The following is a 71,223-nucleotide window of genomic DNA, read 5'->3' as shown; positions in this document are numbered from 1 at the left end:
AGAAAAAGTATAATGGTGTCATTATATTTTTTTTAACATTAATCTCATTATAGATTCTTATTATATCTTGATTTTTTATACAAGGCCTAGAATTACTCATGGCCCCTCCCAACCCTTACATAGGAGGGTAATGTACTCGAATCCAAGTACTCTTGCACTAAGAACAATGCTAATATCAATCGAGTTAAGGCTCAATCAATATTTCATTAGTTATTTTTGAAAAATCTTCCCAATGATAACAATATTTATAATACTAAAATAGTCACAATTAACATGTGCATTCAACTTATGTAAACAACCTATTGTTAGGATTTGTGACCTTAATTAGTGATTTTATCATGACTATTTGTATTTTTTTAATTTATCGAATAAATAAATTTACAGCATGTCTTGGTTAACGGAGTAAGTTTGACTCCCATAGATAGGGACATAGGTACAATTGTCTATACTGGTAATACATCAGACTGAATCCAAGTTGAATTTATCCTAGATCTTTTTATAGATTCATTCACTTATGACGTTTATTATGTAATTTACCTCAAATATTCTAAGTAAATGAATGACCATGTGTGTATAACTCATGTACATTGATATATTAGAAACTTATGCTTTCATGGTCGTGGATAAGTTGGTATGTTTATGACTTGTGCATGATATTGTTTCACTCACAATAGTGGAATCGTAGCTCAAATAACAAGTAAATGATCTCATTGTCATTTTTTGTCTTATGAAAATGGAATGTAATCATAAGTTGTTTGTTTGAGATGAATGACTAATCATTACTAATTGTAAATAATGATTATTCACATCACGTAAGATACAATGGCGACCATGAGATAATATTAATCGAATTAGGTGAATAAATTTAATCTAAAGGGATCAAAGATATCCCATTATGGTAATACACATATGACAATATCATTGGACAAAAGCTTAACATAAATACCTTTTGTAATGGTATATAATGGGAAGACCAACTTTTAGTGGATTGCCTTCAATAGGCGAAGAGTAAACAATATATGATAAGATGAAACTTATAACATAACCGATACAATCATAGCAACAAAAAGCAACAGATGATCTTATGGAACAATAAGAGATCTAAATGTTCAAAAACTGCTTTGGGGGTAGATCTATTAAGGCTAACACAAGGCAGCATGAGTAGACACTGTCCGTATGATCGGGCCCTGGACCATCAAATCATTGTTTCTTCTCCTCTTTTCCATCACCACCATGATCAACTTCCATCAATTAAGGCTAACACAAGGAAGCATGAGTAGACACTGTCCCCATGATCGGGCCCTGGACCATCAAATCATTGTTTCCTCTCCTCTTTTCCATCACCACCAAGATCAATTTCCATGGTATCACATCCTATTAGTATTTGATACATGTCATCTATTTAACCAATCTCTTATTACTTCGCCTCTTTAATCACCCAACAAAATTGAAAGTGTGACCTAATCCAGCACAAGCAAAACATATATTTGGCAAGTGTTGGAAACCTCTAAAAGGTGATTTCTTAACTTTGACAACAACTTTCATAAGCATGAATTGATTCCAACAAAAGTTTTCTGTACTTTCGTTGAAATTTACCATGGACACGATGTAGAACATTTCATCAATCCTCATAAGATTCTCCCTAGTGCACTACTGGAGTGGGACATTATGATTTTTCTTCATGCACAACACTAACATATTAGATAGGTTACAATGCATGCATGTAAGGATTATGTATTATGGTTTAAACATTAAGTTAGACATGATTTGTTGCATTGGTATTAGAAAACCTTGAACTTAAAATTAACTCCTCTAAGTGTTTTTAATTCGTTTAAGTAAATAAAATAATTGGGTACTTCGTTTTTAACTGTTTGCCACTCAAGTAAATGCTGCAAACCAAGGTTGTAAATTGTTACTTGAAAAAGTGGCTTCCTTTTTTTTTTCTTCTATTTTATGTTTTGATGTTTTGTTGTTGGACAAGAAGGTCAGGATGGCCGAGTGGTCTAAGGCGCCAGACTCAAGTTCTGGTTCTCGTTAGAGAGCGTGGGTTCAAATCCCACTGCTGACATTTTACATTTTCATTTTACCCCACACCCCACAATTCTCTTAGCTTTTTTCGGAATATAATTTAGTGCTGGTTTAAAAAAGTTTGGGTAGAAGTATCATAGAAGTCCCTATAGCACTAAAAGTTAAATTCCATTTTATTCTATTTATTTAAAAGATAGATAAATTAATATTGGAGTTACAAAATTTCGGTAAAAGTATCATGGAAGCCCTTGCACAAAGAAAAAAATGCAATTTTACCTATTTTACTCAAAAAAATTGGCAAATTATTCTTTGTAAGTTAAATCAAAGAGCAAACTCGTACTTTCAGTAAAAAGATTTTATCCATTTTTGCTGTTAAAAATCAGCATGTCTGACAGAATACCGTGATAGTTATTGTACCTCATTTTGACATGCAGGGACTGGTTTTTACTAGTACAAATTTATATAATTTTTAATAAAGGATCAATTTGCTCTTTGATCTAATGTAAAAAGACTAATTTTCCTATTTTTAGTTGAAGGGCAAAATGCAATCCGACTTTTAGTACAATAATACTTTTACCCAAAAAATTTTTATGTTCAAATCTTCTAATATTTTGGTCCCTAAATAACTTTGTGTTCAAATCATTACGAATTGTTATTGTTGGCGTGGCAAAAGACTTGTATTCAAATCTTCAATTGACATCAATTTTGAGTTTCATCTCTTAACAACAATTACTCACTTATTAAAAAGAAAAAAATTAAAGCTCGGTATTATACAGTGACTTTTTTATTTTTTTTCATAATAAAAATTTAATGGAATGTAATTGTTAAGAATATGAATATTATAATATTTAAAATTTAATATACATGAGAAAGTGTTAATTAAAATCTCGAGAAAGATATATTGATAAGTTTAATTTATCGAACAGTTTACTAGAAATGTTATAATAAATTTCAAATTTACACTTATAAAATAAAATAAAATATTTATTAATTTTAATATTTTTCAATGACATTTATTATTAACAAAAGTTTGTTTATTATTAATAAACACATAATTTTATCTATTTATTTTAAATAAAAGTACTTTGATACGAGTATCTAAAAATTAATATATAATTAAATTTAAAATAAGTTTTAAATATTTAATATGCATTTGAATTAGAATATAAATTTAAATTTAATTCAATAGTAGTTAAAATATATTTAAAATTACATATTTTTTTATGATTTTGTAGTTTGAAATAGTATTATATAAAGATAATAAAAATAAATAAGATAACAGAGTAATTTTGTCTCAAAGATAATTTTAACACGTAAAATTCACTCTCCCACCAATTATATTTATCAAAAAAAAATGGTGATCAATTTTCATCTTTTTATTTATTTCCATTGAATCGGATAGCATTTATTCCATAATGAATTATTTTTAGAGAAAGAAAAAAAAAAGGAGAAATGAGTTTAGTGCAAATTGATGTTGAAATGGCTACTAGCAAGCATACTTCACTGCTTTTACCTCTCTAACCAGTTTCTTAAACCTGCTAATATACTCTTCAAGTGTTAATCCATGTATGTCGATAGCATAGCAACTGCATTCTTCTCCAATACCATTGATGCATGGCATTTGGTGAGCTGAAACATCCTAGATTTCAGTCATTTGCACCTCTCGATGTTCTTCCCGATTCTCTTGGAACCTTGTTTGTGATCTCTAGAGTTTCCCTTAATCCTATCTTTCCCTTCTTTCCTTTTACGGTCATGTCGATTTTCGGTTGTTAGGTTTCTACAATAAGCAGCTGATTATTCTTCTGAAAACCAGCATATACTCTTAGATTTCTTAAGCAGAAAACAAGTGAGCCACTAGCATTACTAGTCCAACACTGTTTCCTTGTTTCTTTGAGTTCTTCATACACCTAGGAGAAACGTTTGGATCATTAGTTTCAGTTTTCCCATGGAAGTTTTCGATTTTCCAATGAAATCCAGAGCAACCCAAGGGACAAAGCCTTGTTTCTTCAATCCTTACCGGCACTGTCGCTTTCCAACACAAACTACTTTCACACCATTTCAGGTATCAGGCAGTAACACTGGCTTTATAAAGCCGACATGGAATGCATAATAGTATGGTTCAGGAAAGAACTAATGTCTAAAGCAGCACTTAGAATATCAAGATTTATAACACACAATTTTAGAAAACCCCCGATTCTTTTTTTGAGCCAAAAAAGAGACTGAATTTATTAATTAGAACTGCGGAGAATATATAATCACCCCAGCAGCTTGCATGTTTAACTACAGGAAATAAACAAACCCTGAATGGCTAAGATGATAACTACCCGAAAAAGTTATTAAAGGCAGTTCACCATGGTCCATAAAAAGCTGCAGGCCAAAATGAAAAACTGGTATAATCCCATTGTTAATGCATTATTACGACAAAAAGAAAAAACCTCAGGTCACGCATGCAATTGAACTATGAACAAGACCCCCCCCCTGCTTCAATGGTGTGCCTTTGCTTCAGCTTTCCTTTGAGACTTTGCCTTCATCTGAGGATAAAAGTAAGAGTAACGTGTAAGCATTTGTTTTTATTATGAGTTTATCTCATACCCTTTACTGAATGGTTGCATATATATGTTGTGTTATCCGGACTAGAACATGGCAGATATAAATAGTAAAAGTACCATGGAGACCCTTGTACTAAAAGTCTAATTGCATTGTCCGCTTTACTCAAAAAAATGGGCAAATTAACCCCTTTACATTAGATTAAAGAGCAAAATAGTCCTTTCAATTAAAAATTCCATCCGTTTTTAGTGCTAAAAATTGGCATTGCTGACTGAATTACCAAACAATTACATTGCTGACAGAATAACCAAACAATTACATGCGGCATGCCACATGTGCCTCATTCTGACATTTAGTGACCAAGTTTTAACAGTTGAGATGGATGAATTTTTAATAGAAAGACTAGTTTGCTCTTTGATCTAATATATATGGTCTAATTTGCCCATATTTTTAGTAGTGGAGGTAAATTGCAATCTAACTCTTAATACAAAGGCCTCTATAGTACTTTCAGCGGATATAAGCACATGTACGACGTGAGTATAATCAGTATTTTCTTCTTTTAGAAAAGAGAAAAAATTCCCCTATTTTAGATGATCATATCCGAATATCCATATCCAAAAATTGCATCAAATACAAGTATTGAACACTATACTTTATAAAAAATGAAGGACACAATTAACATAGTGGACATCCAGCACAAGACAAAACCTATGAACATATATCCTAAAGTAAAATGTCCAAACTCCATATGACATCTTATGCATCCATGGAAATGCATTTGAATGTAAAGCAAATGTCAAACAATCTTTGTTATTGTTAGATGCATAATGCATTAGATGCTAAAAATTTACCACATCATTACTATGTTCATTCCTGAGATTAAATTTTCAAAACACTCTTATCTACAATGTCTCTAAATCCCCTTTTATTATTTATAACAACCAATGAATGTTTTGAAGATTTGCAAATAGATCAGAAGATTTCTGAAACAACATATTCGAGCAGGGTTTATCACCTAAAGAAACTGATATCCTGATCATGGTACATGCTATGCTATAATCAGACTCGTGTGAGTGTCGCACGCAAGAATATATCCAATACAAGTATGATTAATTTTATTAAGTTTTAACATATATTTAAAGTAGACCTTTTAATTCTGGCCCAGACTCAAAAACCACACTCCAACAATCCCGAACCTTAGCAACTTGTTTTAACCATAAAAGGTCAGTCCGCCAAACCAGAACCCGGAAATGACCCTAAACCTAAAATGATAGAACAAGTAATCTCAATTGGCTCGAAAGTGAATGTAGTTCCAACGCAAAAACCCAAAAAACTATCCTTAAGTCTGGACTACCAAACTTAGATGACCCGAACATGAAAGAGACCTGAACTCGAAATGATCCATAGCTAAAATGACCTGAAATTGTTAAAAACTCGAATTGACCCGACTCAGATTAAGCCAACCAAAACTAACCCAACCCTCCCAATTGATCATATTTCCGAAACCAAGTCCGAATGAGTCGGAGCAACATAGCCTAATATCTTCGTTCTAATAACAACAATTAAAACTAAAACAAATAAAAAGGGTTATGAAAATGCATCTTATCAGATAATGAAGAACCACATCAAAATCCAATTACAATAAGATAACATGAAATGCGAAAAACATAATCAAGACTCAGTAAACAGAAAATAAATAAAAGCAAATAAAATGGAGGTACCTTGAGGTACTTGAGCTTAAAGTTCCCATAAACAAGTCCAAAAGAAAAAGCAGATGCACGAGCCACCTATTATATTATATATAAAACCAAAAACTCAATCAACTTAAACAAAAGATAATCTGATTTTAGATTATTTATTGGCAAAGAATCAAAATGAGATCTATTGTTCATATAATTTTATGCTTTGTCTTGCAGAAGTCAATTAGGGAATCAAAAGAAAAAAAAAAGGAGAAAAAGGGAAAATAAATTACGAGAGCGAGAGTGCTGGTGCCAGAGTAAGGTCCAGGTGGCGGCGCCATGGCTTTGGTTTTTGTTTGTGTGATCGGAAAATGAGTGATGGAGATGCAATGGAAATATAGTCTGCAGTGGCTGAAGGGAAAACAAAGAGCTCTTGGCCTTGGTTTTTATATTTTGTGGAGCTTCATCTACAAAACGAAGTCGTTTTAGGATGAGAAAAGGGGCTGCTTTGGTTAGAGTTGTGCCTGGGCCGGGTGAGGTTCGGATTGGACCCTAACCAAATTCTAGGCCTGGGAAAATTTAACCAAATTAAAAATACTAAAATAAATATTTTTCAACAAAATTAAAAATATATATACTAAAATAACTCTGAGGGAAGTGCAATTTAATAATCAAATACCTCGAAAATATTAGCAACATAATAGTAAAATAACAGCAAAACTGTAGAAAAACAGCAGCAAAACAACAATTTTTTTTGCAAAGTTGGGCTAAATTTGGGCCTTAAAAACATTACTTAAAGCCCATTCTATTTCCTAAAGGGCCTTTTTCTTATTCAAGCCCATTTTTAAGCCTATATTTTTACACAATCCCTTCCACTTATTAAATTGGATCACTAACCCATGAAAAATTCTAATTGCGGCCTTACATTATTTAATTTCATTTTTAGTAACCAAAAATCTTCAAACAATAATTGAGCTTTTGCCTGCATTAGTTTGTACATTTAATTTTTAACATAATTCGGTCCTATATTTTCATAATGTTATTAGTTAGTTCAAATAATTAATAGAGTTAATTTTTTGGTTTAAATATTACATGATTATATATAATTTGAATACATTAAAGGTCTGTGGAACAAAAAGGCCCTCCTCCTATTGACACGTGGGCACTCACCCGTGCTCCTTTTCTTTTTCTTAACTTTTCGATTAAAATTTTATATGGTTATATATAATTTGAATACTTTAAGGGTCATAGGAATATACATATTTTTTAAGCTCGCCTTACTTTTTTTTACATTATAAGATAATGATCAAATTTTAATGTTGACCTCTATACTATACTAAAGCTTGTATTAAATCTATATATTTTAATTTTTGACATAATTTAGTCTTTTCACTTTTATAATATTATTAATTAGTCTAAATAGTTAATATTGTTAACTATTTCAATTACAATGTTGTATCTATTTTTTTAAGAACACTGTTCCAACAAAAATTTATTCTATCATAACGTTCGAATGCATGTTTTTAATAAAAAAGATTCACATAAGCATTTTCCATATAAATTTTTCATTACATAACTACTAAGTGATTTTTTTTTTAATTTTAAAATGTCACACCGTTGAACTTAACTGAAGAATTTTAATGGTGGTAACGATTGAAGCTGAATTTCTAATTTTGAAAAGTAAATGAAGTAAACTCCTGAAAAATAAAATAAGGAGACTAATTTTCAAATGTATGAAGTGTGTAGGGATTTAAATCATATTTTAACCTGTAACTTTTTACTCCATAATTTGATATAGATAAATAATCAACCCATTTCAAAATGTCACACAAGTGAACTTAATAGAAGAATTTTAAAAGTGACAGCAAATTAGACCTAAATTTTTAAATTCAAAAAGTAGAGAGTTTAAATATTTAAAAATAAAAATAGGATTGGAATATAGTTTAGCCTGCAATTTTTTACTCTATAATTTGACATAAACAAATAATCAACCAAACACAAAGCCTGAGAATCATACTAGTAAATTCTTTCTGCATGCATCAGTTTAATCGATACTACAATCTTTCAAAAGTATGTACAAATAATTCAAAAGTTTTTAGTTAAGTCACTAGACTATAGGATTTTTTTTTTAAGTTTCGCCAACGAGTTCCAAGCGACAATTCGATGATAGGTAAAGCAGATCGATACGCATCAACGAGTAGAAGAACATAACTTAAATCCAAGTTGATCTGATGGTCAGTTTTGAATATTAGAGAAAAAAGTTGTTTGAATTTTGATTCATAGATTCAAGACATCCAAAGTTGTTTCATGAAAAAAAAATTGAACTATTCAAAAGTTTCTATTCAAGTCAATGGACTGTTAAAATTGATGCTATATGACTTTCTCTATTTGCATTGTTTGTACTAATCGAAAGCTCTCTTTCCTTTTTTTCTCTACAGTTCAATTTTTTCATGAAATAATTTTGGACATCACAATTCTATGAACCAAAACTCAAAAAAAAAATTTCTCTGATCTTCGGCACTGATTGTCAGATTGACTTAGATCTAAGGTATGTTCTTCTACTTGTTGATGGGTATTGATCAACCGTACTAATAGTTGAATCGTCACTTGGAACTGGCTCGCAAAACTTTTTTTTAAAGAAAAAAACTTAACAGTAAAGTGACTTGAATAAGAACTTTTGAATAGTTCAGTGACTTAAATAAAAACTTTTAAATAGTTCAATAACCAAATTGTAACTTTATTTAATTAAATGACCAAAATAAAAACTTACCCATAATTTAATGACTAATAATGTAGTTTACCCAAAATACAAATATCTAATTCAAAACCCATCTTTCCTTGAGATCAGTACTTGTTTACCTACCCACATTCTCTGACAAAGTACCATGTTGCTATAAATATATGCATCTTCTAATGCTCTTAGTACAAAGTAAATGTTCATCTAAGCATAGATGTGAGCGTTCGAAAAACAGCTTCTTCACAAGGGATCGTAATGCCCATATCGTGATCGAACCCAAACTCTTCCTCGGCTCGGTGGAGCAAGAATTGAAACTCGGGGTGTGTCAAGAACGAGATCGGGACAATGTATCTGCTTCGGTTTTCGCCGACGTAAACGGCAAAGTGGCCTTTGGGTACGTCGACAGGGAGACCATCTCCGTCGTACCCGCGGTGTTTCTTCCCCAAGCTCGAACATCTCTTGAGGATTTGCTTCAGAACCGCGGTCTGAGGCAGCTTGTGTGATTTCCTGATCGCCATTGATGTTTTGGATGGTTTGGATCCTGGAGGGTATTTATTTATGGAGAACAGTTTGGGTATATATATTATAGGTTTAATTGCATTTAACATCCTTAAGTTAGGGTCTAGGTTTTAAACTGACCCTAACTTCAAAATGTTAATTCCTCAAAATATCAAATATCGTATTGATCAGGTCTTTTAGTCAACTTATCCATTGGCTAGGCCGTTAGATGTTAGCTCATATACAACGTAAAACATATTTAAGGCACATGTCTATCTACTACATGACACAGGCAAGTAGGGGTCTTTACCCAGAAAAATAATAAAATTTCAATGAAATTCCTTTAGAAATTTTAAAATTGCAAGCTAATATAATGGTAAAACTTATATTTTGGCCCTCTAAATATTTACAATTCATTTATGATCCTTTAAGAAAATTGACTTCCCTTTGTAGCTTGAATCGGACATGTATAAAAAGTCCTAAATTTTATTTATATCGTGTTTGATATAGCAACATGTTTGATTACTAATGTAAAAAAAACTTTATTTAATACATGTGTTAAAATAATTAGATATAAAATAAATAATAAATAGTATAAATTTAAACTTAAAATTAAAAATAATGAGTAAAACTCTTGTTAAAAATAAGCACAAAATTTTCCTTCTCTTTGCTAAAAAAAATGTCATGAGAGTGATTAAATATTGCCAAATAAAATTAGTTTATTTCTAACTCGTATGTTAAGATATGTTGAGAAAAAAATACTCCTACCAAAATTAAGAATTGGGGACAAATTATCCATTATATAGGTATACTTATTTATAATTTGATCCACGCAATTTAAATATAATCCGCATCATATATGATCCGATGCTTAACATCTAAATTGGCGATTCAACAGTCGGAAGAGCATCATTGATGCAATAATAATACTTTGAAAACTTAATTAGAACGTATTAAAGTCCAAGGACCGATTTAAATTCTGGATGAGAGTTTTGTGACGTTTAATGGAATTAACCCTATAGTGAAAAACAATATACGGTTGCATGGAATTTCGGGTTCTAAACTTAGGTGTACGTTAACTGTTGAAAAGCCCATGGATTCTGTTCTGAGTCAGATTCAAGGTGGAATTATTACAGTAAATTGGCTTTAATTGTCTGGAAATTTGAAGTTTTTATGTAATAATAATAAAAAAGAGAGAGAGAGAGAGAGAGGAAATATTGGATGATTTATCAAATGAAAATGGTGTCTTTATTATGTTTAATTAAATGGATAAGCTGAATCATCATGATCTATCTGCCTTAAATCACGGACCGATAATTAAGTGTGTACGAGACAGTACAGCAGCTGTTGTTGTGTTTGGATTTTTGTGTTTTGTTAATGTGAGGGTTAACTCCGCTATGGTTAAAATTTAAAAATATATAAATTGAATTATTCGAATATTTTTATTTGCATAATTAAATTATTCGATAGTTTTAATATAAGTTATTGAGTTGTTAAGTTTTTATTTTTTAAAAGTTTAATCAGCAAGTTTTAAACCACGATTTGACAATTAGTATGATAGATTAATACTTATCGACGAGTAGAAAAATATATTTTAGATTCAAGTTAACCTAGCAGTCAGAGTTAGAGATCCCAGAAAAAAATTATTTAGATTTTAATTCGTAAATTCGTGATGTTAAAAGCTATTTTATGAAAAAAAATAATTGGTGCAGATGGTTCTAACATGAAGTGCCATACAACAACGATTTTAACGGTTTAATGACTTAAATAAAAAATTTTAAATAATTTCATGATTATCTTATAATTTTTTGAAGTTAATGATTAAAACGTAAGTTTATTAATAATTTTGTGAGGGTGGATGAGGATTACCCTTAATTATGGCTTGTGATTCTTCGGTGTCTGTGTTTGGAGTGCAGAAAAAAGACTTGTTCATAGTAACTTGCAGAAACCCCATGTGGGTTTTTACTGTTGGATTTGCAGGTTTTGACCCTTTGTTTAATACAATTTTTTTAGTTTTATTTATTTATTTTAATTATGTTTGTGGATATGTTTGATCTTTATAATGGGCTTTCATATAATAACATAGGTATGTAATTGGAAAAGGGTTTCAACATTTTCAATTATTTTTCGGATATTTAAATTCACTAAAATTACTTTAAAATATGTATAAAATCAAAATTATAAGATATATTCGAATTTAAATTTGCAATACCAATGCTTGATTTAAGACTAAGAAAAACAAATGGACAAAAAGGGAAAATAAATTACCCCACATGTCACAATCAATCAAAGGCACACATGCAATGTTGTGTGAAGGAAATAAATTACCCCCACAAGACAAATATTTCTTTTTCCTTTCTGGAAATATTTGGGTATCAGATCATTGTTTGATGCATATGTTTAAGAGAGGGGTAAAAGTATAATTTTCATCATTGTGTTAGTATATTTTTTAAAAAGTTTTAATAGTATTAAATTAAAATTTTACCATCTTAAGGGCTTAACGCGTAAATTTACCAATATATTAATTAATAATTTTAAAATTTTTGAAGGGACTACAAAATAAATTTTCCATTTTGGGAGGGGGAAAGCCCCTACCCGGCTCCCTTGGTGTCGTCCTCATATATATATTTTGGTCGAAATCAATGTATCCACCATTAGTGAGATGACTAATCTCCTCATCTTGTTGGCCACAAAGTGTTTTCCATACTCATGAGCGAGAATCGAACACCAATAGAAGTTGGTTTAAGTTTTGATCAAATAATCTTATAATTATTTATTATGCTTTAAATGTTTCTATAAAAATATAAAATACTATTTTATATTTCCATAATCTATAATCGACTAAATTTTTTTTTGAACAATTTCATTATAGATTCTGATCACTTCAGTTATTTTTGACATAATGCCTAGAATTGCCCATAACCCCTCCTCAATCAACAAATACTATATATCTTAATTAACATAAAATATTAAGTTCAAAATCAATTTGTTTTTATTATTATATATAGCTAAAATCAAATTATGAAATTTTTAGGTAAACAAAATAAATGTTTTACTAATTTTTTTAAAATCGAAAAAAATGAAAGGGAAGGGTAGGTCCATACCAACCATTGATGGGTTGGGTTATCTATTTAGACCTGAATTTTGAGAGGATTTTGACAAAAATATTAGGTCAGAAAAATGAGCTTAGATAAAAAATTTAGGTCTATTTAAAATAAGGGTTGGGCTCGGGCTTGAACATTCAAGTCCCAAGCTCGGCCCAGCTCGACCCTTTTTTAAAATTTCTAATGTAGAAGTTTATTATGCTTTAAATGTTTCCATAAAAATTTAAAATAATATATTATATTTCCATAATCTATAATCGACCAGTTTATTTTTTTGAACAATTTTATTATAGGTTCTGATCATATCAACACTTTTTGACACAATACCTAAAACTATTCATAGCCCAACCAACAAATACTTATATATCTTAATTAACATAAAACATTAAGTTCAAAATTAATTTGTTTTTATTATAGTACCTAAAATCAAATTACGAAATTTTTAGGGAAACAAAATAAATGCTTTACTAATTTTTTTGAAATCGAAAAAAATTGAAAGGGAAGGGGAAGGTCCATACCAACCATTGATGGGTTGAGTTATCCGATCAGACTTGAATTTTTAGAGGATTTTGACAAAAATATTAGGTCGAAAAAATGAGCTTAAGCAAAAAAAATTAGGTCTATTTAAAATAAGGGTTGGGCTCGGGCTTGAACATTCAAGTCCCAAGCTTGGCCAGGCTTGATCCATTTTTTAAATTTCTAATGCTTTATATTATGTTATTTTATATATTATACAATTTATAACACATAAAAATTAAATTTATAGTAATATATAATACTACAACAATGTAAACTTTAAAAAAATTGTTAGGATGACTATATCTAAAATAAAAATATATAAAAAATAATATATATGTTAAATTTTTTATAAATATAATATGAGTGTTCTTAAAATCGACTTGGATTAGTGATTACAAATATGAATCAACTTAAGTAAAATTTTAAATTAATATTTTAAATTAATTTAAACTTAAATAAACATAAAACTCACTAATATCATATTTAGACTCGAACCAATTTAACCCGACAATAAACCTCTAGCACGTAGGTCCCTGTCAGAGTGATGAAAGAGATCCCCCAGAGGATGATAAAAATCTTCAGGTTGTCCCACTCTTGCCTATTCTTGTTGCAATCTGCTATTCATGGCCTATCATTATGTAAAACCAACAATAATGGCCCATTCCATATTCAATATCGTTGAATCATGGCGACTTGATAATATGAATATTATTGTATTAAAAGTTTAAATTATTTTTATTTTTTATTAAAAATAAATAAATTAATCTTTATATATTAAATCAAAGAGGAAACTGATGTTTTTCTTAAAAAATATATCTATCTCTACTACTAAAAATTGATTTTGTACACTGGCACGTCATGTGTAACTGTCTAGTTATTTCATTAGTCAAGTTAATTTTTAACAGTAGAAATGAATGAAAATTTTAACAGAAAGGACGCATTTGCTTTTTAAACTAACAACTAATTTGCTCATTTTTTTTTAGTAAAGAGGGTAAAATACAATTTCACTCCTAGTATAAGAGTTTTCACGATACTTTTACCGATCAACGCTTCATATTGAAAAGGAATTTGATGTCGCTTCATATTGAAAAGGAATTTGATGTCCTTTGAGTAAGGTTATAGATTTGAAAAAAACGGTGCTGAAAGATTTTTATTTCCGTTTAAAGATTTGATCCAATTCGACTTCAAATTTAACGGGGTTGAATATAATTACATGATACGGTGAAACTTCTTAAACAAATTTTTTTATGCACTTTCCAAAAGAAACCCAAACAAGCAACAAAATTTTGGGATTAATTTGCAACCTTCAAAATTCAAAACACATTTACAAAATAAAAAATTAAAAAAATGCAAATCAAAATCACCATATCTATATATATATATGGTATATATGGCTTTGCTTGTTAATCTCTGTTCTTCTTAGCACCTCAAAAATCAAGATTTATATCTTGATATTATCATTCTTCTCTAATTTGTAATATGTACCCAAAAAAAATAGTACGAGCTTTGGCTCAAGCATTACTTATTCGAGTTAGCTTGATGAATTCCTCTTCGACACATGGAACAATAAGACCCCTCACGGGATAATCGAAACCGAACTCTTCCTCGGCTTGCCTTAACAAAGCTTGGAACAAAGGGTGCTTCAAGTACGATATCGGAACCACAAATCTCTTGTTCTTCTCTTCGTCCCCGACGTAAACCGCGAAATGGCCTTTTGGGACAATATTTACCACTTTACTATCCGACGATGTTCTGTATGAGCACTGTTGCTTCGAGTGTGACCGTCTTCTGATAATCTGCTTCGCGTGAAGCATCATCTCCAGTAACCGAATCCCCATTGATATGATCTGATCTCTAGTAGCTTTTTTTTAATTACTTTCATGTCCTTCGCCTATGGGGGTATATTATATATATACACAAGGGCTTAGGGATTTAATGCATTGATATAATATTTTTGCATGGATGAAAAAGGAATCAACATGTACTTTGTCCTTGAGCTTTGAAGTTATATATATAATATATATTATATTAACAAGTTGGATTTAAAAAGGGATTTAAAAAGGACCCTATGAGGGAAAACTACTTTGATGAAGCTCTCGCCCACTGGTTTCTCACATATCCATGGAAGGGTTTTATGTGGAGCTTTTGTTTGCATGTTCTTATGTCAGTCTCTATATCCGGGAATTCATGGTTTCTTTTTCTCTTTCTGCCACAAACTACGTCTACATTGAATATTAAATTTTTAGGGTTAAAATATATTTTCATCATTTAAATTAATTGTTAAATTTATAAATTTAAAGGACTAAAAGGGAAATTTTACTAAACTATTTTACCCACGACAGCTCGACACACGGCAAGCTCTCCCTCAAATTTCTCAATCCTCATGTTTAAAGTCCTCGGTTGTGGCCATTGTTTCCTTCTTCAAAATCAACACCATGGACTCAAGAGCATCGTCCCTCACTATTAGCTTATCCGTAGTGAAATTAAGTATCCCTTGCATTTCTTCTACATTGGAACCGAGAGACTCCAACAAACTTCCTTGAATTGCTCTTCCTTCAAGTCCAATTCCATAGTGCGTCCCTTAACTTCATCAAGTGTCTCCCTCATGTTCCTCATGGATTCCTTGAGATTAACCACTCATTCCTCTAAAACCATCAACATATCTCTATTAATAAATAAAATAATAACATATAATTTTAAAATTTTAAAAGTAAAATTCACTTACCTTTCGTAATTATTGATTATCATCGAATAATTTTATTAATGGTTTATAAAATTATACACATTAAACTGCGTCCCATACGCATTACATGCATGTTGAAGGGTTTGAGCAGCTTTTTTTTCTTCCTCTTTTTCAGTATTTTAAATGTTTATATATATATTTCATATTTAGGGTTTGAGACAAAAATTGTCTTTAAAATTCAAATATACATTCCTTTCTTGAGAATGCAATATACCTCATTATTGCATCCCACACTTATTGGTAATATTTATAAATAATAGGTCTCCCTCTAATTACCTCACGGGTATGACTTGCATGGATTTTGCCTGATTTTTTTTAACTAGTCCAACTTTTGTCAAATTCTTTATGTGATGCGCTGTGTATTAGTTGAATATTACATTATAATTAATAGGACATATATTCATACTTATAATTTGTACTTATTATATACTTATAATAATATTGTCTTTATACTAATGAAATTAAAAATAAATAAATAATGGGTGTAAATGGTAAAAATAATAACAAATATATGATGATTTTTTGAAGACCTTAATTGGGGGATGGTTGAGCCAGCCAATCGGTCGACGGATGCATGTGGTTATGAATATTGTTATATTATCCAGTTAAACGTGGCAATGGCAGGCAGCTGCTATCCACTGCGAATTGGTGCCCGACGCCAATCTAGTGTTAGGTCATCCAGATTTGGGCGGATGTGAAGTAGCTATATGTAGATTTATCAATTTTTATACCAAGTTAAATTCAATTTAGTTGATCACTAATCAATTTTCTAATAGAAATTTTGCAATTATAAAATTTAACAATAATCTGAAATAAAAGATCTAAATAAGTAATCTGAAATGATTCAAACTTAAAATGATTTTATAATAATCGAACTTAAAAAGAATCGAGTCTCAAATTCGAATAATTAAAACTCAGAACAATTCATAACCGAAATAATCCGAACATAAATAATTCAAATATTTTAAACTTGAACTAACCCATTTCTAATCGATACGACGTTAAATCAACTCAATTCACCTAATTGACGAATTTACATGTATCCAAATATTGATAACTTGTACAGAGTTGTTGGCTCATTGACCAAAAGTGTTCACCCTACAACTCATGTCATGGGTTCGAGTGAAGGATTATATGCTTATAATTCAATTTAAGCCTTCCAATCTTTTAATATTTTTTTCATTTTAATATTTTATTATTTTATCTCAAACCTTATACAAAGTTATTAGTATTACAAATATTAAATTACTTAGAATCTCATATGATGACATAATGGTTAGAGTATTCATCGTCCCAGATGTGGTTTGAGTTTGAGTCACATTTGTCGCGTTTATTATTTTAGGCTTTGTTCTGTTCTTGTAATTCACAAAAAAACAATATATAATAAATATATTCATTAAAAATTTACATAAAAATTAAATATTTAGATTTCATTGTGTTTTATATTTAAATGTATAAGTTTTATTATAAAAATATTTTGAAAAGATAAAAATGCAATCATGATAATGTAATTATATATTTATTAAAAAAAATTAATTTTTTTAATCGAATTGACTCTGATTAATTCATAAATTAACTTAATTATGAATTATCAAGCATTAGCTCTCTAGTTAGCGGCGGATCTTTTTGGGTGCCTAAGGCACTCAAAATTTTGAAAAATTTTCCTTCAAAATATTTAAAAATATTTAATTAAACCTCTCAAATTTTAAAAATTCTCATTAATCTTATAAAATTTTAATTAATTCTTTAATCTTAATTTTTTAAAAATTTATTAAATTTTACTAATCTCTCAAAATTTAATCCCAGAATCCACATTGTAGTCCAATGTTAGTTGGTGCCATGCCATGCCGTGCCATGCCCTAAACAATGATTTTAATCCACATACATCAGCCATGGCAGGTGTCTGAAAATTAGAAGAGAAACACATAAATAAATAAATAAATAACCCAAAAGTAGAACAGAAGAGGTAAGGGAGGTTTTCAGGTCAGGAAGGGTTTTCCAATGTACGGCCGTCTGTTTTGTCTGACATTATCGGTTAACCCCTGCTGGTCCTTTCGATTAGAGTGACCAAAGCCATGTGATTGTTTGATGTTGTCGGGCCTCTAAATATGTCCCACGGCTGCGAATAGAATTGGATGAATTTGTCAAATGAATTGATTTGGATAAAAATGTTTGATGGGCGATTATAACGGTTAGAGTTTAAGTGATTCGAATATCGTCATTTATTGAAAAATAAATATAGTGTTAAAAAATAAGGGAAGCACAAGTAGATTCATATAGAATTACATTTTTACTATTTGACTTTGATTAGAATAAAAAATTTTAATATTGGTATCATTGGTTTTTTAACATTAGTGAATTTTTTCTCTTTTATCGTGGTTTTTTTCTCAAAAGTGTTTCTACATAAAATTTGTTTGTTTTTATTTTTTTTTCTTATTACTTTACGATCGTTCTACCATCATTATCAACGTTTATTATAACAATAATTGTTATGTGATGAAAACGAAAATGAAGAGCTTGTATTAATATTGAATTGAGTTTTGAGCAAAATTGATTTATATGAAATCAAGCATGTATATATTTTTTATCATTATAAATTTAGAGAATGAGATCGAGTTATCACTCCTGTTGGAGTAGGATATGTTGACGAGATAATATATTTATTTTATTACTGTTGAATTAAATTGAATTCTCTCACGTATTGAAGTAATGAGAGACTTAAGAAATAGTTCAATTTGATTTATTAAAAAAAATAAAATCTAAAATTTATTTTAATTTGAAAGCATAAAATAAAATCTAAAATTTAAGGAGTTTATTTTTTAATTAATTTCAATATTATAGGAACAAATGACACTATTTATGGATAAATTTTTTTCGATGTTTTGAAATTCAAATTTCAATATTAAAATAAAAAATAAAACTTTCAACAAGAACAATTTGACAATTTTTTTAATACATTATTTTAATTTCTACCATTTTTTTCATTTTAATTTTTAATACTTTTTAACCCAATCAATAATTTTAAAAAAAATTATATTTTTTGGGTGACTAAAATAAAATGACCTAGATTTTGAGTTACCAAAACAAAGGTGTGATGTATACAATTAACAATCGTTAAAGATTTAGTGAAAGTACCTTAAAATTTGAGTAACGAAATTAAAAAAATTTCATTTTGATCCCAAAATGATAAAGCCTTAAAAGTTGGATGACTAACTAAGGAATTTACCCAAAAAGAATGATGAAAATGTGCATACCTTTCCTACAAGAGATAAATTATTTAAGTTCAAGTATATGGTCGTGTATAGGTTACAACCTCAATTTGTTTCCATGGATCATTTATAAAGTGTTACAACGAGAATTTCAACTTATTTCACAACACCACAATTCATTTTTTCCTATCATTTTCCGGGAAAATGGAACTCAATAAGTAATCAAAAAACTCCATGGGGGTATATAACACTAAATATGTCACATGAGCTTCAACCTCAAATAGCTTCTTTATTTTGGTCCTTTATTTCTTACTTTCAATCAGCTTCATATATATTTAGGCAGCCACCTTTTTGGATGTTACAGAGTTGACAATTGTAGCAAATTCCGGCCCCTGCAACAACAAATATTTTGAATCCGGTCGTCAGCAATGCCATAACCGAATAACCGAATAATATTTCGGTATGTTTTATTAATAATGGAACAGAGTGAATAATACCTTCAAGGAAGCGCCACCTACGAGAAACCCGTCGATATCTTCCTGCTTTGCGAGCTCAGCACAGTTGCTTCCATTAACGGACCCTGCCAAAAAGAGATAGTATGTTCTTACAAGTTTTTTCATGTGTTACAGTACTATCTTCTTACAGACCGTCCCCTGTACTAAGATCATAGCAAGGGAACAGTAAAAGTATCATAGAGATCATAGCAAGGGAACAGTAAAAGTATCATAGAGATCCTTGTATTAGGAATTAGATTACATTTTACCCCCTTTACTCAAAAAATGGGCAAATTAATCTCTGTATGTTCAATTAAAGAGCAAACTGGACATTTCTATTAAAATTTCATCCATTTCTTCTGTTAAAAACTGATGTAGCTGACAAATTAATCATACAGTTACATGTGATGTATCATATGTACCTCGTGTTGACGTACAGGGACCAATTTTTAACAGTAGAAATGGATGGAATTTTTAACAGAATGACTATTTTGCTCTTTGATTCAATATACAAAGGGCTAATTTGCCCATTTTTTAGTAAAAACGGCAAAATGCAACTTGACTCCAAATATAAAAGCCTCTAGTACTTTTACCCAAGGGGAACATGTGTCATACCTACACGATCCTAGAATGTCTCTCTCATATCATAAACCACAAATACATGTATATAAGAATGGTATAGTATCTGAGTTACCTCCATATATGATACGTGTTTTAGATGCAACTTCCTCAGACACGTTCTTTTTAAGCCAATCACGGACAGCTACATGCACTTCCTGAGCTTGTTGGGGTGTAGCCACTTTGCCAGTCCCGATGGCCCATACAGGCTCATAAGCAATAACTATATTGTCCCAACTGGGTACAACATCTGCAAATGATGGAACCATTAGAGTTAGGCCACGATCCTTTCCTCTACATTTACAAGATAACATAAGTAATTCATGAGGAAAAAAGTAACAAAAATCAAAAAGAGGACACGAAAGATTACCGGCAAAAGCCTTCAGTTGCCGGAAACACACATCGAAAGTTTTGCCTGCTTCTCTTTCTTCTAGCAATTCACCAATACAAGCTATTACTCCGAGACCCTCGTTCAAAGCGTAAGCAGCTTTCTTTCCTATAAACTAAAGACAACAACAAATCTCTGATAAGTCCTTTAACACCTCAGAAGAACATTAAGCACATAAGCTTTTACCTGATCATCTTCACCAATAATATGTCTGCGTTCAGAATGCCCAAGAATGACCCACTTGCAGCCAATATCTTTCAATTGCTCCACACTACAGAAATAATCAGATGAATCATATTAAAGACGTGGATAGATTTGAAGTAACTCAATCAAACAGTATGGCACATGCAAACAAAGATGTCCATAACTAAAAAACAAAACACGAATTAGCTTCCACTATGTTTGGAAACAGATCAAATGAAATAACAGATGTCCCAAAACTTAAAGGCCTACTTACAAGAAATGCAGAGTGAAATGAGGACCATATGTCAGTACCAATGAAGTAATACGGCAAAATACAATAAATTTTCAGACCCTCGGGTACGAAATAATGAAGAATTAACATGTTTAGCTCATCAAGAAAAAGTTAGCTAACCTGATTTCTCCGGTAAAAGCCCCACCTTTCCCAATCCAAGAGTTCTGAGCAGATACCTCAATTCGACTGGTTAATGAAGCTGTCACTTGATCGAGATAAACAAAGGGAGGTGACACAACAACATCTGTCAAACAGTAATGAATTATTAGCAATGTTCATAACATTTAACATGATATACTGATGAAAACTGATAAATACAAAACCGATCCAAGTTCCATAATTTATCAAGGATCACATATGAAACCGATAAAATTTTGCATATATAAACCCTAAGCCAAGTTCCATACAAAAATTGCAAGATTTAAGGCACTAAATTACCAACATCAGTCTCCAACTTTGCGCTGTTCAAGTCAGAAACAAGCTTTGTGATGGAGTCTTTTGTTCCATTCTATACGACGAAAAATAACATCATCAGTGAAGGAAATAGAACTAGAGAATGAAACAAATAGACATACATGAGTTGTTCCATAATAAAAAAGATCCCGGCATAACAACTAATAGAGTGTGAAATCGTATTGACGGAAAAAATTGCAATAGTACTTTCGGAAAAGGGGTTAGCAGGGCATGACGAACTTGAAGAATCTGAAGTCTGAAAAAGAAAAGGCTGAGAAACTTTTGAAAGGTATAGATCACTTGAAAAGGCACAAAATTAACAGCAGCAGGAGATCATTTCAATTTATAATAATTGCAATGATAAAATAAATCAAAATGGGGGAGGGTAGCAACCAGAACCACCATGAGAACAAAATACTTGCAAGAGTCAACTTCACACTAATGTCATAACAAAAACCAAAGTGATAAGTATCATTTTGTTGAGGGTCGGTCCGCTCCTTCATGAGAAGTCTTCGTAGTGTCGTCCACTGGGCAGCCTACTGGACCCCCACCAAGGCGACCTATATGCCATACGTCAGGGGTTCAAACCCTACCAAGGGTGAGATGCTCGGGTCACCTTGGTGGGCGTACAGTCAAGGTGCCCCCCTCCATGAACCAGGCCCTTAGGGCAGCTGCTTACAGCATGCTGGCTCTCCATGGAGGCTGGGGACAAAAACCTCCCAAGGGACAACACTTCAAAGACTTCTCCTGAAGGAGCCAACCGATCCTCAACACAATTAAATGAGATTAGCAAGAAAGATTCCACATCAAACAACCACAAAGAAAACTCTAAAAGGACTTCATTACTATTGTATACGGAGTAAACGGAGATGCTAACGGAATCATTGAGTGTAGTGCACCATATTTGGCACAAAGAGCTAACAATAGAAGAAAACCAAGAACAAATATAGAGAACAAAGACTAACACCATATCTGTGAGACAAGGGTACTTACACATTTCCAGTTACCCCCAACAAAGAACTGCAAGTGCAAGAAAAAATAGAAAGGTCAGTACTTACCAAAAGCATTAATAAAAGACCCCCAAAAGAAAAAAAGTGAAGTTGGCAAATATCATTGTGAAAACCCTCTTGCTTAAAGCTTAATGCTTAATACACTACCTAAACAAAGAGACAAAATCCCAACAAAGATCAGCAATTCATTTCTAGATTCAGCATCTAAAACTTTCCCTTTTTTTCCTTTTAATTGCTAAGTATTGACTGACAGACATCAAAACTAGAAAACCTACCGAAGTCATAAAAATGGCTAAAAATGTACTAAAAAAAAGGGGGTTGGTGGGTTAACTCTAGAGCCTTCAAATCAAGTAACAGTTTATCTTTACCTTTCCGGAACCGGCCATGGCAGTAACAGCTCTGCAAGGTTTACGAGACGAAGCAAGGCGAAGCTGAGAGTTGATGTGTTGAAGGAAAGATTGAGATTGAGAACTGTCGAGCTTGGGAGATGATCGGTGAAGTCCGTTGAAATGTGGGCAATATGTAGATATCATCGCCATTGATAACGGAGGCTGGTTCTGGAGTTTGGTGTGGGTGAGGTTTCAGAAGGGTATGTGGTGGTGGCTGTTGGTTAGTAAAGTGAAGTGAGGGTGAGGTTGCGGCCGTTTGCTTAGGCTTTATGTTTTATGTTTAATGGTTTAATCGTGGGTATTTTACCAAACTGACCCAAAAAAAATAATATTTACAAAAATAACCTAGGATTAAAAACAATCACAAAAATGACCTGAAATGAACAATAGAATAGGGTTTTAGCCTTCTAATAGTCGGCACCACCTCGTATTTTGGCCCCATGATTGCCTGATGATTGTGTTAGGCTTTAAAAAATTAATTTTTTTTATTTTAGCCTTCCAATGGCTGGCACCAGGATATTTTTTTTTAAATAGTATCATACGAGTATAAAAAAATACAACTATTTAAAAAAAATCTTGGTGCTGGCCTGTCAATGGCCGGCATCAATAAGAAAAAAAATCAAATACTTTTGGCGCTGGCCTGTCAATGGCTGGCACAAAGCACGAGATTTTAATTTTTTTTATTTTAACCTTCTAATGGTCGACACCAACACAAGTATTTAAAAAAAATTTGATGCTGGCCTATCAATGGTCGGCATTAGGTACGAGATTTTAATTTTTTTTTTGTTTTGGCCTTCTAATGCTGGCACCAGCATGAGTATTTAAAAAAAATTTTGGTGCTGGCCTGTCAATGGCTGGCACCAGGTACGAGATTTAAAAAAAAATTTGTCTAGTGTCAACCATTAGAAGGCCAAAACAAAAAAATAAAAAATAAATACTCGTACCTGGTGCCGGCCATTGACAGGCCAGCACCAATTTTTTTTTTAAATACTCATTTTTTTATACCAGTATGATACGATTTAAAAAAAAATACTCTGGTGCCGGCCATTGGAAGGCCAAAACCAAAAAAATCAATTTTTTAAAGCTTGACATAATCATCATGCAATCATTGGACCAAAATACGATGTGGTGTCCGCCATTAGAAGGCCAAAACCCCATTCTACTGTTCATTTTAGGTCATTTTGGTGATTGTTTTTAAACCTAGGTCCTTTTTGTAAATATTAAATTTTTTTGGGTTAGTTTGGTAAAATAGCCTTTAATCACAGGCTTGTCGAGGACTGAGATCAGTTTTAATCACGCGGTTTTTGGAAAACGTCATGCACGTTCTGCAACGTTAAAAATGAAAAAGGTAAACTATACCCATGTCATTAAACTATTAATATATTTATGTTTTGGTCATTTATCTTTAAAAAATTACAAAATTGTCACTAAACTATTCGTAAGTTTTCATTTAAGTTGTTGAACTATTCAGATGTTTTTATTTAAGTCATTGAACTATTGAACCCCAAGTATAGTGATCAGTACCCATCAATGAATAGACGAACATACCTTAGATCCAAGTCGATTTGACAGTTAGTGTCGGAGATTAGAAAAAAGTTATTTAGATTTTGGTTCGTAGGTTTATGACATTCAAAGTTATTTTATGAAGGAAGAAAAAAGGAACTATAGAATAGAAGGGGAAGAAGAGCTCTTGATTGGTGTAGGCAATGCAGCGTGAATAGAGAAGGCCATACATCAATGATTTTAATAGCTCAGTAACTTAAATGAAAACTTTTGAATAGTTCAGTGACCATTTTGTAATTTTTTTAAGTTTAGTGAGCAAAACTTAAACTTACTAATAGTTAAGTAATCTCGGGTGTAGTTTACTCAAACGAAAAAGGTTAAAACTCGGGCTGTAGTTGAGCCAAGCTAAGTTAAAAAATGGGTAAGCTCAATCTTCACTTGAAATTTGGAGTTCAAAACTCAATTTGAACTTGATTGAACATCTATTTGTAAGATTGAGCTTGATTAAGCTCGTTTATCAATTTTCGCACTTGAGCTCGATTAAGCTTGTATATATTCAAGTTCAAGCTTAAAAGGCTACCACGTGTCGCTATAAGATTTGTCATTAGTGTCACGTTAGCATAAACTAACGATGTTAGTGCGAAAGTACCAACCTGGGTGACGAAATACATGTTCAGGTATCAACTAAGTACTTTTGGACACATTCTGAGTAGAAACTATGTATTAACTCATCAATTTAAAAAGTAAAACTTTTTGGACAAGTTCAAGTACCAATTAGGTACTCTTTTGAAAAGTTCAGATACTAATTATATACGTTTAGACTAATTTAAGGGAAGACTATATGTTAACACTTAAAAATTTAACTCTGTTTAATAAATTGGGGCAATGCGTGTGATGGAATAGAAATTCAATTACTAAATAGGTATAAAAAAATTAGGTACCAACTAAATACTTTTGGATCAAAAGGAGCGTGTTGTCACGCGAATGAGGACCGCTGGGGTTGACATTTATCTGAACATGGTGGTTCCGTTTTCCATAAATGTCCCTGACTTTGCCCTTCGAGGAGTTGATAACGGCTAAGGGACAAACGATGTCGTTTCAGTTGTGCTGGCTAGATTTTCTTTAGCTATCTTTGTACCTACCATAGTATAATCCTGCCACGTGGTTTAACACAAGTGATGAATAATGTGAGATGAAGAAACTGATCTGAATCTTCCCTGAATCTGTAGTGACAATGACCGTACATTTAAACTTCATAATATTAAGGTGTAATTTTGCTCTTGGTCCTTATACTTTGTCAAAATATAAGATTTACTTTTACACTTTTATTTTTAGGAATTTAATGGGAATTGAAAAATTTTATTCAATTATAATTAGATAAATAATTATAAGGTATAATAATTTATTTGACTTTCTAACTTTATAAAAATAAAATCATTTTAACCCCTAAACTAATAATTTTTTGTCAAAAGACATTGAGATAGATGGAAAAATAATATTTATTAACTTTCTAGACATGACATCTATATAGATATATATGCCACGTCAGCAATTATTTATTTTTTTAAAATTCTAAAAAGCATAGAATATTATTATAATTTTTATGATTAAATAAAATTTATGTTTTTAGTAATTTTAAAGTTTAATTTTGAATTTTTATAATTTTTTATTTTAAAAAATTAATTGTTGATGTGACATACGCCACGTTAGCAAAGTTAAAAGATATTAACTTTTCTATTTATATTAAGGTGATTAAACAAATAACGCAAGTTCAATTGTTAAAAAAAGGCGAAAAATTAAATGAATGACTAAAATAACTTCTTTATAAAGCTGGAGGGTCAAATAAAATATTATGCCTAATTAATATTTTCAGCAACTTAATTTTTTTTAAACACATTTGATAACCCACTATGAAAACAACTAAAAAATACAGAAAATGATAAATAGATATAGAGAATAAATTCAATTATTTTTTATTATTTCTAATTCATTTAAGATTATATTATCTTTCATCAAATAATTAAATTATATTCAAACGGACATTATAACTTAAATGCCACACTTAATTTTTCAATTTATCAAATATAGCCTTATATAACATTTGGATCAAGTTATCTTACATTATCAATAGTAATGTATGATTTCGTTATCATTTACTACGTTCAAATCAATAATTTATTGTTTAGTACTATGTGGTTTCCACAAATATACATGTGTGATAAAATTGTATTGCCTTTTTTTAATTAATTAGTTAATATAAATAGGTTTTTATTATTTAATTATTTATTAGTTAATAAATTTTAACATTTTATACATTATTGTTTTGTTTCATTTTTTTTCTCTATTTTCATAGCTTTCACTCTTAGTATAATTTTATAATTTTATTTATTTTTATTTGTAATTAAAAAAATTAATTAGTAAAATAGTACTATTACCTTATATTCATTCAACTAAAGAAACAAAAGGATAATATAATTTTTGACACCTGAACATAGTAAGTAAGTCTATTTTGGTATTTGTACTTTTTTGGGTCTACTTTGATTATTGAACTTAGCAACTAGATCAATTTTAGTCCCTGAATTGGGATTTTTTCAAGATTTGATGATATGACCAATTTTACTAGAACATGATCGAATTGGACGGATTTAGAACTGACCGATATAATAGGTCGAACAAAGGGCTTGAATTGATTGACTCGAAAATTACTTGAAATTAGTAAAAATAAAAAAACCGAGACAAAAATTGACAATTAAATAGGTTGAACCAATTTGACAATTTTTTTTGAATATATCTAGATATTTTGAATTTTTAATTATTGTTTGTCAAGCAATCGAATCAATCAAACCGGTTGAATCTGGAACCGATAGTCTAACCTGCTCAACCACTTGTTCAATTATTAAAATACCGAATGTGACACTTTGAGATTATGTTGCATCATTGAACTTTTATATTTTTCAAGATTAGGTACCCAGATGAACCTAGTTGTCAAGTTCAAGTACCAAATTAAACAAAAAATATATATAAATACCAAGATGAACCTAGTTACCAAATTCACTGACCAAATATTATATCATCAAGAAACAAAATTTATATTTCAACCAATTAAACTAATTTAAAAAAGATTAATATTATTCCTAATATGTTAATTAATTTAAATAAGGATAATTCTAGTATCAAAACGATTAAAGCTTAAATTCAAACGCAGATTAGTTCTCTTTTTCTTTTTAATAAGATAATAGTAAATTAAGGGCAACAAAAATGAGCTTTATAAGTTAATTGAGTTTTAACTAAGTTGGTATCGATATTGTTGCTAGTGCAAGAGTATGTGGCTTCGAGACTGTTGTGTGGCTTCGAGACTGTTGAAACGCATTGGAAAAGAGTTATGGGGAATTCTAAGTATTGTATCAAAAAAAATAAAGATAAGGAATCGTGATTAGAGGTGTGCATGGGCTGGGCTGGGCCCAAACAAAATTTTAGGCCCGTTTTCTAGGCCTCGATTTGGCCCGGCCCGAAATATGAGCCTAAAAATTTGTCCAAACCCGGCTCGACCCGGCCCATGTTAATTTTTTTAGTTTATTTCATTAAATAAAAAAATTAAAATATAATAAATTAAATATATTTAAAAATATTAAAAAATATTAAAACAAAAAACAAATAAAAAATGAGACTAAAACAATTCTTAAAATAATACACAAATTGAAAATATAATAAAAAGTGGCTATATTAAAATTGAAAATAAAATGTAAATGTGATTAAAAATTTAGTATATAATTCGGGCCGGGCCCAAAAAGTTTACTCGAGGCCCGACCCGTTTTCTAAACGGGCCTCATTTTTTTGCCCAAACCCATATTTCAAGTCTATATTTTTATCCGAACCCTCTCAATTTATGAGCGGGCCCTCGGGCCGGGCCGGGTAACCCGGCCCATGCACACCTCTAATCGTGATCAATATCCCCTCAATAATTGGGCTATACAAGGCTTGTTAGAAGAGAGCAATATCCCCTTCACCAGCACCTGCAACTTTATTCTTGCCATCGGTATTCAATTTCATCCAACTCGCAGCTAGTTTCTCCCAACCAAGAAGCACCTCCTTTTGAACTTTGCATAAACCAACAACCACCATAACTTGATTTTCATTCAAGTTGTGATATGTTAACTTCATTTTAACATCCACCGGCAATCGATTGTTCAATGTCACTAACTCATTTCACCACCTCTAGACTCCCCAGCAAACGGTTGCAAAGAACACTGGCTAGCTGCAATGTCCAACCAGTTTGTACCTGCAATCAACCAAGTTGAACTTCCAACATTCGTCAATTGTTAAAGAAAAGAGTAAGGAATATAGATCAGTTCCTAACAGATTTCTCCAAACATATTTGGCCATCCACTAGTCCCTTAAGACATACAACACGCTCTCCCGATCTATACCACAAATGCTGCACATATCGAAATCAGAAAGATTGTGTAAATGTCCTACATGCTAAGACACTAAACTTTAAGTGATAGGATTGAGGAGAGGATTCAACCTCAAACAAATTCTAGTTTGATTTAGGCCTAATTTAGAAATGTTTATTAAAAGCGTTTTTGGCGAGAAGTTAAAATTTTCAGCTTCTGAAAAAAATATTTTTTGACCAATTTTTGATTTGGGAGAAGTAATTTTTATCTAAAAAACACATTGTTTAGGAATGCTTTTGTCTAGAAAATATTTTTGAGAAGCATTTCTAAATTAGACCTTACAAAGTAGCGCCACTAAATTTTCAACTTTTGTAACCAACCTTCATCCAAGTTTCGCAAGCAACACCAAATTCTTGTCGAGCATTTCTTTCAATCCAACGATAAGCAAATAGTATCCCAATTTACAAGTTTCACTCTCCTCGTGTCAGAAGTAGAACCTTGGATAAATCCTCAACAAAGTTTGTCAAGATGATCACATACATCCAAACTTACCATTTAGATCTGATCATGAGCTGAGCCATCCGCCTAGGCTCGAAGGTCTACTTGAAAAGTGGGAGGATTTAAGAAAAATATAGGCTCGAAAAATAGGCTTGGACAAAAATAAAGCCCATTTTCAAAATTGGTCGAGCCTCGAGTAAGATTTTTTTTTGCCCGAGTCGGTCTAAATCTGGCTAAATTTTTTCTATTTCTTTTTTGCTGCAATTTTGCTATTATATTGGTACTATTTTGTGTTATTATTTGGATATTGTATAACTCTTGTTTTAGTATTAATTTTGCTATTACTTTAGAAATATTTGTTTGCTAAGTTGCAACTATAATACATTTGTTGGAAAACATTTATTTTTAATAATTTTAAAGTATTTGATGTATTATATTTTTTATATTTATTTTTATATAAAAATATATAAAATTTTTTAATACGGGAGGGCCGGATCGAACTCAAGTTTAGTATTTTTTATCTAGACTGGATTTGGAAAAAAATTTAGACCCATTTTTCGAATCAATCTGAACCCGAATCTAAAATTTTATATCGATCCGACCCGAATCCAATCCAATCCAACCCATGATCAAATCTAGTACCATTTTAACTAAACCTTCTTTTGTATTTAATATAAAATTTTTATAAATACATTTGCTAAACAAATTTTTTTTACCTGCAATAATTTAGTAATAATAATTTTTAATAATTTAAAATACAATTAACTTAACATCAATTAGTTAAAGGAATGATTTAAAAACTCATTTTACATTTTATTTAAAAATTATAAAAAATAATTGAAACCTAAAATAAATTCATAAATTATGATATTTCAACCTAAAATATCAAGATATTTAAATCTCAATTTTATCTATAATAAAAATAAATAAATTATAAATGAAAAAATAAGTCAGCACTAAAACGGCGTCGTGCTATATTTGATTTTTCTGCAAGCGCAAATGAACAAAAGGGTGGTGGAGAAGTAGTTGTATATTATTTAAAAGCACACAATTGACCAAAGATCCAACGGAGAATGTTCGTTCGGCCGAGCTCTCTGTCATTTATAGCCGTTGGATTAAAACCCGCGGTCCCTCCTTCATCTACTTGTCGTTTCTAACACCGATTAATTTATTTTTCTTATTTCTCATTTGACGGAAAAAAAAAATCTCTGAAATGGCGATGAAAATTTTCAGCGTTTTCTTCTTTGCTCTCCTCTTCCTCGCATCTCCTTTCCTTCAAGGTTTGTAATTTTTTTTTCTTGATCTGTTTTTACTTGTTTTGTTATATTTAAGATCTATAATTAGGTATTTATGCTTACCGATTCGTTTCATTTTGTGGAGTTTCTATGTTGCTTTTTGGATTTAATGCTTAGTTGCTTACTGCGATTGCTTTGATCTGTTTAAATGAGAAGCAATTGGATTCGTTTTCCTTTAGTATCATTTCTTTCGCTTTTTTTTTTAACATCCATGTGAGATTGGTTTTTTTTTTCTAGATTTATGATTTGATAGTGACATTTTGAAGTGATTTCTTTGTTTTTAAATTCATTGTTGCGTTGCATGGCGGTGGTTATGAAAGTTCGATTGAATTTTTTTGAAAGAAGCTTAGGTATCTTCTTGATATCTGTTCTTACTGGCATTTTAGTGGCTGTTTTAGAAATACAGTTTAGGTTTGCTCTTGGAAAATGAAAGGAAAGAGTACTAGGGCCTTGGCAAGTACTTTGGAGTTTGGTGTCCTTTTCAATAACATTATTAAAGCAGTTATTTCCGGATGTCGGATCTGTTTGTTGTATTAATTTTGTTTACTTTTTAATTTTTTTTTGGTAAATTACTAAATAAATAAATAAATTTTCATTTTGTTTTAAAATTATGGCTTCACATGGGTTTTCTTTTCTGTGATAGTTGCTAGGTGTCAATCAGAAGCAGAGGCAGATGTTGCAGAAGCTGTTGAAGGAGGTGATCTCGGTATTGTTGGGGAGGATGTTCAGGATTTTGGTGATCCTAATTACAGTTCAGCTCCTGAAGTTAAAACTGTTTGCGTTTTCCCCAAAAATAGTGCCAAATGTAAGAACTTTTTGGAGCCGCATCTCTGATTTCAATGTTTTATGATTTTGAGAGTGATGTGTATTGTTTTTTTGGCTAATCTTGGACAGTGGTTCTGGCTGGAGAACAGACTGAGCTCCTCGTTGGGATGGAAAATATTGGTAATAATTTGCCTTCACTTCTTTGCTGATATATATTTTACAATGAAGTTTGTTTTTACTGTGTTGAGATAGCAACACACAGTTTATCTTTCCGTAGTTGACTATGCTTAAATGCTTAGTCTTTTCTGTTAGCCATGTGAGGTTTCCTTCAATCTTATGCATAGCTTACTTCTTTAAATTGCAGGGGAGTCACCTGTGAATGTCATTGCTATCAAAGCCAGTGTTCATCTTCCTTTTGATCATCGTATGCTTGTTCAAAATCTTACAGCAGTGGTAATCATAGAATTTCTTGATATTGTTCTGGTTTAACATTTTCAAATACTCCTGATTCATTAGTTAGTTCAGTTTTCATTTTGATTAATTTCTATTATTTCCTAACTGAAGAGCTTTGCATAATTTAGTATCTAGCCCTTTAGTTTTTATAAATAAAATTAATCATTCAATGAGTTTGTTTTATAAAATACAATTTAGCATTCACTGGTTTTTTAATGAAAAATGTGCCCCACTAAAAAACCACTATTCTAAATGAAGAGTGGAAAAAGAGTGCGGTTGTATGGTCATTTATTAATAATACCATCATCAGGACAAAGCCAGTGACCAGTACTATTCAGTGGTTGTTGCCACCAAGTAGAAACATTATCTCTTCCTAACCTAGCAAAGCTAGCACACAAAGGGTTTTAATTTCAGTTATTAGGTGCCCCAAGCCTCATACTGCTAGATCATTGCCTATAAGATACCTAATAATAACTAAAGAGTTATTCTCTATTTCAGCCTTCATTACTTGAAGCTTGACAAGCCAGCTTAACCCCAAGAGCATTGAAACATGCATGTTCTCATGTTGATATGGTGTTTTATTGGATGTTTTAAATATCCATTGTCAAACATATGGTCAATAATCTGAGTTTTATGCATTGCGACACTAGTTTGTGTTTCATTTGTAACTGCTTCCCTCACTAATAGGCTATAACAGTTATAGTCTTATAGTAGAGTCAATTATTTTAACCAGTGCTTGTTAATATGGTGGAGGGGTGTTGAACTTGCACTGAGAAGTTTTATATCTCAGTTTAAGAAACTTTAGCAGAGGGTTTGGTACTAGTGTAGATTTTGCTGTATCTTTAACTTTTAATTGTAGACCTTACAATGATTTTCAGATATGAAATTGAGCATGTAAGGCATTCATGTTCTAACTGGTTGTTTTGCAATAATAATGCTGCGCTGTTTTTTTTTTTTTTTTTTTTGCCTACTTCATTATCAAAACTTTGCCGCTTTATTTGAAAAAGATCTCAAGGCTCTCTGTTGGTACAAAGTTGGTCATGCTCCTTGTAATTTTGGAGTTTTACAGCTTATGTTGTTGCATGAAAGCTGCCTTGTGATGTTTCCTTGTAGATTCTGGAACTGAATGTGTCTGTGTTAATGTAGGCTTTCAACAATGCTACTGTACCCCCTTCAGTTCAAGCTACTTTCCCTTACGTATTTGCTGTTAGCAAGTTCTTACAGGTAAATGATTACTCTGTGAGCCTTGGTACTGTATATAAATTCTCTGTGAGAATTACAGTCTTGCGGTAGAGCTTACACATCCAGAATTTTGCTGCAGCCTGGAACTTTTGATCTTGTGGGTTCGATTATCTATGATATTGATCAGCAACCATACCAAAGTACATTCTATAATGGTACCATTGAAGTTGTTGAGGCTGGTGGTTTCCTCAGTGTTGAGTCCGTTTTCCTTGTTACCCTTGGGATTGCACTTCTTGTTCTCCTTGGTTTGTGGCTTCATGGTCAATTTCAGCGTATCACCAAGGTATTGTAGTTGTGCTACCTTGCTATTGTTATATTAATTCGCTGCAGTATCCAGTTATTATAAGATCGATCTAACAAGGCTTTTGCTGATAGAAATTAAAAGAGCACATTCATGCATACATGTAAGGAAATCAACATTGCCTAGGTTTCTAGCATTCATGACCTATTTCAAGTTTTCAGCAAGCTGTTTTGCTGTGAAAATGTTAAATATCCGTGATATTTTGTTCTTAAATTGAAGAAAGCTTTAATTTGCAGTGTTACTTTATGTGTTTTTTGCTTCTTTTTGTAGAATAAAGCTAATTTGTTTTGACTTATTTATTTTGCTAGAAAACTAAGAGGGCTCCAAAGGTGGAAGTTGGGACCAGGGCTCCCGATGCTTCACTGGATGAATGGCTTCAGGTTATGTCTTGGCTTCTGCATCACATCATCATCATCATCACTTCCCATTCTTTCTATTTTAGCTAGATTTTCTTTTCACTACTTTCGTCCCCAAGAGCTCGTTATCTGTTTATTCAATGGATATGATTGAGGTTATTCATGAGTTCACCATGGGACTTCATCAAATAATGATCTCTATAGGAGTGTTACTGACAATTTTCTGGTTTTGGTCGTCATAATTTTCAGGGAACTGCTTACACTCAGTCGGCTTCCAAATCAAAGAAGAAGAAGTAGACGAGAAAAGTGATCGCTAAAGTCGGGCTATTGTAACTCTTGCCAAGGCATTTGGAAAAATTGTAAGTGAGGGCGGAGGTAGTTCTGAGAATTAGGCCAGGAAAATAGACATATATACCTTTGCTGTTGTAGCATTTGAACTTTTTCGGTTTTCACTACATCTTTTCTTGAGGATGCTTAAATCGAGGCTTGTAGAAGCGAAACTAACTGTGATACGAGGCAGGACTAATTTTACCCCTTTTTTTTTTTCTCGGTTTCTTTGTTCATCGGATTTCGGATTTTTGGTTTCTGGGTTAAACTTAAGTATTATCAGTGTGGTGGTGGTGTGTTAGAAATCTTGGTCACAGCTGCTGTCACGTTTTCACTGCTATTGGGAAGTATACATTAAATTCCCTTGTTATGTTTCTTTTGTAATCGATTTCAGGTTTAAACATGTTGATTTTTTAACTTACATTTTTTGTGATCAAATATCGAATTTGGAATTTGAACCTAATTTCACAATCAATTTAGTGATAAAAAAAATTAACAAATAAGAACCTATTGAACTTTAACTTAATTTGATTCAAAATTAAGTTCATTTCAAAGTCAAATGGATTTGAATTGATCCGAAAAAGCAAGTCTTAAATTGAATTCGAAACGGTTTGAACCTTTTTAAATTTAAATTAGAAATAGATTTAAATTTAAAATCAATTTCATCTAATTCTAAATCAAAAAAAAAGAAAAAAAAAGCAATATACTTATACCGAAACAGCAAAAAGTTATTATTTTATTTTAGAAAAATCATTCAAATCAGGCAAATTAAATCATGTTGTGAAATCCACCGTGAACCCTACAAAGCAAAAGTACCAAAACAATCCCCACCTTATATCCGAATACTGCCCGAAGCTCTCTCTATCAAGGATTCCCTCATGTAGGCAAAAAAAGCAACCCCAAAGATAGGTGCAATCATAACACATAATTTTCAACTTTAGTACCATTCCAACTTATACACATACGAATAATGTGTCATAGTTGGTAAGGTTGAAGTCCGTGGTCTAGATTCGAATATCATCCGATACAAATGTCTGGTCTAGATTCTCTTTTAGATTATTCTGTATTTAAGTTCTATCGGGACGAAGATAATGAAAGTAGACACTGGCCTTAACTCTTCTAAAAATAGTAGTTTTGTCATTTAATCCCTTAAATTTTTTATAAAATTACATATTATTATAATAGTAAAATTACATCTTAACCCTTTAATAATTTATTATTCATCTCTAATTCCTCCTAAAACAATTTCTAGCTTTATCCATGTCACTAAGCCTTATCTAAATTCCAAATATATTATTATTATTTTTTAAATATATTGATTTATTTGTATTGAATTAGACAATAAGTTGGGCTAAAAGAAATTCTTTTTTCTTATCACCTAACTTTGCGGCATTATATTAGTCATACATTAAAAACCCCCCTTAAGGGGCAGATCTATAAGTCAAAACTCAAAAGACTAGTCACTAGACTTCCTTCGTCCAATTATTATTAATTATTTAAAATTTATAAATATTAATATCAACTTAAATTTTAAAATATGTGGTCAGTCTCACTTCAAGATTTTTAATATTTACTATCAAGTATATATTTGTTGAATTTATAAATTTGAAATTGATAAATTTAAATAGAAAATATTATCTATGTGAAATATTGAATTAAGATTTTTTTAATAAAAAAATGGAATGATTTAATTTTTTAAAAATTTTAATTACAAATATTAAATCTCAAATTCCATTTAAATTTAGAAACAAATGATATATTGGTTCTATTAGTATATTCTATATTAATTATTCCTAATATTACTGATTCTATTTTTATTTTCTAGTTTATTTTTAGATTTTAGTATATTTACATCTAAGTTATATAGAATTTATTTAATCGATCAATTTAATAGATTTAATATAGATTAAATTTATTTTTATTTAGTTTAGAGTTCTAAATAGATATAATTAGAGTCAAAGTATTTTTATGTATTTATATATATTATCATTATATAAATGAAATGATACGTTATAAGTCTAGATAATTAGAATGGAACTCTTTTAAAACTAAAAAAAAAATTGAATTATCTTCGAATTTGAAATAGAAATAAATGGAATAATTAATTGTATTTATTAAATATAAATAATTAGTTCTAGTTATTATACTATAAAGAAATAAATAAATAATTTAATAATGAAAAAATTTAATTTTCATTTTTATTTTTAGTTATCCTATTCTTATTATGGTTATATAGGATAGTCTAATAAAACTATAAGAATAAAAAAGACAGAAGCTAAGATGAAAAAAGAAATCGAACATTCGAATATTTCACCAAATTGTTTGAGAAAACTGAGAGTAAGAAGGACATATATATGTTATGAAATACTCATCTATATTGAATTGCGAATACAAAAATGATAAAATATTTTCTTATTGGACTAAATAAAAATAAATATGGGTCTTTGATAGAGACGAAAGATGATAAACAAACAAAAAAATAGATAAAGACCCTCCGATATAAGAATCTGTATTTATATCTACTAAATTCAACGGTTTTGCGTAAAAACAAAGCAAATAAATAAACAAATGAAATAAGGGGAAAGGAGGGAGAAAGGAGGAAGGAGAGGCATCTTCATGAGATCCTAATTACGAAATTGGTAGACACTACGAACTTAATTCGATTAAATCTTTGGTATGAAAACCTACTAAGTGATAACTTTCATCAAAATTTTATTACGAAACTTGACCCAACTCGATTTATAAATAGATTTATTGGTCTATATTCACAACTTGCGTTAAAACATAAGATTACATGAATACACCTTTACCCTACTCATTAGCAAGCTTGATAGGGGATAAATATCATCCGCAACTCCATCTCACCAAATATTAAGGTGCATAATGTTGTCTTTAATTGAAAAATATTTAAGTAACGTTTGACCCTACATTTTTGTATGTGACCTATAACTACATTTTCAACATTTAAATCCATGATTGATTTTGTTTTTCCTTTTAATCACATGGTAATCACATCACTTGAAACCGATTTTTGAAAAAGAAGTGTAACTAAATCCAGCATTGCCATTAATTTATGTGAAGATGTTTTTTTTTTGCTTAATTACAAAATGGATTCTCAATTTATATCGTTTTTCTTATTTAAGTATCTAATTTTTTTACCCTAAAAGTGTATGACGTCTAATGTAAACGTGTTAAGTGTCACATCCTTATTAGTTGGCATTATGTTTTAGGATAAAATGAGACGGTTCACAAAAAAAAAGAAAAAGAAGAAGATATTAAACGTACCGACACTAATCAGTTTATTTTCAATAACTTTTTTCATTTATATACTTATTTCTTATCTCTCTTCGGCTCTCGCTTAAGCTTTAGAGTATGCTTTGAAAATTAAATTCAAGTATAATGATTTTCTTCAAACCATTAGGGTGAATTATAATATCATTTGAGGTTACCCTAGCTACCTTCAATCTAAAACAAATGGTTTCATTTCTAGAGACCCCTTTTGGCAAAGTTACTAGATTATCTTTGATGGTCAAGGAAAGGGTCCACCTCCACCATGTGCTTTCAATAATAAAGGTAATTTAGGGTTTGGCCCAAGGTTGGATCAAGGGGGGAGGGGACTTGCAAATTCATGGCCTCCACTTTTGTTTTAAAGACATGGATGAACCCCATATTTATTAGATGGAAAATAGTCAAGGGGTTGTCTCACAAAATGAGCTTAATTATGATAGTGATGACTAAGAAGTAAGAACAACTTAGAAAGCAAATAGTTTTTTTGAGTAATAATCAAATTGGTTGGCATTTGTGGTTGCTTTATTTGAAATTCATATGTTGCACAATTTAAATAATTCAAATTAAGATGAATATTGAAGGACCATTTTTGTAATTCAACAAAAAAATTGTGTAAATATAAACAAAATTATTTATGAAAGTTAGTAAGTAGGCTTTAAAATGCATATGAGAAAACACAAAGCATAATTTAGCTGTTCGTTGTGCAGTTGAGAGCTCATTCAATGAAAGATACTATCATTGGCACAAATGAAGCCGATCGGTCGTGGGGTTGTGGGGTTGTGGCACACTACTATTTTTTTCAAACCATTACACTAAACACCCTGTCAATTAGGTGGGTAGGGTTAGTTTTGGATTAAATTAATTTAAATCGTATCAATTTTTAAATTAATTTTAAGTCTTGATTACTTCGAATTCGAATTGTTTTAGGTCCGAATCATTTTAATTTCAAGTTGTTTTGGGTTCAAACCATTATACTAAATTCACTTGTAATTTGAGTGGGTTGGATTAGTTTTAGATCAAATCAAATTCAGATCGGGTTAATTCGAATTTTAAAATTTTAAAATCATTTCAGTTCGTGTTAATTTTGGGTTTGAATCAATTTTAGGTTCGAATAACTTAAGTTCGAGCCATTTTAATTTCCAGTTATTTTGGGTTCGGGTAATTCGGGTAACATTACAATCTTTTTCAAACCATTACACCAAATTCACCTATAAATTGAGTGGGTCGGATCGGTTTTAGACCAATCAGTCTAGATTGAATTAACTCGAATTTTTAGATTAACTTTGGGTTTGAATCATTTTGAGTTTAACTTGTTTTAAGTTCGAGCCATTTCAATTTCGGGTTGTTTTGGTTCAAATCATTTAAATTTGAAGTTCAATTTTTGAATTAATCTATTATGAGATATCCAATTGCCAACCCGAAACTTGAATATAACCCAGGCTACCGACCTACAACCCGAGTTTGGACCCCACTAGGTGGAGTCGTTAAGGGGCTCACGAGGAGGGCTTGCGAGCCCAGTTCGCACATCCCTGGGTGTTCGTGAGCACAGGGTACAAAGCCAAACGAATGAACCGGCAAGCACCTGGACCAACGAACACATGTTAAGTCTAGGGTAACATACATGTCCATATACATGGAGCTTACCTAGAACGTCAATTCCATGAACAGTAACTATATCATATAAATATTCGATTCTCCCCATTAAAGAAAATATATAACAAAAACACTTAACAAAATCATTTCAAATTTAAATTATTAATTTTTTTATTATATCAAACCAAAGTTTAAAATGAAATTAATCAGTGAAAATTTCAAATTCAAGCTACGTGTCTACACCAAAGTTACCTCAAGAGGTGGTGAGGGTCCCGTTCCCTAACCTTATGTGAGGCATTTAAGTGTGGTGTCGGTAAGCCATTGAAAATGGTGATCCAACGATCCCTTTTGAAGACCATTATATAATAAGGCTTCGGTATCCAATCTCTGATATCATATCACTACCACAGAAGCAATAACAATGGAGAACCTCGAGTTTCGAGGAAGAGCACTTGTGGCGTTCACAGTATGGTCAGTATTATTTGTGACCACGTTTTGCAATGCTAACGGTGATGGTAAAACAGTTGAAGTGGTCGGGGTTGGTGAATGTGCAGATTGCAAAGAGAATAACTTGGACACCACCCAAGCATTTTCAGGTATTGTTTTCATCTAAGCTGCTCAATTAATCTCCAGGCCATTCCTTGCTTGTTGTAGTGGCCTATATTGTTGAGAGTAGTTCGTTGTTTGGGTCGGTTTTGGATCCTCAGTGGAAGAATTATTTTTGGGTGTTTATATTTGATTAGCTGTGAGTTTTGTCTCTTACTAGAGGTGTTCATGGACTAGTTCAAGCCGGGCTAGCCATAATATTAATATACTTTATACTTATCCAAGCCTGGTTCGACGCAAAATATAGGCTTAAAATTTTACTCAAACTCCTCTATATTTGCAAAAGACTAATCTAAGCCTATTTTAGGTCCGCCCATATTATTTTTTAATTTTTTTAAAAATATTTATTTTATATTATTTTACTATTTAGTAATTTTATACTTTTTTTATTTATTAAAATTTTTTATATAATCATCTGAACTTTGTTTTAATATTTATATAACAGTAGTATTATATATTTAGTATAGGTTTATTTTTTTAATGTGTTCTAAATTATATAATATATAAAAATAACATAATATAAAGTATTATAAACTTAAAAATGGGTTGGGTCAGGCTCAGGCCTTGAATGTTCAAGCCTCGAGCCCGACCCATATTGTACATTGGCCTAATTTTTTTTTGCCCACCAATGCCATATAAGGGCATGGATTCAAAACCCATTAAGGCCAAATGTTAAACATTTCTTTGGTGGAGTAGGCGCTCCATCAAATTTCATGAACCCTTTTAGACTCCCTTCAAAGTTAAGAGACAAAAACTCAAAGCTAAAATTGAGCATAGAAATCTAGAGAACAATACCTTCGTTGAAGGTCCAAGATTAACCCAGAGCGCCACCTCTCCTCAACACACATATTACACTAAGATTGAGATACATACATATCCGAATTCAAACTCAATTATATGTACATATTTTTTTATTGACAATGGTCAATTAAAGAGTTGATACTCAAGCACTCATGATAGGGATAAATCCACACTACATCCAAAAAAAAAAAAAAGCTGTTTAAATAAAGATACACTTCTCCCCAAAAATTTAAACTCGTAAATTTTATAGATAAACCATGGATCAAATAAATTTTAGTCATGAGTAAGACAAAAGCTATAAAAAATAGTAAAAAGAGGTCTTTATTTTATTCATTATTAGCGTATAAATCTGGACACTACCACTGAACCATCACACTAACATTTTTTTAACATTAGAAAATTAAACTTTATGATGTTATGTTAATGGTGTATTCTCCCTTTCTTTAATTTGAAGCAATATTTATGATGTTATGTTAATGGCGTTTTCTCTTTCTAGGTCTTCGTGTAACCATAGATTGCAAGCCAGAAAATGATGACCATTTCAAAACCAGAGGGTCTGGAAAGCTTGACAAACAAGGCAATTTCAAAGTCTCTCTTCCACAACACTTGTTCAAAGATGGCAAATTGAATGAACATTGCTACGCACAGCTTCACACTGTATCATCACCTCAACCTTGCCCTTCCATTAATGGCTTAGAATCCTCTAAGCTAGTTTTCAAATCCACCACCGACCAGAAACACCAGTTTGGGTTAAAAGAGAACCTCAAATTCTCACCAATAACATGTGTCTCAGCCTCCTTTTGGCCTCACCACCACCACAACTTCCCTCCATTGCCTAAGCTTCCACCACTTCCGCCATTGAAAAGCTTCCACCATCATTACCCTCACCCTCCCATCTACAAGAAACCTCTTCCACCACCGGTTTATAAGCCTCATCCGGTGCCGGTCTACAAGAAACCACTCCCTCCACCGGTTCCTGTCTACAAACCACCGGTTTATAAGCCTCCTCCGGTGCCGGTTTATAAGAAGCCGCTTCCACCGCCGGTTCCTGTCTACAAACCACCGGTTTATAAGCCTCATCCGGTGCCGGTTTATAAGAAGCCGCTTCCACCGCCGGTTCCTATTTACAAACCGAAACCCTTCCCTCCTATTCCTCACAAGCCACTTCCTCCTCTTCCGAAGATTCCTCCATTTACTAAGAAGCCGTGCCCTCCGCTTCCCAAGCTTCCTCCCAAGTATTTCCACCACCCCAAGTTCGGAAAATGGCCGCCGTTGCCGCCGTTTGCTCCACATCATCCTTGAAGTACGTAGGGTGTAATGTAAAATGAAGTGTTACATGCAATATTTAATGAAGCATTGCATGCAATAAAAAAGGTCTATCTTCGTAGGGGAGATAAATTAAGTAAAACATATAAGAAAATGTTTAAATTAATTAAGTTGGACGTGCTTGTAGAATCTTTTTCTTTAGTTGCTGATTATAAAACTATGTCATTTTTATTGCAATAATAAGGACCAATATAAATACAACTAAAATTCAACGGATTGAGACTTAGTTCGATTGGTTAAGTATTGTTATCAATATAAGAGAAAGTGAATTCAAGTGTATCGAAGCGCATTATCCGTCCCATTTATGGGTTGGGGAGAGACTATGAGTAGTTTTAGACATTCTGTCTAAAAGAGTAGATATTATCAGAATCTATAATGAGATTTTTCAAAAAAAAAACTACTATAATCCAACAAAATGCATTAATATTATGTGTTAAAATAATTTTAAGATATATTAGGCACTTTCATTTTAGTCCCTCATAAATAAATCCTTTTAATTTTGAAGTCACCTTTAGAATTTTTATTTTATTTTATTCACTCAATTATTAACGGTTAAGTCGAAAATTGTAATAAAGTTAATGGTTGAATGACTAAAATAAAAATTTTCTCTAACAACCGTTATGAAACTAAAAGAAATTTTTTTTATATGATCAAAATGAAAATTCCTTAAGGGTTGAGTTAACAAGTAAGGTTGTTACTCTATTTAAATTAAAAAAAAAAAGACATAATAACTTATTTGATCCTTTAACTTTACAAAAAAATATCATTTTAGCTCTTCATTTTTATTATTTGTCAAATCACCCTAAAATATATGGAAAAGTTAATGTTTGTTACATTTGCTAATGTGGCAAACACGTGGATTGCCATGTTAGCAATTATTTTTTTTAAATAAAAAATATTTTATATATTTTTAATAATTTTACTAATTTTTATTTTTTTGAAATGTTTAAAACTTAAAATTTTAATTGATGTTAATTTTTCCATCTATTTTGGGTGATTTGAAAAATCATACAAGTTTAAAGGCTAAAAAAAAAATAAAAAGTAAAAAATAAAATAAAAGACTAAAATAATTTTTTTTATAAATTAAAAGGTCAAATAAATCATTATACTAGAGAAAAAAATTAAACAAAGTTGCTTAGTCCTAGACTCGTGGCCTGACTCAAAAAGTGGGAAGGTTTAGATAAAAATTTAGGCCTAAAAAATAGGCTTGGGCAACAAAAAGTAAGGCTTATTTAGAAAACAGGTCAAACCTCGGGTAAAGCTTTTTTGGCTTGAGCCCGACTCCACCTAGCCCGAATTTGCAAAAATAAAAAAATGGTTGTGTTTTTGCTGTTTTATTATTGTTGTTGTTGTTGTTTTTTATTATTTTGCTGCTATTTTCTTGTTGTTTTCTTACTATTTTAGTACTGCTTCACTATTATGTTGTAACTATTTTGTTGCTATTATTTAGATATTGTATAACTATTATTTTATTGTTAATTTTGTTACTATTTTAAACAGGGGCAAAGCCAGAACAATTTTTTAGGGGGGCTTAATGAAATTTTAATTTTTTATAGTCTATATCTTTATAATCTTTAAAGGATTAAGTCAAATTTTTATAATTTTAGGGGACCAAAGAGCAATTTTACCTTTACTAATTTAAAATTTTAAAAATTTTTAAAGGGCGTATATTAGTGTTATTTAAGTATATATATATTTAACTTATTATTAATCTATTGGTAAACATGTATTTTAATGCTTTTAATATTTTTGATGTATTATATTTTTTAAAAAAATTAGTATTTTTTATTCAAGTTGAGTTTGAGTAAATTCTTTTAGGCCCATTTTTCGAGCCCAAGCCGAACACAGACCTAACAAATGAGCTTAAGATTTTAATTGGGCCCAATTGAATTTGGCTCATGAATAAATTTACTTAATGTTGACTTGAATTTCTATAATATTTAACGTAGCGTAAAAAAAAATCCCTCAAAATAAAATAAAATGGACCGCATTTAGCGTGCGTGTGTATAACGCTAGATTAGAAGGGGCATCTCGGTCTTAATTAACATTTATGTAACTTTATTTATGCATTTTAACAATAATGATAACTTATTTTTTATTAAAATTATTTTATAGTGGAAAAATGGTCCAACAAAACTCTGCCGTATCGCATCTGATACTTCTTTTTTCTTTTTAAATAATTATTCTTTTTTTTCGTATATCGAATTTATTTCAAATTTAATGTGAATCGAATCCAATTTTGACCCACAATTTTATCATTTAATTTTTTAAATATAAAATATAAATTATTTCGTAAGAGAGGCTTTTTTAAGGTATTTATCTTATATAATTTAATGTTAATTAAAATTTTCATTTTTAAAGAGATAATAATATAACCTAATTATTTGGTACATCAATAGGAAAATATTTTAATCCTATATATGAATTAAATAATTATGAGATATATTTTTAATTGATATTTAAAAAAAAGTTAAATATCATATAATAAATTTCAAGTTTTAATTTGTGAGATCAAACTTTACTCAATTTTGCTATTAATCTCGTTATACATTTTGATCATATCTGTTCTTTTTGACATAATGTTTAAAACTACCCATAGTCCCTCTCCAACTTAGCCCACTTGAACTCACGTCTTCCTGTATTGACAACAATATCATGCCAATCGAGTTAAGACTAAATTGACTTACCTATTTTTTTTATAAAAAGAATCTACCTAATTTTTTAGCTTTAACTACAAAAGAATTAATATATTATTTGGTACATGAGTTTCATTTTAATGTTTAATTTGGTATCTAAATTTTTTCTGATAAGATTGATTCTTGAATTTGGCTTTTCTTTGTTCAAATTAAGTACTTAAATTTGATTTTTTCTTGCCTCAGTTTAGTACTTAAGTATTTTTTGGCATAGATACTAGATTGAACATTGAAACTAAACTTAAGTACCAAATTGAGCATTAAAGTAAAACTGAAGGACTAAAAAGAAAATGGATGACCACACCCGAATTAGATCCATTAAAAAATCAGCCCGACCTGTTTGCAGGTCAACCCTCATTCATCTTCTCTATATAAACCAGTTTCTCTTTAGCTTAAATCTCACACTAACCCACCAAAACAAAATCCAAAAATTAAGCCAATTTTCAGTATTTTTTTAACTATGGCTTCAAATCCCAAGGTTTTCTTCGACATGACGATCGGAGGTCAACCGGCCGGCCGGATCGTGATGGAGCTTTTCGCAGACGTCACTCCTCGTACTGCCGAGAACTTCCGGGCACTCTGTACCGGTGAGAAAGGCGTCGGTCGTTCCGGTAAACCACTCCACTACAAAGGCTCTAAGTTCCACCGCGTGATCCCTGATTTCATGTGCCAAGGAGGTGATTTCACAGCCGGAAACGGAACCGGAGGTGAATCGATATACGGATCTAAGTTCGCCGACGAGAACTTCATCAAGAAGCACACCGGACCCGGCATACTATCCATGGCGAACGCCGGTCCCGGAACGAATGGATCTCAGTTCTTTATTTGTACCGCTAAGACCGAGTGGCTTGATGGGATGCATGTGGTGTTTGGTCAAGTTGTTGAAGGTATGGATGTGGTTAAAGCCATTGAAAAAGTTGGGTCTAGCAGTGGAAGAACTGCTAAGCCTGTCGTTATTGCAGATTGTGGACAGCTTTGTTAAGAACAAGAACAAGAACAAGAAATGGAATAATGTTGACTCTGGTCTATGAATGGTGATTCATGTCTGAAATTTATCATTTTTATGTGTTTTTCTTTGCTGTTTACTGGATTTGGCTTAGATTGTTCTCTAAGAACATGACAGCCATAAATAATGTACGCTATTTATCATCATATTTGACCATATAATTGAGTTATTACATACCCTTTTTGTTGTTTTTGCAATACAATATTTATTTCTTATTTTATTACAAGGAAAAGTCAAAAAGAAAAGTGCTTAATAATTTTATTATTATTAAAGATACAGACAAGTAATTGAATTTTAATTTGATTGATATTAATATTTTTGTTAATATAGAAAAATCTGAATTTAAATATACTAAATCGCAAGTTGAAAAGAGTCTAAACTTATAATGAAATTGTTAAAAAAAAAGTAGTGTCTATATTTGGAGAAACAATACTTTACAAGTGATTTTAATATTATCAGTGCAAGTAAAAATATATGACAAATGATTAGAAAGAATCGGACAAAATTTACACATGATATATGCACGTTTATGAGATTGAAAATTCATATATCATAATTGTTGTTCCTGTTATTAACCCATGACCAATATGAACTTAAAGTGGCTCTATTCCAGCATAATCTATCTAGATCTCAGTTCTATTTTCATATTGTCATTGACATGACATAATAGATGCCAGTTTTAGTCTATTTTTTTCTATTTCTATCTATTTATCTATCTATATATATTTGTATACGGTAAGATTCGAACTTTTTAAGTATTCAAAAATTTAAACCTTCTGTCATACTTCTAAGATTCCTTTACTATCAATTTTTCTAGCAACTTCATGAGATTGCCTTTCAAAATTTTTATCTCGACCTCTAGACATGGAACTTAATTTTCAACCAGGTGAGCTTTCTTCACATAAGCATAGCTATTAGCATTATCGCTTCTTCCAACTAGCAACTCTTTGCTTTTGATCCCTCAGAGAGCCTCTAATTAATTTGCTTCAACCGCTTAGTCTTTGCTGATAGTTGTACAAGCCTCATGATTAGGTATGAAGACGGCTCCATCAGCACATAGGAAGCATTAATAAGAAAGATGTCAGAATAATAGAAGGCACGAAATGACGAAATGTTGCAAACAAGAGAAAGGCCTAGATATACATGTATCAAGGGTCTTCGTAAGGCTTTTAGTGACATGTTTCCCTCATTCTTTGGGTTGAGTGACAGGAAGTTTAGCATTCAAATGTTTATGCACATATTGGCAAACGAAATATGGAGGTTGTACAAGCCCAATTTTGGGCCCAAAACCCCCAAACCCAAACTAAACAAATAACCTACCCACAAACCCAATACTCAGCTTAAACCACAATCCTTAGCCTAAACAAATCAAAACCCTAGCCCAACCCAAACACAAAACAAAAGAAAAAAGCTAAGAAAACCCTAAGCTGCTTCAGCCACTTGCTCCCTGTCCCATCCACCACCGCCTCTGCTCCCACCGACAGGTCAAGTCCACCGCCATTCACCTGCAAGCATTAAACGAGAGAAGACAGAAAGCAAAAAGGAGCAGTGTGCACAAATATATAAACCAAAACGAAATTGTAAAAAGCATTCGGTTCATTTTGGTGAGAAATAAAAAAGAAGCACTTGATTTTAAAACACAAAATCAGTAAGTCAAATGCACAAAATATCCAATCAAGAGAAAAACATTAAAAAAAGAAACGAAAACATAGAATCAAAAATCAGAGGAACAAAGGTGATTTCATTTTCTTTCGATTTGTTTTATTTTTCTTTCTTTTCTATTTTCCACGCCCTTTTATTCGCATATATACATATATTGTAAACAAAAATAATAATAGAAAAAAAGAAGAAGAAGAAATATACCTCTTTTTGAGGTGGCCGGCAACGGCGCCGGCGGCGGAGGGCGCGACAGACGGCGAGGAGTGCTGGCCGGACCTAGGGCACCTGCAGAGAAAAAGAAGAGAAGAGAAGTTTTTTTTTTTTAAAAGCAAGAAGGAAATGAAAATGTTTGACTTATATAAGGGTACCAAACGGTACCGTTTTGGCCCTCCCCCCCTAAGGTGCAAAATGGCGCCGTTTAGGGGTGGAGCGGGCTGACCCGACCCGTCGACCTGGGATCCGCGTGTTTTTGAAGCGAATAGATTATTTGCGCTTTTGGCCCCTCCGCTTTTTCGTGCGTTTACAATCAAGTCTTTTTACTTTAAATTCGGCCCTGAAACTTGTCCCGCTTTTCAACTTGGTCCACGGCCACGTGTTACACTTTGAGGCGGGGGGAATATTACACTTTTAGTACCTCTAGGCCGTGTTCCTGTTGCAATTAGGTCGTTTCCTTTTTATTTATTTTGAAATTTGCCCCAAAATTCGTTTCCTTTTTTATTTTCGTCCCTATTTTACTTTTGCTCATTATTTTATTTCAATTTTAACATTATACATACTATTATATTTCATTATTATTATTATCATACTTATTATTTATTAGCCTTAGTATCATTCTCGTTTAATACTTATGTGTATGTATGTTATATAGTATATTAATAGTTTGATATTATTGTTTTCTTTTTATTAATATATTTGTATGTTATGCATGTATATCAATACTACATCATATATATTTCTTCTTCTAAATACAATGCATGCATATATATATATATTATATTTTCTAATACATACATATATATAGATATATTATGTACATATTATCATGTGTTTGTTTTTATATATGTATATAGATATATATAGTAATTTTTATTATTTTAATTTAATATTTAATATATTTGCTTTTCATATTTCTATATTATTATCATTATTATTATTTATTATTTAATATATTATTATTGTATCTTTATTACCATCATATTATTATATTGTTACACCTTTTACTATTATTACTATTGTATTTTTACTATTATTGTTATTATATTTTCCTCTTTTGTATTTACCTATACGTTATTATTATTTTTTATATATTAACTAATTTAATACATATATTTAGCACATTTATTTTACTTATAAGTTAATATTTCATCATTTATTTTATTTATATCTTTTTAAATAATAATTTTAAACTTTAGGTTATTTATTATTTGTATTTTGTTATTACTATTTGTATTTACCATTATTATTACTATTATTTTCATTTTTTATTACTATTACTAATATCATTCCTTTATTATTTTCTATTATTATTATCACTATTATTAATACAAATATTAATACTCTTATTATTATTATTTTTATTATCATCAATATTATAGTTTTACCACCACTATTATCATTATCAACATTATTATTATTATTATCGTTTTCATCATTATTGTCATTTTTGTGCTATCATGTTTTATATTTCCTTTATTTACTTATGTATTCGATCATTTTATTTTTCTCACGCATTTCTTTATATTTACGTATTACTAACCTTACTTCTATGTCATCTTTTCATAATTACTCGTTATTATCACTCATTATTATACGTTATTATTAATATCATAATCTGCTTTTATGTATTACTATAAATTACATTATGTTTTTACTCAATGCCTTAAAATAATTCTTTCATAAAAGTGATATTCCGTATTTGGTAATTCGAGATAATCGTGCCCTAACTTACTGGGTTTTGATTTTTCTCATTTAATCTAAATAACGGAATACTCTTTTAAATTGCTATACGAGTTTTGAAAATGCTCATTCTCGGAGGTACGAAGTGTTGTGCCCTAACTTACCGGGTATGACATTTCGTCACCTCGAAATATGAATTTGTTTTAAAACAAAGGCAATATTCGGTGTTTGAAGAGCTCGGGAAAACGTATCCTAACTTACTGGGTTTCGATTTTTCTCGTTTACTCTAAATAATCGAATACCCTTCTACAAATTAAAATACGTAAGTTTTATATAAAAGGCAAGCTCGCTCTCAAAAATTCAAGATGTCGTGTCCTAATTCACTAGATGTGATATTTCATATTTTGAGACGAGAAGGTATTTAACACTTGAACTTTTTTATAAAAAAGGGATCGTATTTCAAAATTCTTTCAAGTTTTTAAATTTTCGACATTAAGACACTAATTAATCAACTAGGTACCAATTTTAGGCGTATCGAGAGTGCTAATCCTTCCTCGTGCGTAACCGACTCCCGAACTTGTTTTCTTGATTTGCAAAGACCAAAATTGTTGTTTAAATAAATCAAACAATTTATTAAAAACAACCACTTTTAAAAGGTGACCCGATCACACCTCGTCAAAAAAGATCGGTGGCGACTCCTCTATTCATTTTCATTATCAAAATCCAAGTCGATACTCGTTTTACCAAAAAAAATGGTTACGACAGAGGTTACCGCTCCTCTTCGAGCATTAACTTTGCTAAAAGATCTCCAATCTTCCAAGGCCAAGCATTGTATGATGAAGACCAAGCACCAAAACTCGTCACATAACAAAACAATGCTACTTCTGCTAGAGCTGCACCATTTAGGTTATGCTCTTCGAAATAGAATCGCCAAAAACCATGTAGGGACCACATCTCGCTAAACTTCACTAGTTCTATCCTCAAACGACGGAATGGCTCCCTATCGCAGCCTGAAACAAGCTAAAGGGATGAAGGAATAACCCACTTGAGGATAAAAAGAAACCTCCAACTTGTCCTCGATAAGAATGTATTTGTGGGGATAGTAAGACAGGTTCCATGGTTCTTTCAATCTAAAAAGTACAGTACCATTAGTCACCAAGGAACCCTAAATAATTGACTAGGGGTAATATTATATAAACGCAAAGTATGGCAATTTGGTCATACGCCAACTTTTTGAAACTTTTCTACTCGCTCTTGCAAGAATAAGATATTGTGTCAAATGGTTGCATATGCGAACTTGATACGGGATGAAACTTTTAGTAAGACAAGTTGCTCTTCTTCTTATTTTAACTGCTGTCTTGCTTTCACCTAGTTGGCTCTTCTCATGTCATTCTAATTGTCGATGATAAGATGTAGTGTTTGTGACATGTACATACCGTAAGTAGATCTGAAGAGTCACCATGTCTAGAAAAACGTAATCATCGGTGGACCCCTTTATTGCCTCCTATTCAAGGAAGGCCTTCATTTTATTGCATCGAGAAAGCTGACTTCACTTTTGATTATCTTTTATCCAACTAAATCACTTCCAAAGCACTATTAGGCATTCTTGTTCCAGTAAGGAGATTTAAAGAGGGAATCTATCGCGATGTTTCCTCCTGGTGCCTTGGCTTTTTAATGTGCCTAACATGACATTACTTTTCTTAGCATTGGCAGAGTATTCTCCCTTCTTGAGAGAAATGTGCATAGAGCTACCCCGGTTTTTTACTTTTCCTACAAAGCTCGTGCACCTTCTTTCTTGAAAGGCATTTTGCCTTTGTTCTTGTCACCTCCTTCACGCATTGATTGTTGAGCAATATTTTGTTCCATGCCCAGAGGTTGGGTTATTTGCTTTACTACGCGGTCATCCTTGAAGAAGAAGAAGAAGAACATACAAGCTCAGAAATCACAAAAGAGCCCTACTTATAAAGTATCTAAGTAGGAAATCAAGAAATAGAAAAGCCCTAATAAAAAATCAACGCGTGTTTAGGGACTGTAAAGTCTTAACGAATCGAATTCTACCGAGAGGAGGAGTGAATTGGTAATCTAAATTTTTTTCACTAAGGTGAGAAAGGATAGAAGATATTGACACAATGGTTTGGCCTTAATTGACTACCTCCTTTATCTTTGCCGACAAAGATTTTCCAAATTCATTAACTTGATACCTTTCAAAGACAAGTATAACCTTTAAAACTCTGTATCTATTAAGGCTTAGACAAAAACCTTCTCCTCCTAGCATTCAAGGCTAAACAAGAACCTCTAATCCATTAATGCTTTCTGCCTAAAAATCTTAAATTCGCTTTTTAATAGAAGTATAATATTTGAGCAAACAAATGATCAACCTCTAGTAAGTGAATGTTTTACAATAAACCCTTGTATAATGATTTTCAATAAAGCTCAATAAATAATAAACAAGAAAAGAGGAAAGTGAACTAAAAATTTGTTTGCTTGAATGCATTGATATCTCTTTATTCATCCCAACCTTTCTTTATGTCAATGAAGTGAATTCTAACTATTTATGGTTGCAGGGGATGAAAAAGAGTCATTAGAAGCATTACAAGTGCAAGTTGAAACAACCCTACATCCTAATGTATCATTACCTATGAAGAGGGTATCGATACTTCTAAAAAAAAATAGTCATCATAAATAATGAGATATTTATACTTTTTGGGTTAGGTATTGATATCTCACTATCAGGTATCAATACCTTGCCCATCTAGAAAAATGTTGTGGCTATTGACATTTCAAGGCATTGATACTTTATGTAAAACGCGATACTTGGGTGTGAGTATTGGTATCAAGAACAAGTATCGATATCTTACCCCTCTAGAAAGGTCCATGGATACTAGCCTAGGGGTATCAACGCTTAATTAACTATTAAAATGATTATTTTTGTTTCAAAAGCACTTTAAAACATTTTCAAAGCTTTTCAATTAACTTAAGAGCATAAGATATGAGTAAAATCAATTTAAATAAGCATTCTTTTAGCTTGCTTTGGATTTGAGAATATTTATTTTGTTTTGAAGCATAAACGACCTAAGCAATAATATGAAAAAAAAAATCTTAAATGTTGTTATATCAAAAGTTTTATAAATCAAAGCTAACAGGGAGTAATTAATGAGAGGGCACAATGATTAGACATTAATCATGACATTTCAAAAGTCGCTTCAGTGTCTCACTAGATATTTAACTCAAGGTAGGACGTCACTTTATAACCTGCCTTTCATTTAGGGGCAATTATTATACTCTTACCATATCACCTCTCATTGAACCACCTAATGCCTACGCCTGAAAGTAAAATTTGATGAACCTCGACCTTGCTTGAAGCATAGTCCCAATCTTGCTTCACCAAACACCACATCAAATGAGATGATCCCACACAATCCCTAGAATATACATAGATAAGTGTTCCTGTCAACACCCATCAATCCATCACCTCTTTGAACTAGATAATATTATAACTGATCACCTCACAAAGTCCCCTCATATCGACTTCAAAAGTATTCCTAGTTGACCATTCTACTACCTACATCTATGGAATACAACCATAGATGATTGAAACCCATACCAAACCAACCTTCGTTTATAAATAATATCCTCTAGCACCAACGTAAAGGCACGAGATATATAATAAAACCCTCACTCTATTCAAATACAAATTTAAAACCTTCATCGTTAATAACTCTACACACCACCGACAATGTGAACATCACTTTACCTGCCCAACATCTTGCATAAAGAATTATTATACCATATTCCATCTATGTAAGCTCCTTCAAGCAAAGAATAACTTTTCATGGTATACATAGAGAAAAGCAAAAAGTGTCTCAAACACAAACACACTTTAAATACTAAATATGGTGCTAGAGACAGCCAATAGATTTGCCAGAAACAGCCACCTTTGTTTTATCATTTTAAAATGTTATATATATTCGTATTTATCACAAAATGTGAATGACTTCAATTTTAACTCAGCATTTGATCATTTTAAACCGAAAGAATTAGATTTAGAATCTATGCCGTCAACTTTCGAACCTCCCCTTATCATATATAAAAATAGTCCCTCCCCTTTACATAGCATACTAACCTATCAAAACAATACAAAAACCAATATTCAACAATGGTTTCCAATCCTAAAGTATTCTTCGACGTGACGATCGGAGGCGAACCGGCTGGTCGGATCGTGATGGAGCTTTTTGCCGATGTTACCCCTCGCACTGCCGAGAACTTCCGTGCACTCTGTACCGGCGAGAAAGGCGTGGGTCGTTCCGGTAAACCACTCCACTACAAAGGCTCGAAGTTCCACCGTGTGATCCCTAATTTTATGTGCCAAGGAGGTGACTTCACAGCTGGAAACGGCACCGGAGGTGAATCTATATACGGATCCAACTTCGCCGACGAGAACTTCATCAAGAAACATATTGGATCCGGTGTACTATCCATGGCGAATGCTGGACCGGGTACTAACAAATCTCAGTTCTTCATTTGCACCACTAAAGCCGAGTGGCTCGATGGAAAGCACGTTGTTTTCGGACGAGTGGTCGAAGGCATGAAGGTGGTTAGAGCTATTGAGAAAGTTGGTTCTAGCCGTGGAAAGACTACGAAGCCTGTTGTTATTGCCAATTGTGGACAGATTACTTAAAAAACAACAACAAAAAGTAGGAATTTGCTTATGTTTGCCTTTGTTATTGAATGTGTTTCATGTCTTAAAATTTCATTTATACGTATTCCTTTGTATTCGGCTATGTTTCTAAAGTCATGTTAATTAGGTTTTACTTGTAATAAAACATAATTATCTATTTGTAAATAAAAAGAGGTTTTACTAGTAATAAAACATAATTAGCTATTTGTAAATAAAAAGAGGTTTTACTTCTAAATCGCAATTAGACTTATTCATGGTTCGAGTTATCTGAACCGGTTGAAGAGTGAGAAGGTTTGGGCAAAAAAATAAATTTCGAAAATGAGATTTGGTAAAAAAAGAAAGAAAGAAAGGATTTGTTTAGAAAACGGGCTAGGCCTCGGATAAGTTTTTTTTTGCCTGGACTTGACCTGAATTTGCAAAAAGAAAAAAATCTGTTGTTTTCCTGCTGCTTTTCTACTGTTCTTTTCGCTACTATTTTAGAAACATTTGCTTGTTAAGTTACACTTATGTTAGTCTTATTTAAATATAAATATTTTTTAAAATTTTATTTTTAATTTGTTGGGAAACATTAATTTTAATGTTTTAGATGTATTATATATATTTTTAAAAAATTAAATAATTTTTTTAATATAGACGGGCACATTTTTTGGACCGGACCTAAGCCTATCAAACTGCCATAAAATTTTTCTCAAGGCCCGACTCGACTTGGAACAAATCACAATCGACTATTTTTATAAAACATAATTTACTAAGAATATTCTTATTTAGTAAAAACAAAAAAAATGATGTATATCATATTTTCGCATTTATATATATACATATACTTTTTTATGTTTAATAAATATATAATTTTAAATAAATAATTTTTACTCTATAATTGAATGATATATATAAAAAAAAGACAATTGATAATTTTTAATTGAAAACAAACAATATTATGATATTATGTCACATCATTACTAAAAATTTTCATTAAAAATTATGGTTGTTTAGGTAATAATGTGACATAATATTAATGTACCATGCCATTACATAACTAAAATTGAGAAAAAAATTTTATATTTAAGGACTAAATTGAAGAAAAATGCAACTCAAGGTTGTAAAGACAACAATTTCCAATAAAAAGAACATTTGATGTCATGGGATTTCTTGATTTTTTGACAAGTATTTCAATCCAACCCTAAAAAGAAAATTAAAAAAGCATTTGATAATTACATTGGGAATTTAGTTTATTCCTTTATGTAATTGGGGATATGAAGCTTCCTTGCAAGAGAAAGAAGACTACCTAGGTGGATTTTAATATTTAATTTATATATATATATATAATCATGACGTATGGGTGTCGCATCTTAGCATATGTATATATTATGGATAAATTTTATTTGATTATTTTCTATTCTTCATTAATTTATTTTATATATTTAAATTAGACTTGTTCATGGGTTGGGTTTTTCATCTAAATCTGTTTGAAATTCGAAAGAATTTGGGTAAAAATATTAGGCCCAAAAATGAGTTTAGAAAAAAAAAAATAGACTCGAGCCTAGCCCGGCCTAACCATTTTAAGTTTATAATATTCTATATTATGTTATTTTTATTTATTATGTAAGTTTGAACACATTAAAAAAATAAAGCTATATTAAATATATAATACTATTTTAATGTAAACATTAAAAAAAATGTTAAGATAACTATATAAAAATTATCAAGAAATGAAAAAGGTATAAAATTATTAAATATTAAAATAATATAATATAAATATTTTAAAAACAATTAAAAATTAATATGAGTGAGCCTAAAATGAGTTTAGGTTAGTCTTTTACAAATATGGGCAAGCTTGGGCAAAAATTTAGGCTCAAATTTTGGGCCGAGCCAGGCTTAGGCAAACATAAAGTATGTTACTATCATGCTTAAGCCTGGCCTAAGCCGAATTTGACTCGACCTATGAACACCTCTAATTTAAATTGGTCAAATATAAATTTATACTTATAGTATATTATATTTATAAATACACTATATTAACAAAACTTCAAAAAAAAATATAATAATTTATTTTCAAAAACTTGTATATTTATCTCAAAACTAAAATCTTGCCATTTATTTATATAAATATAATATATATCAGGAGGAATTTATTTATACTGTTGGATTTATCAATATAATTGCTATTACTATTTAAACGATGCAACCGTTTGATTTATTAATATAATTTTACTTGTTATGTATGTAAATTTTTAAATTGATCTAATATTTTTATCATATTGATCTAAAATACTGTAAGTATTAATATTTATTGAACAGTTACATTTTTTTTACATAAAACAAATATTTAAAATTTTTTAATTTACATCAAAATTAACATTTCTTCTCTATATATATACACACTTTAGATAACTTATAAGAACAAATACAGACCAAAAGAAAGGTGTGTATATTTCGATTAAAATCAAATTAACCAATCAAATCAAATTCAAATTAGTTTGATTAATCAATTGACGATCAAAATTAATTAAAGATTTTTATGAAAGTTAATTATCGATTAATTTAATTAAAAATAGATAATTAATTGAACCAACGGAATAATCGAAATTAATAATATATATTATATTGCTATAAGTCTAACATTATATATAAGCTCAATATTTATTATATATCTCTAACTACTATATATTACCCAAATGCGCCTAGTAAATTAAAATTTTCACAATTTTCTTTGGCATTAGAGTGTATTAAAATTTTCATTATAATTAATTAAATTTTCTTTTTCCGTACTTAAATTCTTCATTTCGGTATTTATTAATTTTTCGATTTAGGAGATAAACTTAGTTGTCTCACAACATCATTGGAGCATCAAATTAAAAAGAGTTCCTGCGTATAATTAAAAAATCGATATGATCTGTAATTACTGTATTTAATCTATCGAAAAATAAATTGACATGACAAATTGCATGAATGATTGGACTTGTCAAAGAAATTAATGATTGGGTTTAAATGACTCGCACAATAAAGGTCGTTGATTCGAGTCGAGTCCTTTTAATTTGAATTAAATTAAGGGAGCTGGTTTCAAAATTGTTCATTTGATAAGAGTTAATTATTAAACTATTCCTACAATTAATTTACGGATGAAAGAGCTAGTGATTTAAGGCTGTTTCTCAATCACTACAACTGACTTACTAATTAGAAAATAAAATCTATTGTCAGGGTTGGTTCGAAATTGGAGCCAAAATCAGCTTTGAAGCTAGACCATTGTCTTATCAATTTACTCAATATAATTTCGTTTTATTTATTCTACCGCTTATTTATTTTTTATTTCTCGTACAAATTATCAGACGTCGTAGACATGAAAACTGCCCATTAGACCCTACTTTTTATACTACTATTTTACATTCTGTTTATAACCATCAAATTTTATCAGGTCATACTAGGATTTTGGTGGCACCTCATTCAGACAATGCATATGTTACCAGAGAAGCTCTCTCCTGGCTACGTAATCTAAATCTTGGCCGTGTTATAGTGGAATATCGACGCATGTTTTATGGACTACTCGATCGGTGGTGTTGATTTTGGGTCACCCAACACCGAACGGATGCTGTAAGCTATGTTTGTAATGTTATTTTCAATTGTGGGGGAAAAAACCAGTTGCACACTTGGTAATTAAAACATTGGATATGGATAACAACTAATAATAAAGGACAAGTCAAGGGTAAGCTTTTTATTTTCCTTTAAAAAATAAAATTTTCGCTAATTGAATCTTAACTCGATTAGTATGAATATTGTTGTCAATATAGGAGGACATGAGTTCGAGAGCGCTGAAGCGCATTATTATTCTATTTATGGGGTGGGGTGGGGCTATGTCTAGTTCTAGACATTGTGTCAAAAAAAGCATTTATGATTAATAATTATAATGATATTATTCAAAAAAAAACTTTCTATATAATGTCATAAGTCTCTGTATTTTCTATATTTTAATCTAAAAATTAAAGGGATTAAATTACTGTAAAATAAAAATAAAGAGACTAAAACTTAAATTTGTGAAGACTATAAGGATCTATGACATATTTTACTAAATTGTTATTTTTATAGAACTTAAAAAAAAAACAAGTTGAATTACTTTAATATTTTTTTAATCTCGATTTCTATAAAATTATGTTAAACTATAATAATTATTTTATTTTTATTACCATTTATTTATTAATAAGTAAATTTTATATGTTGAAATAAATTTATAAACTTGTCCATGGGCTGAGCCTTGACAAAAATCTAGATTCGTTTGATAGACCCAGGCTTAAATTATCCAGAAAAATAGGCTTAAAATTTTGCTCAAGCCTGACCAAAAAATATGCAACAACTAGGCTTGGCCGGGCCATATTAATTTTTCTTATATAATTTTAAAAATACAATACATCAAATATACTAAAAATATTCAAATAAATATTTTTCCAATAAAATAAAATTTTAAAATATATATATTTAACTAAATAACACTAAGATATGTACAACTTAACAAGTAAATGTCTCTAAAATAATAGAAAAATTAAAATAAAATAAGAATTATACAATATTAAAACAATAATAATAAAATAGTAATAACATAATAGTGAAATGACAGAAACCAGTGAGAAAATAGTAAGAAAACAACAAGAAAATAGTGTAAAACAAGAAGAAAACAACCGAACATTTTCATTTTACAAATTTTAGTTGGGCTAATACTAAAAAACTTTACTCGAAACCTAACTTATTTTATAAATCAGTTTTTTTTAAAGCTATTTGGATTTTAGAATCCATTGAATATCTTGATTATGTTTGGTTACGTTGTCCATAACGTTGCAAAGTTCAGACCTTTGTATTCAGCTTTAGAAATAAGCAGCTTTTTCAAAAGAGTGGCTTAGAGCCAACTGCTATTACCTTTTTACAGAATCAGAATTTTCATTATTATTATTATTATATGATTTAAATTTAGGATTATTTTTAATTTCTCTTTAAAATTTCTAAAATTAAGTTTATATCCGTTAAATTAAACTAATACATTTATGAATATATAATTAAATATGTTTCTAAATAATTTAAAATTTATTTTATAAGCAATAAAATGAAGTTAAATAAATAATAAAAAATATTTAAATTAGTTCATGTACGTTAAATTAAAGAACAAATTAATCATTTCGATTAAAATTTTCATCTATTTTTATTGTTAAAAACTGACGTGGTTGATAAAATAACTAAATAGTTACATGTGGTGTTCCACGTACCTTATTCTAACGTATATAGACCAATTTTTAATAATAGAAATAAATTAAATTTTTAAGAAAAATGATTAGTTTACTTTTTAATTTAACATACAAAGACTAGTTATCCATTTTTTTGAGTAAAGAGACGTGATACAATCCAGCTCTTAACATAACGTACTTATATCGGAAAATACAGATAAACATATATGTATATATATTATTTTTGGTAAAATGATAATACCTAAATGATTATTAATTATACTATTTTTGAAAGATATAAGACTACCTTTATATCATTTATCAGATAAATATTAAAATTCGTAAATAAAATAATATATTTTATGTCAACAATCTTTTGACTCAATGATAAGAGTATTATATTGTGAATACGAAAGAGTTTGGATTCGATATCAAGTATACCAAGTAATTTCATTCTCCTCTCCAATTATATAAAAAGAACACATTTTATTTATATTTAGTTTATTATCTTTTATTAAATTAATAAAAATTTGATTATTTACCAAATACTTCATTCATTTATTGTCTATATATTCATTAAAATAATTTTAGATATAATAAATAAATTGATAAATTTAGACTTACATTATAAGTTATAATAAAGGTCTTTGTGTTAGAAGTCACACTGTATTTTACTCTTCTATTCAAAAATAAGTAAATTAGTCTATGTATATTAGATTAAAGAGCAAATTGGTCATTTTTGTTAAAAATTCATTTGCTTGTATTGTTAAAAATTAGTGTGATTGACAGAATAATCAAACAGTGACACATGTCGTGTTATGTTGAGGTACAATGACCCGTTTTTAACACTAAAAGTGGATGATTAGTTTGTTATTTGGCCTAAAATATAATGATTAATTTACTAATTTTTTTAATAGGAAAGATAAAATATAATCCATCTCTTAGTTGAGTATATTTTTAAAGTTAAAACTTCTTTTATTTGTAAATTATTCTACACCGTCCGATGAAGGCCGATCATATCACAATATAAAAAACCCTTCCCTCTCCTTTCGCTGCACAACTGAAAACGCAAGCTTCGAAACGGCGCCAAAGCACTAAAAAGGCAAAAGAAAAAAAAGATCATGGCGGCAACTGTCTCGTCACCTTGGGGCAAAGCCGGCGCGTGGGCTCTAGACGCCGAAGAGCACGAAGCTGAACTCCAACAAGAACAGCAAAGCGGCGTAGATTCTTCCACCGGAAAGCTCGCCGATTTCCCTTCTTTATCCGCCGCCGCGGCCACCAAAACCAAGAAAAAGAAGGGCCAAACCGTATCTCTTGCTGAATTTACTCTCGGTTTGGCTAAGCCGAGCGAGCCGACAGGGCGCACTCATGAGGACCTGCTCGTTCTACCGACCGGCCCTCGCCAGCGTTCTGCCGAGGAGCTCGATCGTAACCGGCTCGGCGGCGGTTTTAAATCGTACGGGTCGAACAGGTACAATTCTAACGGGGATGATTCTTCGAGTAATAGTAGATGGGGATCTTCTAGGGTTTCGAATAGAGATTCAAATAGAGAAATTGCTCCCTCACGCGCTGATGAGATCGATAATTGGGCGTCGGTTAAGAAATCGGCTCCTACCGGGAATGGATTCGGCGGTGGGTTTGAGAGGCGAGAGAGAGGTGGAGGAGGGTTTTTCGATTCTCAATCGAAAGCAGATGAAGTAGATAACTGGGCAGCTAGTAAGAGTAATAAAAGCCCTAATGGAGCACCGCCGCCTCGGAGATTTGGTGGGGGTTTTGAGAAAAGAAGCAGTTTCGATTCACTTCAATCCAGGGATTCCCCAATGGATTTGGATAACTGGGGAAAGAAAAAGGAAGAGACCAACAGTGCTGGTGGTGGTGGGGTGAGGCCAAAGCTTGTGCTTCAACCACGTACGGTTCCCGTGATGGAGGAGGGTAAAAAGGACTTGACGGTGGCCAAGCCCAAAGGGGCAAATCCTTTCGGCGAGGCAAGGCCGAGAGAGGAGGTGTTGAAGGAAAAGGGGAAAGACTGGAAGGAGATTGATGAAAAGCTTGAAGCTATGAAGATTAAAGAGGCAGTAGCTGTTACAGAGAAAGAGAGAGGGGCAAAGGCAAGCTTCGGTAATGGCCATGCCCCGGCTGACAAGAGCTGGAGGAAGAGTGAACCTGTTGAAGCTACAGCTGATGCTGATCATCAACCCCAAAGGTCTGTTTAATTAACTGGATTTTCATTGCTTGGTTAATTTTAGAATATTGCTTTATTTGTTGCTTTTCTCATGTTGATTCACTATAAAGTGTTTATATATATGCTTGTTTCTTTAGAAACAGAATAGAAGTAGTGTGTGAATTCTTTTGCCTTCCAAAATTGCATTATAAAACAAATTTCCTTATGCATATAGCAGTATTTGAATTCATTTAGGCTAGGGGTTATAGGGAATGGAATAGAGGCTTTAGTTAGCTAAAGAATAAATAGGGTTAAATCACTTTTTGGGGCCTGAACTTGGCAACTATTTTCACATTGGGGCTTAAACTAATTTTTTGTCCCAAGTTAGGCCCTGAACTCCCCAATTTTTTCCACATTGGGGCATGAACTTCTTTTTGTCCAAGTTAGGCCCTGCTATTATCTGGCCTCAATACGGGAACAATTGCCAATTTCAGGGACTAACTTGGACAAAAGGAAAGTTCAAGCCCCAATGTGATAACAGTTAGTTCAGGCCTCAATGCCTGAATAATTATCAAGTTTAGGGACTGACTTGGGCAAAAAAAAAAAATTTAGGCCCCAATGTTGGAGTTGTTGTCAAATGTAGGAGTAATTGTTAAGTTCAGGCCCCATAGTGATTTAACTCGAACAATAAGTAAGCATCTTTTTCATCTCTCCTGCTCCTACTGTTTGAGCACTGACATACATGACAAAGTCCAGAGTATGGAGAATGTGGTTTGCGAAAGAGTCCGAGAACTTCTTATCTCAAAAGTCCCTTGTATATGGAAGAGTTTTAGAACTTGCTATATTTTACTTTATATTCATGAAGGATTAGAAATTAACTAAACGCTGCTTGGTTTCAACCTGGTGAAATACCATGCGAGTTAGATCCCTCTGTTGAGTTCTGCTTGAGTTGTTAATTTTGTGTAGCAAAAAGACATTACTAATTGTGATATTGTTTCCCTTATGAAATCCAGTGCTGAGGAATCGGAGAATGGCCGTGTTGCAGAGAATTGAAGATAGACACTGACAAATACGAAGCATAGGTCCATAGAAAGGGAGAAGAAGAGCTTCATTTGAACTTTTTTGGATGTCTTTCAGATGTTGAGTTTTAGACGAGACTTGTTTTTCTTTATGTTTTGTTGTGATTGTTATTACTGTCAAATGCAGTATTTGAACAATTTTGATAGGCCTTGAATTAGTTGGCATTGGCTTTTGTTAAACATGGTCTTGTCTGTAGCAGTTTTCTTGTGTTTTTTTTTTTTTTTTCATAGATGCTCATGTTCTTAGAGTTTTATTATTAATTTTTTATTGTTAAAGTTTTGTTTTCATTCATTTGTGACAATGAATTGTTTGTATTGGTGACCAATTAAACGGATACATGCGATTACGGACGCAATAACATAATATAAGTATGATTATGATACAGCAAAATTTTTATTTTTATTTTTTGTTGGGGGGGTATACATACAAGTGTAAGATTATTGATTAATATAAGTATGATTATGTTTATTGATTACTTAATACAAGGTCTAGGGTTTTAGTTTTGGTGTTAACATCTCTCTTCTTTAACTTGTAATGCAAGTAAAGGTTTGATTGCAAAATAACTTTGCATGGAATTTATTTATTTATTTAATGATGATTAAAATATGTTACATTTTTTAACTTCAAATACTTTTAATTTTAGCCTTTCTATTTTTCAAAGTTAAAAATGATTCCAATTTTTTATCGTATTGTTTTGTTTGTTGAATTTGTTGGTGTAATATTTTAAAATTAAAAAAAAATAATCATGTAATTAAAAATGATGTAACAAATTTGAATTTAAAAAAATAATTTTAATAGTGTTAACAGTTGAATTTAAATTTTTGAAACATGAAAAATAGAGGGACTAAATGCAAATAAAGGTACAAGAATCAACATTTTGAAGAATACAATGACTTGTAACATTTTAATTTATAATAATATTTAAGTGAAAAGACTTTTGATCCCTCTCAATTTTAATAGGTCAAATTGATCCCTATAGAAGAAATGGTAAATTTTGAAAGTGGGCAACTAAAAATCATTTAATCACGATGTTAATGTTTTATTATTATTATTATTATTATTATTATTATCAATTTTACATTAATTTAATTGATACTAAATTTAGTTTCGATGTTAACGTATGGATGAGGTACGCTTGGATTTATTAACCAAGCTCTTAGGAAAGCCACTCACAACATGCTAGCTCTCGATAAAGTATAAGAGATAATTTCTCGAGAGACAATACATTCGATTGTTAGGGGACCGTTGATTGTATGATAGACAATATTTCGAATACTTTTCCTAAAGAAATTGCTTCCTTCAACAATTTTTTTCAATTAAATATTAAAATATTATATTGTGTCACACTCATGTCATGATATGGGAGAAAAGACATATTTATTAAATTGTGTAACAAATATATTTATTAAAAGTTCCATGTAAGAGCCAAAAATAGTTTTGATAAATATTATATATCCGAGTTTAGGGTTCAGGATAATCCACGTTAAATTATTATTGTTTAATTTTTAAAATATTTCACAATAAACTAAAAACTTACAGGTTGAGGTACAATAATCATATCATAATAATTACCTTCATTCTAAAGGTGATTTAAAGTCTGAAAATTGAATATATTCTTTTTTTATTATGAATCAATGAATCCTCCATATCTGTTTTATGATTTATAAATACTAATAATTTTTGAGTTTGTAATTGTCCTTTTCAGCAATTTCGTTTCCAAAATTCATACTCGAATCCTCCCCTTAATAATATAATATGCCTTACCATTCACTCTACACTTATTGATCAATCATTCAATTATATTATATGTTGTGTTTATTTATACATTTATGAATTTTTTTTTTATTTAAAAAGTTAGATTTGGGGAAGGTTTGCCATAAAATTTAAACTAATTTTCAAGGTTTGCTATAAACTTATTACTCCCAAAGTAAGCCATATGTTGCACCTCCACAAAAAGTAACCAATCTCCACTTCTTTTACACGGCACAAAGAGCGGCGGAAACCCTAGTGCAGTCGTTGTAGCCCGTGCCAACATGACGACTGCCTTCAATGACATCCCGATACCCAGTCACCGACGGTCCCAACTTAACATCGAAGGTTGTTAGGAATGTTTGGGGCCTCTGGGTGTCGACCGACCAAGATGTTTTAACTTTGGTACCCTACATGGACTTCGGGTTTACGAAAGGGGAGCTCAATGGCTACTCTATTAATATATTCTTGAGGAATCCAATTGTCGAAACGAAGCACGAGCTTGCGGTGGTGGGAGGGAGAGGGACGTTCAAGATGGCAAAGTGTACATACAGACTAAGACATACTTTACAAATTTTATTGTGATACATATATTATCACATGTGTAATATCATGTCAATTTAGTATTTTTACGTATTACTCATAAAACTAAGATAGAAACCTAATCAACCGTTTAGTCAGAAGAATCACCACAAACAACTTCATTATCAATAAGTTGATTTATTTTAATTCCGCATTTATTATTTATGTGATAATTTTTACTAATATCAAAATTTGCAAGGTTTAATTTTGATTTATAGTTGTAGAAAATGTAAACACAAATGTTAGGCTAGATTTTATTATAGTTGTAAAAAAGTCTTAGATTATTTTGCGAAACTTATGTTTACCGCTCAATAGTTGGTATGCTTTGCTCCACCACCCACCCCAATCTATTATGGATGTATAATTTTAAAAGTCACTACCATGTTCATGAATGTTGGATGCATCCATCTCCACTCCGCTTCAATTTAATTTTTGCTACTTATCTTTAATATTTTCAAGCTTTTTCGAGGCAAGTAATTATTTAAACATAATTCTTATAAAAAACATATTTGAACATAAAAATATGAGTTTTTCTATAATACATTAGTATATTTTTATTCTTTTAATAATTGTAAATGTAATGATAAATATATTATTTCATATAATGGAGCGGGGTAAAACAAGTTATTACTATAACCGTTCTATACCCACTATTCAAAAAAATCTATCTTACCTTACATCCTTTTTCAAAAAGAAAAACACTTACCTCATTTAAAACGAATCGATCCGAAAATTTATAAAATGATTCGAATTTTTCCATCCTATTTCGGTTCCATATTGTCATTGATTTTATTTCAAATTGTGACAATAAATCTGTGTATGGTAGGTATTAACTAGTGCATGTATATCTCACTAAATAATATCCTTGTCCACGGGTCCATCTTTAAGAAGAAGAACGACATGTGGGTCTTGTAAATGGGGAGTGCTGCTGCATGTGCTTTTCACGTGGTAATGTAGACATTATTGAAAATTTATTAGGAAAGTGGTGTTATAATAACATTGCTCTTTTTCTTTTTGTGCTTTTTTTTTTAGAATGAGTGGTAAGTTTTTATTTAGATAATTTTCTTTGAATGTAGTGTGTATGTGTAGTGTTGGTATATTCATATCGTATGTGTGAAGATTAATCTCCGTTGTACATCATTATAGATTTAGATTTAGTTTCCTTGAAACAGTTCGAGTTTAAATTTCATCACTGAGAATTTTATTTTTATGGTCGATGTCCAAAAGGGTGATTATTCGGTCTTGACTCCTCCACCATTGATGTTCTCTTCGACACCATAGAGATTCCGACGTCACCTCTTGGGTTTCACGTCTGTTGTGGCCTCTCCTGAAGGCTTGTGTCTGATCAGGCCAGCTGCAGCAAACAAGCACCAATACAAAATCATCCAACATGAACCTATCAACTTCTCAAAGAGAACTCCAAAAAGTCCTATAAAGCAACATGAAGAAGATAATGGATCACTTTTGGCTAAGAGTCACATAAACAAGATTAATACTGTGTTATACGAAAACTACTAAAATAAGGGAAATGATTGTATGTAATTGGGATACCATGTCATATGTATATTTTTTTAATAGTTTAATATCGCATCAATATTTTTATCTTGAAAAAATTTAAATCTAAATGAAAATTCCGAAATTTAAAATGAAATTGTTGATATGACATTAAACTATTGAAAAATGATAATATCCCTGTTTCATACAATCTTTTCCCTTAAAATAAACACGAAAAACACCACACTTTCCTTAATTATCTTACACACAAATTGTTTTCAATGGCTTTATTTTAATATTACACAGCCCTTTTGTTTTTAATATAATTTTGTAGTATCGGAGAGGGGGTGATAGGTGCCCCGACCTCCTTTAAAATGAAAAATTTTTTATTTAAACTTTTTAAATTTTTTAAATTTTAAATTAGTAAAGATAAAATTATACTTTAGCTTTCTTAAAAAATGATAAAAATTTAATTTAATGTTTTAAAAGTTGATAAAATTACCTATTCAAATGCTTGAATTTGCTGTTTGTTTCTCTTTGATGGAAAGGGTTTATGAACCATCGTTTAAGGGCAAAACGGTCAACACCCACTTTCCATTATCCTTTTATTTCTTTAAAGGATACAAATAAGATTAGAGTCCACCTGTAATTTTCTTTTTTTTTTTTACCTAAAACTAATTTAGTAAAAAAATAATATTAAAAAAATAAATTTTAAATTAGAAAATTATAAATAACGTAGTTCCCTCCTTGTATTAATACACAATATCTTAGTCCGAATTCAGAACTTAATTAGGATTATGAAAATTATATTTTATAAATATATATTAGCTAGAATTGAATTAGGATTAGGAAAATTATATTTATGTATATTTTAGCTAGAATTGAATTAAGATCACGAAAATTATATATAGAGTTCAATAGTTCCAGCTTAAAGCATAATTTAGAGAAAAAAAAAAGAAAAGGGAAAAAGATGTCGATTTTTGTCAACAAACCAGTGATTGTTAGGGAAGTATTTGCTGACAATTTAGAATACGAGTTTATGTTAATTCAAAGTGCACTCAACAATTATCCTTTTGTTTCTATGGATACCGAATTTCCTGGTACAATTTTTAAACCAGACAAAAAATTCGTTCAATTAGGAAATCCCGAAGTCAATTATAGGTTCATGAAAGTTAATGTCGATGCTATGAAGATCATTCAACTTGGTTTAACGCTCTCTGATTCTGAAGGTAATTTGCCAGATTTCGGAACTCCTTTTTGTTATATATGGGAGTTTAATTTTAAAGATTTTGATATTGGCAAAGATCATTATGATAAAGAGTCTATTAAATTACTTAGACAACAAGGTATAAATTTTACGAAGAATAAGGAAAAAGGCATTTGTTCAAGAGATTTCGGCATGATGTTTCTGACTTCCGGGCTGGGTTTCAGTGAATTGACTTGGGTAACTTTTCACAGCGGTTATGATTTCGGGTTTTTGTTGAAGATTTTGACTCAACATCCATTACCGCCTGATCTCAAGTCTTTCATGCGGCATTTGACTTATTACTTCGGTTGTAGAATTTTTGACATCAAGTACGGTTTTAAGATCTTTAATCTACACGGTGGACTAGAAAAGGTGGCAAAAACTTTAAATGTGGCTCGTGTTACTGGATTAAGCCATCAAGCAGGATCTGATAGTCTTCTCATTCTCCGTTGTTTTATGCAGATTAAGGATACGAAAGCTTTTAAGCAATGTAACCAAAAATTGCCAGCCTTAGCATTGTACGGACTGATTTGAGTTAAAAGTATAATTTGTTAATTATTCTTATTTATGAAGTTGTGTTATTTTAAAATTAATAAATTTATGAATTTATACTAAATTTTACTTATCTACTTTATATTAATTTTATATAAAATACATTATTATTATCGTTTATTTTGGTCACGCATAAGATTATAATTCTATATTTGTACATAGCACAAATACATTAGTATTACTGAATTTTAATTAACCCTAGGGAAGGGGGCCTATAGATGGTTGCTTACGTTTTGCTATAACAATGTCATTACGATGCCTTCAATTAAGTGAGACCTTGGGCAGAGATTGCTTTCTCTTTCCGCCAATTGAGGATGCCTTTAATTACTCTCCGATTTCCCTTGATGCCTTTAATTACTCTCCGATTTCCCTTCTTTCCGCGAGGCAAGGCCGAGAGAGGAGTTGTTGAAGGAAAAGGGGAAAGACTGGAAGGAGATTGATGGAAAGCTTGAAGCTATGAAGATTAAAGACAGTAGCCGTTACAGAGAAAGAGAGAGGAGCAAAAGCAAGCTTTGGTAATGGCCGTGCCCCGGCTGACAAGAGCTGGAGGAAGAGTGACCCTGTTGAAGCTACAGCTGATGCTGATCATCAACCCCAAAGGTCTCTTCAATTAACTGGATTTTCATTGCTTGGTTAATTTTAGAATATTGCTTTATTTGTTGTTTTTCTCATGTTGATTCATTATAAAGTGTTTATATATATGCTTGTTTCTTTAGAAACAGAATAGAAGTAGTGTATGTGAATTCTTTTGCCTTCCACAATTGCATTATAGAACAAATTTCCTTATGCATACAGCAGTATTTGAATTCATTTAGGCTAGGGATTATAGGGAATGGAATAGAGGCTTTAATTAGCTAAAGAATAAATAGGTTTAAATCACTTTTTTGAGCCTGAACTGACAACTTTTCCCACATTGGGGCTTAAACTGATTTTTGGTCTAAGTTAGGCTCTTAACTCCCCAATTGTTTTCACATTGGGGCATGAACTTGTTTTTGTCCAAGTTAACCTCTGACATTTTTAGTCCTTAACATGAGAACAATTGCCAAGTTCAGGGACTAACTTGGACAAAAGGAAAGTTCAAGCCCCGATGTGATACAGTTAGTTCAGGCCCCATAGTGATTTAACTCGAGCAATAATAACCATGCATCTTTTTCATCTCTCCTGCAGCCCTGCTCGTACTGTTTGACATACATGACCAAGTCCAAAGTATGGAGAATGCGGTTTGCGAAAGAGTCCGAGAACTTCTTGTGTCAAAAGTCCCTTGCATATGGAAGAGTTTGAGAACTTGCTACTTATTTTACTTTATATTCACGAAGCATTAGAAATTAACTAAACGTTGCTTGGTTTCAACCCCGTGAAATACCATGCCTGTTAGATCCCTCTGTTGAGTTCTGCTTGAGTTGTCAATTGTGTGTCTCAGCAAAATGACATTGCTAATTATGATCTTGTTTCCCTTATGACATCCAGTGCCGAGAAATCGGAGAATGGGCATGTTGCAGAGAACTGAAGATAGACACTGACAAATGCGAAGCATAGGTCCATAGAAAGGGAGAAGAAGAGCTTCATTTGAACTTTTTTGGATGTCTTTCAGATGTTGAGTTTTAGATGAGACTTGTTTTTCTTTATGTTTTGTTGTGATTGTTATTACTGTCAAATGCAGTATTTGAACAATTTTGATAGGCCTTGAATTAGTTGGCATTGGCTTTTGTTAAACATGGTCTTGTTTGTAGAAGTTTTCTTGTTTTTTTTTTTTTCATAGTTGCTCATGTTATTAGAGTTTTATTATTAAAGTTTTGTTTTCATTCGTGTATTTGTGACCACGAATTGAGTTATAATTGTTTTCATTTAATCTTTTCTCCTAAAACAGACACCAAAAACTCCACTCTTTCCTTAATTATCTTACACATAATTTGTTTTCGATAACTTTATTTTAATATAATTCTGTACACCTATCATGTATATATATATGTTGTCTATATAAACCCAATGCTTGAATTTGCTGTCTGATTCTCTTTTCAATTTCATAATCTCTAAGACCTCTTTGATGGATAGGGTTTATGAACCATCATTGAATGGTCAATCCCCACTCTCCTTACAAGCCATTATCTTGGCTTGATTTATTCTATGTCAATATAAGCGAGTTTGAGAACTATGATTCAACTTTAATTCTCAAATACCTCACACTCAACCATGTCCCATTAATTCCTAATGCATTTCTTGAAGTAAACGGTGATACTGGGACCCTTCTTCGAAGGGACCGGGTTGATAAAAGGATCCAAGAAGCCATTTTTGTGAGCACAGATAATGTAAGGCTGATAGGAAGTGTTAAGTTTGGGGTTTTTAATAAGCATACTCTTATACTATACGGGGTTATAGAGTTCAATAATTGTACTAAAGATTCAATTGGAAGTGACCAAACTTGGAACATGAATTGTGAAAATGTTATCAACAAACTATCAATTGAGGTCTATGTTGTAAGGTCTTTCATGAGGAGTCCAATTTTATTTACTAGAATTTTAGGGATGAAACGAAAAAATGCGATTCAATGCCGATAGTGGATTCGATAGCAAAGTATAAGGCAAATGAAGGTCATAAAAGAGTTACTTTTTTGCAGAAAATTGATACTATTTTAATCCCATTTTGTCACTCGGAGTTTAAATAATTGACTATATTATGCTCGTATCTAATAAATACATTTTTTATGGCTCAATGTTAGTGTGTGTGGGTTTTGAAATTGGGTTTAGCTTTTGTGTTGGAATAGGGATAACCGTTGATCTATTGGTTTGTACTTTCAAAAGCACTAATGCACGTTACGTTCAAAGGGGATTACTATAATTTGACCATTTATTTTTAGCTTCAAATGTACCATAAGTCTATGTAATATTTGTAAAATTAGAATTTAGAATTTATTTTTTAGATTTTAAAATTCAAGTCCAACTGTTAGCACTGCTAGAATTATTCAGGTCCATTATGATGTTATTTTTTTTAGTTACATTATTACCAAATATGTATTTCTTTTATTTCAAAAAAAATTATCAATTCAAATATTATAATAGAAAATTTTCAAATCATACTTAAAGAATTATTAACATATTCAATATGTAACATAGTTTCGCTTAATTTAAAGTAACATTAATCAAAACAATAACTAATTAATCTTAATATTAATTACGTGATAATTAAGATGCTTAGAATTCTATTTAAGTAATTATTCTATTTTACTTCAATAAAATCAGCTCAACTTCTTTTTTTACATCAAACTCTTTTTAACTAATAATTGTAATTTAATTTATAATTATAATTATTACAACTTGTTTTCGCTTGGAGTTTTTATTTGGGTAAGAACTTTGTTTTAAAATTAACACAATTATTTTAATTAATAATTGTGAATTAAATTATAATTATTTTTAAATGTATAAATAACACAAATTTTACTAAATTATATTTTTTAAAATATATAATTTTGACACCTTTTATATTATTATTATTATTATTATTATTATTATTATTATATAAAGCATAAACTTAAATAACGCAGTACCCTTCTTGTATCAATACACAATATCTTTTTAAGAACTCAGAAC

General features: G+C 31.1%; 10 protein-coding genes, 2 long non-coding RNA genes and 1 other non-coding gene across 13 annotated transcripts; 8 read left to right on the top strand and 5 right to left on the bottom strand.

The window, feature by feature from the left end:
- The first annotated feature begins 1,984 nt into the window (after positions 1-1,984).
- On the top strand, positions 1,985-2,068 carry TRNAL-CAA (transfer RNA leucine (anticodon CAA)). The gene has a single exon. It is a non-coding gene; the product is annotated as a tRNA-Leu (tRNA).
- Positions 2,069-4,225: 2,157 nt separating this feature from the next.
- On the bottom strand, positions 4,226-6,714 carry LOC107949085 (uncharacterized). The gene is made up of 3 exons (XM_016883803.2): positions 6,548-6,714; positions 6,297-6,362; positions 4,226-4,559 (listed from the first exon to the last, which is right to left on the bottom strand). The coding sequence occupies exons 1-3, from the start codon at positions 6,593-6,595 to the stop codon at positions 4,512-4,514; spliced, it is 162 nt and encodes a 53-aa protein (XP_016739292.1). The 5' UTR covers positions 6,596-6,714; the 3' UTR covers positions 4,226-4,511.
- Positions 6,715-9,014: 2,300 nt separating this feature from the next.
- LOC107949392 (auxin-responsive protein SAUR50) lies at positions 9,015-9,896 on the bottom strand. The gene has a single exon (XM_016884081.2). The coding sequence runs from the start codon at positions 9,597-9,599 to the stop codon at positions 9,192-9,194; it is 408 nt and encodes a 135-aa protein (XP_016739570.1). The 5' UTR covers positions 9,600-9,896; the 3' UTR covers positions 9,015-9,191.
- A 4,358-nt stretch (positions 9,897-14,254) lies between these two features.
- Positions 14,255-15,080, bottom strand: LOC107949391 (auxin-induced protein X15). Its single transcript, XM_016884080.2, has one exon. The coding sequence runs from the start codon at positions 14,948-14,950 to the stop codon at positions 14,624-14,626; it is 327 nt and encodes a 108-aa protein (XP_016739569.1). The 5' UTR covers positions 14,951-15,080; the 3' UTR covers positions 14,255-14,623.
- A 4,011-nt stretch (positions 15,081-19,091) lies between these two features.
- On the bottom strand, positions 19,092-23,087 carry LOC107949084 (triosephosphate isomerase, chloroplastic-like). Its single transcript, NM_001327556.1, is given in 9 exon segments — positions 19,092-19,456; positions 19,562-19,644; positions 20,253-20,426; positions 20,547-20,679; positions 20,751-20,835; positions 21,160-21,283; positions 21,478-21,547; positions 22,486-22,512; positions 22,871-23,087. Coding segments are annotated over 9 exon segments (924 nt in total). The 5' UTR covers positions 23,042-23,087; the 3' UTR covers positions 19,092-19,399.
- A 7,162-nt stretch (positions 23,088-30,249) lies between these two features.
- On the top strand, positions 30,250-34,446 carry LOC107949083 (translocon-associated protein subunit alpha). The gene is made up of 8 exons (XM_016883801.2): positions 30,250-30,566; positions 31,225-31,386; positions 31,476-31,526; positions 31,711-31,799; positions 32,946-33,023; positions 33,121-33,324; positions 33,651-33,722; positions 33,948-34,446. Exons 1-8 carry the CDS (start codon positions 30,500-30,502, stop codon positions 33,993-33,995), a joined length of 771 nt encoding a protein of 256 aa, XP_016739290.1. The 5' UTR covers positions 30,250-30,499; the 3' UTR covers positions 33,996-34,446.
- A 4,793-nt stretch (positions 34,447-39,239) lies between these two features.
- Positions 39,240-41,768, top strand: LOC107949081 (proline-rich protein 2). The gene is made up of 2 exons (XM_016883798.2): positions 39,240-39,502; positions 40,810-41,768. Exons 1-2 carry the CDS (start codon positions 39,328-39,330, stop codon positions 41,613-41,615), a joined length of 981 nt encoding a protein of 326 aa, XP_016739287.1. The 5' UTR covers positions 39,240-39,327; the 3' UTR covers positions 41,616-41,768.
- A 2,813-nt stretch (positions 41,769-44,581) lies between these two features.
- On the top strand, positions 44,582-45,512 carry LOC107949082 (peptidyl-prolyl cis-trans isomerase). The gene has a single exon (XM_016883799.2). It carries the CDS (start codon positions 44,793-44,795, stop codon positions 45,312-45,314), a length of 522 nt encoding a protein of 173 aa, XP_016739288.1. The 5' UTR covers positions 44,582-44,792; the 3' UTR covers positions 45,315-45,512.
- A 938-nt stretch (positions 45,513-46,450) lies between these two features.
- On the bottom strand, positions 46,451-47,829 carry LOC107949080 (uncharacterized). The gene is made up of 2 exons (XR_001697627.2): positions 47,202-47,829; positions 46,451-46,843 (listed from the first exon to the last, which is right to left on the bottom strand). It is a non-coding gene; the product is annotated as an uncharacterized lncRNA (long non-coding RNA).
- A 4,995-nt stretch (positions 47,830-52,824) lies between these two features.
- Positions 52,825-53,789, top strand: LOC107949078 (peptidyl-prolyl cis-trans isomerase 1). Its single transcript, XM_016883797.2, has one exon. The coding sequence runs from the start codon at positions 53,050-53,052 to the stop codon at positions 53,569-53,571; it is 522 nt and encodes a 173-aa protein (XP_016739286.1). The 5' UTR covers positions 52,825-53,049; the 3' UTR covers positions 53,572-53,789.
- Positions 53,790-59,819: 6,030 nt separating this feature from the next.
- LOC107949077 (eukaryotic translation initiation factor 4B3) lies at positions 59,820-62,398 on the top strand. The gene is made up of 2 exons (XM_016883796.2): positions 59,820-60,978; positions 61,950-62,398. Exons 1-2 carry the CDS (start codon positions 59,897-59,899, stop codon positions 61,987-61,989), a joined length of 1,122 nt encoding a protein of 373 aa, XP_016739285.2. The 5' UTR covers positions 59,820-59,896; the 3' UTR covers positions 61,990-62,398.
- Positions 62,399-66,811: 4,413 nt separating this feature from the next.
- Positions 66,812-67,621, top strand: LOC107948088 (probable CCR4-associated factor 1 homolog 11). The gene has a single exon (XM_016882559.1). The coding sequence runs from the start codon at positions 66,812-66,814 to the stop codon at positions 67,619-67,621; it is 810 nt and encodes a 269-aa protein (XP_016738048.1).
- A 163-nt stretch (positions 67,622-67,784) lies between these two features.
- LOC121228269 (uncharacterized) lies at positions 67,785-69,352 on the top strand. The gene is made up of 2 exons (XR_005925811.1): positions 67,785-68,239; positions 68,807-69,352. It is a non-coding gene; the product is annotated as an uncharacterized lncRNA (long non-coding RNA).
- Positions 69,353-71,223: the final 1,871 nt, after the last annotated feature.

Source organism: Gossypium hirsutum, chromosome A04, assembly GCF_007990345.1.
Source record: "Gossypium hirsutum isolate 1008001.06 chromosome A04, Gossypium_hirsutum_v2.1, whole genome shotgun sequence".
Classification (NCBI taxonomy): Eukaryota; Viridiplantae; Streptophyta; class Magnoliopsida; order Malvales; family Malvaceae; genus Gossypium; species Gossypium hirsutum.
The sequence above is the reverse complement of the archived record's forward strand: the minus strand, read 5'-3'. Positions and strand labels throughout refer to the sequence as shown.

Excerpts from the sequence above, each read along its gene's own strand:
- LOC107949392 (XM_016884081.2), bottom strand. The coding sequence starts at position 9,599 with ATGTTAAATGCAATTAAACCTATAATATATATACCCAAACTGTTCTCC.
- LOC107949083 (XM_016883801.2), top strand. The coding sequence starts at position 30,500 with ATGGCGATGAAAATTTTCAGCGTTTTCTTCTTTGCTCTCCTCTTCCTC. Across the intron at positions 31,387-31,475 it reads CCCCAAAAATAGTGCCAAAT|TGGTTCTGGCTGGAGAACAG; the intron begins GTAAGAACTTTT and ends AATCTTGGACAG. Across the intron at positions 33,024-33,120 it reads CTGTTAGCAAGTTCTTACAG|CCTGGAACTTTTGATCTTGT; the intron begins GTAAATGATTAC and ends ATTTTGCTGCAG.
- LOC107949081 (XM_016883798.2), top strand. The coding sequence starts at position 39,328 with ATGGAGAACCTCGAGTTTCGAGGAAGAGCACTTGTGGCGTTCACAGTA. Across the intron at positions 39,503-40,809 it reads CACCACCCAAGCATTTTCAG|GTCTTCGTGTAACCATAGAT; the intron begins GTATTGTTTTCA and ends TTCTCTTTCTAG.
- LOC107949077 (XM_016883796.2), top strand. The coding sequence starts at position 59,897 with ATGGCGGCAACTGTCTCGTCACCTTGGGGCAAAGCCGGCGCGTGGGCT. Across the intron at positions 60,979-61,949 it reads GCTGATCATCAACCCCAAAG|TGCTGAGGAATCGGAGAATG; the intron begins GTCTGTTTAATT and ends TATGAAATCCAG.
- LOC107949078 (XM_016883797.2), top strand. The coding sequence starts at position 53,050 with ATGGTTTCCAATCCTAAAGTATTCTTCGACGTGACGATCGGAGGCGAA.
- LOC107949085 (XM_016883803.2), bottom strand. The coding sequence starts at position 6,595 with ATGGCGCCGCCACCTGGACCTTACTCTGGCACCAGCACTCTCGCTCTC. Across the intron at positions 6,363-6,547 it reads GCACCAGCACTCTCGCTCTC|GTGGCTCGTGCATCTGCTTT; the intron begins GTAATTTATTTT and ends ATAATATAATAG. Across the intron at positions 4,560-6,296 it reads TTAAGCTCAAGTACCTCAAG|ATGAAGGCAAAGTCTCAAAG; the intron begins GTACCTCCATTT and ends TTTTATCCTCAG.
- LOC107948088 (XM_016882559.1), top strand. The coding sequence starts at position 66,812 with ATGTCGATTTTTGTCAACAAACCAGTGATTGTTAGGGAAGTATTTGCT.
- LOC107949082 (XM_016883799.2), top strand. The coding sequence starts at position 44,793 with ATGGCTTCAAATCCCAAGGTTTTCTTCGACATGACGATCGGAGGTCAA.
- LOC107949391 (XM_016884080.2), bottom strand. The coding sequence starts at position 14,950 with ATGGGGATTCGGTTACTGGAGATGATGCTTCACGCGAAGCAGATTATC.